Source organism: Protopterus annectens, chromosome 3.part1, assembly GCF_019279795.1.
Source record: "Protopterus annectens isolate FY-2018-M chromosome 3.part1, PAN1.0, whole genome shotgun sequence".
In the NCBI taxonomy this organism is placed as follows: Eukaryota; Metazoa; Chordata; order Ceratodontiformes; family Protopteridae; genus Protopterus; species Protopterus annectens.
The window spans coordinates 1,093,879,981-1,093,952,069 of NC_056732.1; the positions used below are offsets into that span (position 1 = coordinate 1,093,879,981).

The following is a 72,089-nucleotide window of genomic DNA, read 5'->3' on the forward strand; positions in this document are numbered from 1 at the left end:
TGGTGTATGCCACTCATTACGGGTCTACTGCTTGAGGTGGCTTCCCCTATTTTGACTAGGTGGGCTCTATCAGTGAGCCAGTTAGCTACCCATTCTGGTAACATACAGATTGATCAAATTGCAAGCCAACAAACAAACTCACAAAATATGCAAAATCCAGTCCACAGGAAATGGCTCATAGTTTAAAAATGCTATATTTTATTGCACAAAATGACATCCATTAAAATGAAAACAAATAAGCGCTTTTGTTCCTATATTATATTGCTTAGGAACCTCATCAGATAAGTTACACACCTTTCATTCATCTTTTTAATGAACTGATGAGAATAATCTAAAACTGGCCAAAACCTACAACAACATTGCAGATTTGCCACTGGAAATCCCTTCCGAACCCATCACTGCCAGAATCTACAACAACTAGGTTGGCTGGAACTCCAGAATCAGCTTATTTTTAACCAACTTACAATTATCCCTGAGACCCTGTACCAGTCTCATAATACTCCAACACCATCTTCCCTTGTCACTCCCTACAAAAACCTGAACACCTTACGCTCCTCTAATAAACTGCTAGTTAGTATAAGCAAATCCAAAAACCTGGCTGGTGACTCTCTCTTTTGAAATACAGCTGGGAGACACTGGAACCTTCTTCCTGGTGATCTAACATCACTTTCCTCCCGTACTATCTTCAAACCAAAGCTCAAAATCTATGTTAAATCACACTGGCTGTGTCCTTCTTGTAACCCTGACTAACCTTTACTGTAACTGCTATGTATTCTCTCTTTCCTTCTTCTTCCATTCTACCTCTCACTTCTTGTTACTTATTTCTGAAGAAATTAGAATGTAAGCTAAATAATCAAGTTATAATGATTATTCTTTTGAAGAGTTTTAACCATATACTATCTTAAAACACTTTAACTTGCTCTGTAAATAGAAATGATCTGAAAGAATATGCTAACAGTGAAGTGACCAATATTATCTGAAATCCTCTGTTCAATATTACATGTATGTTGTTGTATATTAGATATATATTTATGTCTTTCTAACTGGAGCTTTTCTCCCCGGGCCTCTACTGAAAAAGGATATGTATCCAGTTAGACTAGCCCGGTCAACAAATGTAAAATAAAAAATAAATAAATAAAAAATAAAATAATGAGCACTATTACGTCAGCGTACAGAGCAACATATGAAAACCTTTAGATAACCTTTAGATAATACACACCTGTATTATGTATAATATGTATATAATAATGATAATGTATAAATGTGAAGCTTGTTCTTATCATTCTTACATTTTAGAAGTTAGTGAAGTTATCATTAATGGTTTTAAAATAAAAATGTATAGTAGATTTTCATGTAATTCAGACAAAGTCATTTATTGTGCTTTATGCTCCCAATGCCCATATTTTTATGTGGGCAAAATGGAGCATAAGTTGAAGAATAGGATAGGAGAACATTTAAGTGACATCAAATTTAAAATGGATGTTAATGCCCTGACTAAACATTGTAGGCAGAATCAAGATTATGGTTTTAAATTTATCATTTTGGAAGCCTTGAATGTTTCAGAAAGGGGAGGAGCATGCAAGAGTGGCCTTAGGCCAACTGGTGCCCTAGGCAAAAGGACTCCATGGCACCCCCCCCCACACACACCACCTGGTGCCTCCATCCTGGTTTATCTACACCAAATAAATGCTGAAACAGTGCCCCTGCCAGAGTGGCGCCTTAGGCGGCCGCCTAGTTGGCCTATGCCTAAGGCCAGCTATGGGAGCATGGCCATTACTCCTGGAGAAAGTTGAGCTTGCCTGGCAGTTATGCCGAAATACAAGGTATTAGCTGGACTTAAATGAAACCGTCTATCAAAAGTATATTAAAACTAAAAGCTTTAAAAAGGTGATATTTTACTTGAAACTAAATGTGGAAATGGTTTACACATTTGAGGTTATCACTTCTTTTTATTTATGCTTTTAGAAGGTGTGTTAATCATTTTTAATGGTTTGAAGGTGTGTATTATCTAAAGGTTCTTATAGGTTGTCCTGGAGGTGTGTCACTGATGTTTAAGCTGACGCAAAAGTACTCATTAGTTCTTTAAAAAGATAAATGAACGGTGTATAACTTATCTGATGAAGTTCCTAAACGATATAATGATTTAAGCTAATGTAATAGTGCTCAAGTTCATTAAAAGGATGTGATAAAACAATAAAGAGAATTAAAAAAAAATAAAAAAATAAAAAAAAAGTTCATTAAAAGGATGAATGAATGGTGTGTAACTTATCTGATGAAGGTTCCTAACAATATAATATAGAAAATAAGTGCTTATTTGTTTTAATTTTAATGGGTGTCATTTGGTACAATAAAATATATTATTTTTAAACTGTGAGCCATTTCCGCTGGACTGGACTTTGCATCTTTTGTAAGTTTGTTTGTTGGTTTGGAATTTGATTGTGGTGAACTTATGTTTTCCAGTACCAGATGGAAGCGTTGCAGCCTCATACATCTCAGAACCTGGAAGAATCGATGGGGGACTTAACTTTTTAATACAGCAATTGACTAAAAGGATGGAATGATTAGAACAACTTTCTTTATCTCAGCTATCTACATATGGAGATATCAACACTCATTCTCAGGATACATCAGTTAATAGCAATTCCAGTGATAATAGTGGAACGGATTTGGTGCAACACTTGACTGCTATACTGGTTTTAACAATGGAACAGGTCAGTACTGAAAATAGCCACAATGTTAATGGTGCTACGGTGGGGCAGGAGAATACATTCCCTTCTTTGAAAGACTAGTTGCGAGTGGGTGCTGGTTTTATTGATGGCCCAAATGTTGGAACTGATAGATTAAATGAAAAACTAGTAGAATTTGACTGCATTCTGTTAAAAATCAAGAAATTACAAATGGACAATGCTTATTTTGGTGAATGTCTGAAAATGAGAGTTGTCCTAAAAGGTCTATGATTTTGGAGTTTTCCCACAGGACTAGTGGCTGATTCTGCTTTTCATAAAGAATTAATACAACTTTTTGGCAGACACAGGTTTGAATATATGGAATTAGTGATTTGACATAATGAGGAAACTATCGACTCACTACGTAAAGAAGTGTCTGTTTTGGGCAAAGCCATAATCCAAGATCCATTTTTTTATTAATAATACATTTGAATATGCATGCATATTCTCCTCAGTTGAAGAAATACTGCAAGTGATTAAAAATAGAAAAATAAAAAAACTTTCTAGGGATGTGAATGGGTATGGCAATAATATTGCTTAGCCCCCACTCCCACAGTCACAAGTGTGGAACAAGAGACTAACTAATTCTAATATGGGAATAGACAATAATGATATTAGGGTTACAACTAAGAATGATCCTGATGATGATTTTTTTAGATGAGGAGGAATATCCACCCCTCATACATTCAGAACAACTAATAAATCAGAGTCAAATGAACTTAAACCAATGAGCTTTACAACAATTCAGTTACCCCCAGAGGGGGAGCATCCAACTCAAACAGAGGGAACAACATAGGATCTTGGAGAGGAAGGAAATAATTGAACCAATAGACTTAATGGGACAATCTAATAATGAATGAGATTTTTTTTGTTACCACCAGTGGAAATTGGATTGAACAGTTTAAAGGATTTTAAGGTTTATAATTGTTTCTCCCTTTCAATCAGTGTAGTTATATGTGATCTTTATTCAAAAGGTTCGACTTTTATACCAAGTAAACCATTAAACTTGGATCAAGCTCTATTATATTTAAAACAATATGTTAGAAAACTTAATCTCAATGTTATGTTCCATAATGTTGAAACAGCAGCCACTCCATTAAAGGTTCCAAGTACATATAATCCCCCATTACACCCAACCCTCAAATTATTTGAGAGAATGTGTGAACTTGATATTTGTGCATTATGCTCTCAACAGAATAAAAAGACAAGAAGTAGTCTGAATAAAGAAGAGTTAATGAGATTGGATTTTCTTTTAAAAAGCAATGGGGGTTGGGATAATGAAACCAGATAAGGGGGGAGGATTGGTTATAATGAATAAGTCAGATTATGTGGCTAAAATGAGAAATATATTGACCAGTCAGACCTATGAGAGGAGTTCATTAAATGAACTAAATAGTGTATATAGGAGAATAAGAAGCTTTTTCAAGATCTTTTAATTGAAGGGTCTATTATAATTGATGAACTTAACTAACTTAATGTTATACACCCAATTACTCCAGTCATTTTTGGGGCACCTAAGTTGCATAAATATGTTAATCAACCTCCTATGCATCCAATAGTGGACGCAAGAGGTTCAGTTACCTACCCCTTGGCTAAATATTTGGATATAAAATTGAAACACTATGTCCTTAATGAACCTTACTTATGTAAAGATTAATGTGACTTTCTTAAAAGAATGGATGTCATAGAATTGGATGACAAATTTCTGTTTATAACAGTGGATATTAAAGATCTTTATACTGTTATACCTGATGATTATGGGTGAACAATGGTTTTGTTATTATTTATGGAATAAAGGGGTACCTCAGGACCAGATTAATATGTATGAACAACTATTAGATATGGTCTTGAGATGTAATTTTATTCTCTTTGAAAAGGAATTTTACCTTCAGGTGGAGAGACTGGCTATGGGGTCCTCATGTGGGGGTTTGTATACTAACATTATTATGTTAGAATGGGAGAGGAGATTTTTATTTGATTCCCCATTTTTTACTTACTGTCATGCATGCAACCACTTTTTGGATGATATATTCATCCTTTGGAAGGGCCCCATAGATCAGGTGGTGAAATTCCTGGAATACATTAATAAGACAACCTGTTTTTTAAAATGTACCCATTCTATTAGTGATAAGAACATTTCATATTTGAACATTTTAATTAAGAAGGCTGTGCCAGATAAGAGATTTTTGGCCGAAATCTTCCAGAAGGAGACTTACTCAAATAGTTTCCTACATTTTCATAGTAACCATCCATATAAATAAAAATGGGCTGTAGTTAAGGGTCAGTTTGTGAGAGTGGCCCGTATGGTTACTTTATTGGAAACGTTCCTTAGGGACTGTGACAACTTGAAGGATATGTTTCTTAAACAGGTGTACCCCATTGAATTGGTGCATGAAATAATGGGTGAGATGATAGAAAAGGGATCAATAGGGTACTTTAATCCAATATTGGGTGCTAAAATGGTCTATAGTATGATTGTTGATAATCAGCAGATTGACCTTTCAACCATGCAATCTATCACTACTGGTGAGTCCATGTGTGATATATGTAGTCAAGTGGTGTTAACTAACGAAGGTACAGAATGTTTTAGATGTTCCTTTGTTACTACATATGGCACAGATAATTATGGTATGAAGAATATTTTATTTAAGAATTGGTGTATCCTGAATAGTGACAAGGATTTAATGGGTCATGTTGGAGAAAAAACAACTTTTGTATATAAAAAGTGTTTGAATTTCAAAAATATCTTTGAAAGCCAACATGAACAAAAGAAGGTAGGACATATGTATAAATGTGGAGCTTGTTCTTATTGTTCTTACATTTTAGAAGTTGGTAAAGTTATTAATGATGTTAAAATAAAAATTTATGGTAGGTTTTCATGTAATTTGGACAGTCATTCATTGTGATTTATGTTCTCAAAGCCCTTGTTTTTATGTGGGCAAAACAGAGCGTAAGTTGAAGAATAGGACAGGGGAACATTTAAGTGAAACTACAGACCCATAAGTCTCACTAGTCTTATATGTAAATCCATCAAAAGAATTATCCAATTTAAAAAGGATGCTAATGCCCTGGCTAAATATTGTAGGCAGAATCAAGGTAATGGTTTTAAATTTATCATTTTGAAAGCCTTGAATGTTTTGGAAATGGGAGTGCAGTGGCCATTACTCCTGGAGAATGCTGAGCTTGCCTGGCAGGTATGCCTAAACACAAGGTACTGGCCAAGCTTAAATGAAGCCATGCCTTTCAAAAGTATATTAAAACTAAAAGCTTTAAAAAAGTGATATTCACATTTGGGGTTAGCACTTCTTTTTATTTATGCTTTTAGAAGGTGTGTTAATCATTTTTAATGGTTTGAATGTGTGCATTATCTAAAGGTTCTTATAGGTTGTCCTGGGGGTGTGTCATTGATGTTTAAGCTGATGCAAAAGTACTCATTAGTTCTTTAAAAAGATGAATGAACGGTGTGTAACTTATCTGATGAAGTTCCTAAACAATATAATATAGTAACAATAATGCTTATTTGTTTTAATTTTAATGGGTGTCATTTGGTGCAATAAAATATAGTATTTTTAAACTACGAGCCATTTCCTGTGGACTGGATTTTGCACATTTTGTACACATACAGACTGATGCCTAGTTAAGAGGGTTTATCTATTATGCCCAAGTGGGGAATAGTGTTGAAGGCTTTGGCCAGGTCAAGGTAGGCAGTGTGCACCGTCTTCCCCTCGTCCATGGCTTTAGTGACTGTCTTGAAGAAGTCAACCAACTTTAATAGACATAACCTCCACTTGACGAAGCAAAACTGTGTGGAATTGAGTGTTTGGAGGTTGCCGATGTCCTTGTTAATGAGGTCCATGATAATCTGTTCCATAGCCTCGCAGATCAGGCTAGTTAGGTTGATGGGTCTATAATTTCCCAGATCAGTGGACACTCCACCTTTGTGCAAAGGGATGACAGTGGCTGTCCTTCACTCAATTGTGACAAAGCTGGTACTCAGGCTGTGGTTGAATAGGTCGCCTAATGGTGCTGGACGTTCCTGCCTGAGTTCATGTAGGATGCAACCTGAAATGTTATTGGGTCCCATGGAGGCTGTATTTTTTGCCTTTGAGACAGCAGGATGACCTGTTCCCTATATATAAGGGGAAGGGGTCAGGTATTGAGAATGTCCTGATTTACTGATGAGGGGCAGAGGGATGAAGTTTTTGCTGAATCTGTTAGTCAGCAAGTGTGCTATATCTACAGCATTTGTATATGTGGTGTTCTTGACCACCAGTTCTGAACAGATCTGGGTATTTCCTTTGAGATTGCGGACATATGTGGAGAAGGCCTTATGATTGCCTCTAGTAGATGTGGCCAAGTTGGAGTTGAAGTTTGCTTTGGAGGATTTCACTAGTGCTCTTATTTGCTTGTTCAGGCTAAGGAGAGATTGCTTCCAATTGGGCACCTGCTCCTTCTTGGTCCTGGACAGCAATTTTTCTCCTTTTGTTATAGAGTTTATTTATTGCAGATGTCCACCAAACAGGTTTACTCTTCCTTGTGGAGGATGATTTAGTCCTATCGGGTATTCCTGATTCCATGCATCTATATAAATGCTCGTATAGTGCTTTGGTATAGTTTTGGATACTGGTGCCATTTCCTAGAGAGGGGGAGGGGCTGGCTGTAATCAGCTTTGGAGAAGTTTTTTTTGTTTGACCCTAGCTAGAGGAGAGTTGGGGGAGATGGTGACTTCAAAAGTAAAGTGACCACTTTATTGTCAGATCTTACCAGGGAGGATGATACTGCAGGGATGCTGCAGTGGTTACTCATGTTGGTTAATACTAAGTACAACATATTACCACCTCTTGTTGGGGTGTTGACTAGCTGTTCCAGAGCATTTGCATTGACAAAATCAAGGAATCTCTGGGCATTAGTGCTCTGGCATGAGTGGTTCTTCCAATCTATGCTTGAGTAGTTAAAGTCACCCAGGATCAGGGTAAAGGGTTGAATGTTGATAGATTCAAAGAGGTCCAGATAGGTGGATTGGGCATCTTGAGTTATATTTGGGGGCTGAAGCTAGCTATGATTTGTATAGGGGTCTTATCAATGGTTAACTGCACTTGGAGTGTCTCCTGTGTGTCATACTGTTTGACCAGTCTGGAGGTGTGTATGTGTTTAATATATATTGAAACTCCACCTCCTTTGGCTTTACTGCCCACAGTTTGGGGTCTGAATGTATGATGGGATGAGTAACCAGGTAAGGGTGGTGTGCTCTCCGTAGCTTTGAACCAGATTTCTGTGACTGTGCAGATGTCAGAATTTTCCAAGGCTAAGAATGCTTGCAGTGAGTGCAGTTTCATGTCTAGGCTCCTAACGTTTATCAGTATGATTTTTAATTTGTGTTTTGTTAAAATTTTTATGTTGGTAGTATTAAACTCACTTCTCCTAAAATAGGCACTATGGGGGAGGGAAGAGCCTTTGCCAGAAGCCTGAAGTGCAAATGAGACAGATGCAGGCCATCTCTGGCAAAGCCGTCATGGTCTGTTGATCATATCTTCCCAGGCTGTCAGGTACTAGATCACCCTGGAATGACACCAGAAACTGAGCCAATTGTTAAAGTCAATCATTTTCTGTTTGTATTGAGGTATCATTCTGGGTAACGGTGGAATGCTGCTTAAGGCTAGGGACATACCCACCTGGGACACATATTCAGTGAGTTCAATCATGTCTCTGTTCATATAGTCCAGGGAGGTATGTCTCAAATCATTCACGCCAACATGGACTATGACAAAGTCAGAACAGTACCTGTTGCTGAGAGACTTGAGTGTGTATGTGATTGAGGGGAGATCTATGCCTGACATCTGACATACAGGACATTGTCAGACTCCACTGTGATGGACCATATCTGCAAAACAAACAGCTCCAGAATTATCTGTTCTAAGAACTTGAACCTTGCCTGTGATATAAATAGCACCTGCTGGAGAGACAGGTATGTATCCCAGAGATTACCCAGTCACTGGAGTAGGTTCCCCATCTATGTGAAGCAGAGTTCCTCCCTAACCCAATTAAAGTGAAACTTGGACAATTGGATGGGGAACAGGAAATTCATCCATGGTTTGCACCTATGTCTTTAATGGACACAGGCAACCTGTAAATTGTTCATCTCTCAGTCCCTAGCTTGTAAATGTTTCATCTCCCAAGCCCCTGCTTATACTTGTCAAGGGTATCAGAACTTATCAGAGATGTGGGATGCATGGCTAGACTTAAAAAGGTGCCTGTGGTCATTAGCCTAGTAAACATCTGTGACCCTATGAAACTATGAACAAGGAAATTATATTTTTAAGAACAAACCATTCAATTGTGTTGGTGGTGGCCACTGAATTTATTCTGAATCATTTGATTCAGTTTCCAATTTTCTATTTTAAAATGAAAAAAAATGAATGTGAAATAATATTACACTACATGGCTGTACACTGGGCTGTGACATATTAAGTGCAGAACACATAATTAATTTAGCATCATGAGCAGCTTCTTGTTTCTTTCATGAAAAAGAAAAACAAGGCATCCAGCAAAGAAACAGCCCACTACCAAGTCATTAGCTGATTGCTTTCTTATGAGTTCATAGACTCATTGGTATAATCTTGGCTAACAACCACCAGGGCCTTTATAAGCCTAGCCATGAAATCTAACCCAGTTATGTCCCTATATGTCATGGGCATTCATTGGGGGAGTGTGTTATTTAGGAAGTTTCTAGAGGTTATGGTGGGGGTATGTTAGTTTGGGCATTACTGTCTGTCTCTGTCTATCAGATACATGGGGGACAGACGTGGGGTGAATTTCCAATTTCCTATCCTTTGGTCAAGGTTACACTTAAATAGGGTTAGAGATGGACTCTGCTTCACATGAATGGCGAATGTGCTCCAGAACATGGGGTTTCTCTGAGACACATACCTGTCTTGCCAACATATCTTATTTATGTCACAAGCAAAATTTAAATCCTTAGATCTAGTGATTCTGGCTGTTCCTTTGCAGATACATAAAAATTCCATCGAAGCTGGATCCAAGGATGCATTGTGTGCCAGGCATAGATAGGGCTTTAAGCTGATCCATACAGGACAATGTTTTTGTACCCTCAATTCTCCTGGTGAGGAACCATTATATGCATTCCAACTGTTGCATATGTCTGGTCACATGCATGGTGAAAGGGGCATTATATTCAATGACTGGTCTGATAAGGGCCAAATAAAGTGGCAGTCTGACTTTCTTGGTCCTAGATGCCGTGCCCCTACTTATAAGTTTGGTGACATAGAATGATTTTCTTACTACCTTGGTCACATGTTGGTGCAGATTACTATCTACATATGTTTCCAGATCCCTGACTTCTGTGTTTGCTCTAAGGGGTGTCTTATCAATGGAGTAATTAGCTTGGGTGGCAGTTTTGCCAAAAGGCACTATAATGCATTTCTTGGTATTAGGTTTTAGTCAGTGACTTTGGCAGCAGTCTTTTGCCTGTATAAAACCTCTTGTAAGATGGTTATGTCATATGGGAATCTATGATAGCTCCTAGTCTGCAGTCATCTGTAGACTTGGCCAGCCAAAGGCCCTTGACATAAATTTTTACCACTGAGAAGGAGATGCCAAATAGGAGTCCCAGCACAGAGCCCTGAAGCACCCTGCTGGTGACTGGTTTCTTAGTGGAGGTGGTATCACAAAACCTGACTTTCTGGGTCCTTTCTGTGAGCCAGCTGGCAATCTAAAAAACTATACCTAGTTTGGCGAGTTTGTCAACTATACCTAAGTGGTGTACTGTACAAAATGCCTTAGCTAAGTATCGGTAGACAGTATGCACCACTTTACCCATCCGTTGTCTTAGTGACCTTCTCAAAGAAGTCCAGCAGGTTTAGTAGGCATGTACTTTCCCTTGACAAACCCAAACTGGGTTGACTCCATTGTCTAAAGGTTGCCTATGTCTTTGTTGATCATTTCCATGATAATTCATTTCTTGGCTTTGCATATTAGGCTAGTCAGACTAATTGGTCTGTAGTTTCTGAGATACGCTTTTGGTCAACCCTTTTGAAGTGAGATCACCTTTGCAGTCTTCCCTTCTCATGGTAAAAATCCTGTTTTGAGGCTATAGTTGAAAAGTGACACCAGTGGTCCTGATAGGTCTTGTTTCCAGCTATTTAGGAGGCAATCTGGGATATTGTCAGGGCCCATTGAGGCTGTGTTTTTGCCTTTAGTGAGTGCTGCCAGGACTTGTTCTGTGTTAATAGTTTGGGGGGTGCTAGTAGGTATTTCATGGGAGGAGGCAGGGGCAGTGGGTGGTGAAGCTTGAGCTGAATTTGTCAGACAGCTAATTCTCAATGTTGCCGTGCTCAGTGAAGGTGGCAGCAATGACTGCCACTGGTGTGTGCTACCTTTGATGTTTTGGGCATAGCTGTAGAAGGTCTTTTGGTTGCATTTAGCCTGTGAGGCCATTTTGACCTTGTAGATGGCCTTGATGAACTTAATTAGTCCTCTTAACTTCCTGTTTAGTGTAATTAGAGAGCTCCTATCATTGTGGGAATTGTTCTTCCTGATTTTAAACATGACTTTTTCCTTTTGTTATAAACCTTATTAAGGTTAGGATTCTACCAGTGTTGTTTATTTTTAAAGTTTGTTTTGGGCTTACTTTTAGTAACTACATCATCCTCTATATAGCCATTTACATGGTTGTATAGGGTCTCTGTGAGCAACACTGCATAGGTTGCTGCGAACTTGGGGTTGGGAGTAGCAGTGACTTTTGATAAACTATGACTTAATAGGCTGTAGTTTTCTTTGCAGTAGTTCCAAACTGTTACAGGGTTTTCTGGGGTTACAGAGTTGATTTTTATTTCAAAGGAGAACATTTTGGGGTCTGACCTTCACAAGTGAGGACATGACATGGGGGGGGGGTGAGTACCAGGTCCAGTATGTTTGAAGCTCTGATGGATGAGCACACTATCTGGTTAAGAGTGTTTTTGTTAATAAAGTCCAGGAAGCTTTTTGCCTGTGAGTATGAGGCAGTATATATTTATACGTAATGGTGCGCATCTCCAGTAGATCTAGGTTCGAGTTATGGGATCCTAGGGATATAGAGAGTGACCTATAGCTTGATAAAATAAGGAATGGGACTTTGTCTATGGTGATTTGCACATGAATAAATTCCAGGGCACGACTCTGTTGAACCAATGTAGAGTTATGCTTGTTGTTAATACAGATTGAGACTCCTCTACCTTTTGTCCTTGTCTGTGCAGCTGATGGTCTAAATGTGTGGAAGGCACTGAAACCTTGCACATCTGGATTGCTTTCTGTAGATTTAAACCGTGTCTCAGTAATGGCACAGATGTCTATTTTCTCCGAGGTGAGGAGACCTTGTAGGGTGTGGAGTTTCTTTTTTTAGGCTCCTAGCATTGAGCTGTAACACCTTTTGGTCTCTTTGAGTTTTAATTGCTATGTCAGTAGGTTTGTCAATTTTGGATTGCCTGAAAAGGCTCTAAGGGGATGGATAACATTTTAGCCAGTACTCGGAAGCTTATGGAAGTCAGGTGGAGACCACCCTTTGCAAACCAATGTGGTTTGCTAACCATGTCCTCCCATGCTGACAGATATTGTATTCCCCTGGAAAGACACTGGAAACTAAGCCAATTATTGAAGTCAGCCATCTTTTTATTCATCTTGTGGCATCATCCTTAGTGTGAAAGTAGAGTGCTGCTCAATACATGGCACATGCCTGCCTGAGACATATATTCACACAGATCAACAATGTCTGTCATAATATAGTTCAGGAAAGTATGTCTTAGGTCATTAACACCCACATGGACTATGATAGAATTACACTGATACCTGTGGTACAGTGACTTCAGTGCATGCATAACTTGGTGGATCCTGGCTCCAGGTAAGCAACTAACCATTATCTTCTCTTTATTCACTCTGATGAGTGGAGCATCTGTGATGAGCAATAGATTCTTGTATGACAAGACCCCTGGGTAACATGTTGGCTTGCCTTATGGGCTTTGCTCTTGGGACTCCACTGGGTGCAGGTGTATGTGTGTTGTTTGGTGTTGTTTTTGGTGATCTAGAGATTGCTGAGGATAGGCATTGATGTTTATAGGCTTAGGAAGTCTTGAGGTTTGGGAAAATTGCTTTTTAGTGCCTCAGCATAGGCTGGTCTATGTGTGGTGGATGTAGAGTGTGTGTGTGTGTGTGTGTGTGTGTGTGTGTGTGTGTGTGTGTGTGTGTGTGTGTGTGTGTGTGTGTGTGTGCTCTCGGCAACATTGTTTGTATGCATGATTCTTGCTTTCAGTGAAACTGTATATGTGCATCTCTCACATACTATGTTTGTTTCTTTAAGGATTAAACAGTTGTCTATGAACATGACTTCTGTAATGCAAAGCACAGCAATTCACTGTCTTGAGAGGTTAGTACTGTAAGGTACAATGTACAACGTTTAGGTTAATTTACCTGTAAGCTAACTTACTTGTTGTGTGACTCATGTTTTCCCTGCTTGATCAAGTACTGCCATGTCAGTAGGTGGAATGGGTGCATCTTATGCTGGCTTTTTTGCTTCTCCTTTTTGTCATCAATTCTGAAGTAAGATAATGTTGAATGAACTGAATATCACATGACGTCAGACTGAGATCGAGTATCACTTAAGAATTTGATTTTACTAGCAAGATTAATGTCAATCTAATAGTGACATTGCTGTAAGAGACACCCATTGTTCATGCTACCATCACCAACTTTGAAACTGTTGGAAAGAAATAGCATCACCATTATTCAACAACCATTGGCCCACCAGGAGAAATGAACAATGTTAAAATAAACAGAGTCCTAGATGAAAAGAAGAAAATAAAAGAAAAAAAAGTGATCAGATAACTCAAATGATGAAATAAAAAAATAAAACATTGTCAAAAGAGTGAAACAACTTGCATAACAACATAACCTTTTATTACAGTGATGTAAACAATAAACATACAACCCAAGTGACTGCTCATCAAACAAAGCAGAAACCAAATAAAAGTATTGCAGATGAATCAATCATTTACCTTTTGAGTAGCTCTTCAAACTAAATGAGTAGCCTTCCCATTCTTTAGATGACATTTACTAAGAGATCATGTCATCCATACCTGCGCTAATACTAAGTGCAAGTGCACCTTGTTCTACACAACAATTTTTAAACACCTTCACTGACTTATCACTTGTGACACAGGCAAACATACATTTATCAAAAAGTAATCAAACCATATTAACAGATTCATATTTACAAACATTATACATCACATATATAGTTAGAAATTATATAAGTTTTCCAACATTACATAAATTATTATTTTCCTACCTTTCCTTAAACCTTATTCCTCCTCCAAAATGTTTTCTGCATGTATTGTTCCTACAGTTTCCATTTTGTTCTTTATAATTTACACATACCCCTTTCAAAAGATCCCAGTTCCTCTTCTTTTATTTCTGTTACAATATTCACTGCTTGAGATATAGTTTGTGTAGATTTTGATTTCCATTTTGAAATAATTACTTTTTTGGCAGCCACCAGAATTAGACTTTACAAAACCTTACTATGTTTAGGCAATTCAGATCCTGTATCTCATAAAAAAAATCCTTTCCTTAGTTACACCCATTTGCTCTTCCAGTATTCTTGACATAGTACTCAGCAGAGAATTTGTAAAGGCAGACAAGTCATTACACTCCCAAAACATATGTTCCCAGTTACTTCCTTCTTCTCTATAACACCTTCAACATTTGCCATCTACCCATGGAAAAATTCTCCGGAGTCTATTTGGGGTATAAAAGTACCCATGGAAACACTTCCAGATAAAAATCCTAATTCTTCCAGATATTGTTGCATATTTTGGAGACATACAAATGTTTTCCCTAGTTGAATTCGTTCTTATTATGCTTTCAGTTACATCATGAGTATAACATTCTGCATGGTTGCTGATATTCTCCTTAAAGATCTGTATAAAAATTCCCATTCTTCCCTCATTTGATGAGGTATCCCATACTTCATCAACATCCCTTTCGACTTTGATTTGTAGCTTTCTGCTTATATCTATAGTAGCTTTAACTGCTCTACACAACAATATGGCAGAAAATTGGAAGCGATGGTTGCACAACTTTGATTCCTTTATTATTGAAGCTAGAGCAGGAGAAAAAATGAAGTAGCTGTAGATTAATACTTTTCTGAACCTTTCTAGAGATTATGACATTAAAAGTATTCAAAACATTACCCCCTACCATAGAGCAAAAGACAGAGTTGGGGTTTTTAAGGACAGATTTCAAGTAATATTCCATATTTTCTTTATGTATTTAGCAAGCATTGTGTATACAGGAAATCAAAGGCATGAAAATAGAAGTGCTAGCAAGCAACACAACATATGACACAGAAGTTTTGTCCCAGGTATGGAATATGAGTATTCATTTGTTCTCCTGCAGGACATGAAGGAAAGGGGAAATTGTCACCATGCTTTGGATTATCATTTAGCTAGTCTACATAACTTTGGGTCAGAGGTGGAATTTTTTGAAATTCCACTTTTTCTTTAGATTTATTTTAGACGCTGTCTTTATGGTTCCCACTGCAAATTTGGTTGCTTTTATTTTCCCGAAGTAGAAGTAGATTTTAATGTGAACTAACTGGCTTTGGGATAATGTTAATTCTATTTTTCATACATGTTAATCCATTTACATTGTTGTTTGCATTATATTTCATAGACATGTATTTTACGTTGGAGCAATGATTCTCTTTTGTGCAAATGTGCTGCAGTATGATCACCCTTAGTTGTAGTTCTCTGAAGTTATGGATGGAAAATTATCTCTCCACCTAAGGAGACTACAGCCATCCATATGATAAAAAAAAATGGCAGCATATTCTCTTACCCGGTACAAATGAGGATCATATTTTTTTGAACCTGAGGTACATTAACACTTCAGAGGGAATTTAAGATTAGAATGTGATGAAAATTTCTGATACACAGGGAGGCATCACGCTTGCTGTGTGCATATCTTGGGGTTAGAATTTTCTTCCAGTCATGACCTGATTGATTTGGTGTCAGTGCACTCTCTTGACTTGTTGCAATTTAGAACTCCTGATTGATGGCAGCACGATTGATAAAATATTCCTCTCAGTTCTTCACAGATGGATATGGGAAGATGTAGAATTTTCTTCTAGAGCAAGGTTGTGCTAACTTTCTTATTAGCGTGAGAGAAGATTTTTCAAAATCTCTGTATTATGTTCCCCAATGGGGACGTTACATTTGACATTGTCTACAAAGGAATTTATAGTCTAGATTTGATGTTTCTTCCTTTCTACTATGTATCTTGTGAGGGTTAAACCTTGGAAGCAGGTCTATCACTTTTGGCTGTCTCTCAGCTCACAATTTGTTACAAGGAAAAGGCTTTGGATGATGCTTGATGTTAGTATGCTGCTAGGTTGTGCAGTCAGTCACCCATCACCATTAGACACTGATATAATATTTCAGTATATTTAAATTAATTTGCTCTGAATTAATTTATTGGCTCAAAAGATGCAGTGGTTTCATTTTCACTTGCTGTGATCTGATTTTCCTCCTGCAGAACTTAATACCTGGAATAGTCATCCCCATTTGCATGTGGCTGTATGCAGCATATCCCCACCAGCTGCTTTTCCTTGTGTAAAATGTAGCAGAGTTGAAAGGATGAGTCAGAAAGCACTTCTAAAGGCTTTGGCTACTTTCCGAGTTTTCATTCTGAATGCCGTATTACAGCTGTAGAAAGCAAACCTTTCAGTTTTTGTAGCACTATGCAATATGTGGGAAGTGATGTCTGGCAGCAGAATGATATGAAAATAGAACAATACTGGTTATTCTCAGAGGTACCAAAAGGAATAAGTTAGAATATGCTGAACTGTGTCCAGGTATTGTTTATATTATGCAAATGCTTTATAAGAGGTTGCATCATATGGCATGCATTGGCTGCTGCACGATTAGATAGCGTTGTGCAATATTTGTGATTGTAAATTTTACGATGATTCTTCCATTGATAGACACACAGGATGCCATATCATACTGACCATTTAATGACAGAAAGGATCTTAAGCAAAATTAATTTTGAAACTTCAGTGATTGCACAGAATATTATCTGTGTCCACGTTCTAGATGAGGGGAGATCTGTTATGTTCTGATCTCCCTGTGAGTTTTACAGACTGCCTAACCAATTTGTAATGCCAGTGAAGCTAAGTTTCCTTATGAAGTAGCACAGATGCAGGACAATTTCTTAAAGTACATCTTTGGCTTTGTTCATCTGGCCAGATGTAATGAGAAATATGCATGAGACTGATATTGCCATAATGGTAGCAGGCGGAAAGGTTGGTGTTGTTGAATCTGATGTTTGTAATAACAATGCAGTTAAAGGAAACTTCATCTTGGAATTGAAAGCCCTCATGTCCGTTGATTTTACAAAGAAGTAGGAAAGTATAGTGAAGATAAATTATATATCCCGACTTTATATCTGATGCTGAATAGCAAAAGGAGTATTGAGGCCGCATACTGAGAAGAAAATTATTAAAGGAATGGCAGAGTACTTTCGGATTGTATGAAACTCCATAAATGAAATGCATTTGTCTGAGTTGAAATTTAGTTCCATTACCTTAATTTGCATTAATACTTGGTGCTAAACTCACAACGTAGCCAGATGAAATAGGCCCTTCACTTTGTGAAAGTGAGCACTTGTGAATATTGATTTTTTCACTGTTCCAAAACATGAAAATATAACTAAAAAAAATTGAGTTTAAGTGTCTTTGCAATGGGTGTGTTACATATTCCAAATAACTAGCAGTCAAATGGCCTATCTTTAAATAGTAATATATCTGTTTAGATTTTGTAGCGTAGTTATGTAAAGAATAACATTTTTCATAATAACTTGTCAGCTGGTAAACTGTGTCCAAGTATTACCTGGACATCTGACATTAAAGAAGTTCTTAGGAAGGAACATGGATGCTTCCAGTCCATTACCAGTTGAGCGTCGGTAGGAGATGTCAAGGCTTACTGAAAGAATTCTTCTCTTTGTATGAAATCAGTTCTAAATCAAAATCTGTATATGTGATGAAGCAAATTATATGCAAGTAATGCAGAGAGTAGTTGTTTAATGCAGCTTTGCAAAAGGAAGCATTGTCCTTTGTCTAGTGTGACTGGTCTGGTACAATACACAGTTATGAAGAAGATATGCTGGAGTGCAGGATGCCAGCCAGAATGAGTGTGGAAGGTAGGAAGAAAAGTGAAGAAACTTATGAGAAGGAAACTGGAATAGTAGGAATACCTGAATTCATGCCAATAATGTAGAAAAGTGCAATTCTTGTACAGAAAGAAAAGGAGATTGGCATAAAGAGTGTTGTTGCATAGTTCATTCAAGTTGAAATGCAGCTTTTGGAAGAATGTTAGAACTGATTTAGCATTATGATGGAATTGTTTAATTTTTAAAGGTAAAGAATTATCGACCCAGGTGGGACTTGAACCCACAATCCCCAGCTCCGGAGGCTGATGCCTTATCCATTAGGCCACTGGGCCCTTTTATGGTATGCATCTCTGCGGTTTGTCTTATATTTTGTCTGTAGCAGTGTCCTGCCTGTACCACTGCTGTATGTGTTGCAAATTTTTGTTTTCATTTTATTTTATTTTTTTTTTTTGTCACCGGCAAGGATTTTGCAGCTTACCTATAGGATACTAAAGGCATGAAAATAGAAGTGCTAGCAAGCAACACAACATATGACACAGAAGTTTTGTCCCAGGTATGGAATATGAGTATTCATTTGTTCTCCTGCAGGACATGAAGGAAAGGGGAAATTGTCACCATGCTTTGGATTATCATTTAGCTAGTCTACATAACTTTGGGTCAGAGGTGGAATTTTTTGAAATTCCACTTTTTCTTTAGATTTATTTTAGACGCTGTCTTTATGGTTCCCACTGCAAATTTGGTTGCTTTTATTTTCCCGAAGTAGAAGTAGATTTTAATGTGAACTAACTGGCTTTGGGATAATGTTAATTCTATTTTTCATACATGTTAATCCATTTACATTGTTGTTTGCATTATATTTCATAGACATGTATTTTACGTTGGAGCAATGATTCTCTTTTGTGCAAATGTGCTGCAGTATGATCACCCTTAGTTGTAGTTCTCTGAAGTTATGGATGGAAAATTATCTCTCCACCTAAGGAGACTACAGCCATCCATATGATAAAAAAAAATGGCAGGACATTCTCTTACCCGGTACAAATGAGGATCATATTTTTTGAACCTGAGGTACATTAACACTTCAGAGGGAATTTAAGATTAGAATGTGATGAAAATTTCTGATACACAGGGAGGCATCACGCTTGCTGTGTGCATATCTTGGGGTTAGAATTTTCTTCCAGTCATGACCTGATTGATTTGGTGTCAGTGCACTCTCTTGACTTGTTGCAATTTAGAACTCCTGATTGATGGCAGCACGATTGATAAAATATTCCTCTCAGTTCTTCACAGATGGATATGGGAAGATGTAGAATTTTCTTCTAGAGCAAGGTTGTGCTAACTTTCTTATTAGCGTGAGAGAAGATTTTTCAAAATCTCTGTATTATGTTCCCCAATGGGGACGTTACATTTGACATTGTCTACAAAGGAATTTATAGTCTAGATTTGATGTTTCTTCCTTTCTACTATGTATCTTGTGAGGGTTAAACCTTGGAAGCAGGTCTATCACTTTTGGCTGTCTCTCAGCTCACAATTTGTTACAAGGAAAAAGGCTTTGGATGATGCTTGATGTTAGTATGCTGCTAGGTTGTGCAGTCAGTCACCCATCACCATTAGACACTGATATAATATTTCAGTATATTTAAATTAATTTGCTCTGAATTAATTTATTGGCTCAAAAGATGCAGTGGTTTCATTTTCACTTGCTGTGATCTGATTTTCCTCCTGCAGAACTTAATACCTGGAATAGTCATCCCCATTTGCATGTGGCTGTATGCAGCATATCCCCACCAGCTGCTTTTCCTTGTGTAAAATGTAGCAGAGTTGAAAGGATGAGTCAGAAAGCACTTCTAAAGGCTTTGGCTACTTTCCCGAGTTTTCATTCTGAATGCCGTATTACAGCTGTAGAAAGCAAACCTTTCAGTTTTTGTAGCACTATGCAATATGTGGGAAGTGATGTCTGGCAGCAGAATGATATGAAAATAGAACAATACTGGTTATTCTCAGAGGTACCAAAAGGAATAAGTTAGAATATGCTGAACTGTGTCCAGGTATTGTTTATATTATGCAAATGCTTTATAAGAGGTTGCATCATATGGCATGCATTGGCTGCTGCACGTTTAGATAGCGTTGTGCAATATTTGTGATTGTAAATTTTACGATGATTCTTCCATTGATAGACACACAGGATGCCATATCATACTGACCATTTAATGACAGAAAGGATCTTAAGCAAAATTAATTTTGAAACTTCAGTGATTGCACAGAATATTATCTGTGTCCACGTTCTAGATGAGGGGAGATCTGTTATGTTCTGATCTCCCTGTGAGTTTTACAGACTGCCTAACCAATTTGTAATGCCAGTGAAGCTAAGTTTCCTTATGAAGTAGCACAGATGCAGGACAATTTCTTAAAGTACATCTTTGGCTTTGTTCATCTGGCCAGATGTAATGAGAAATATGCATGAGACTGATATTGCCATAATGGTAGCAGGCGGAAAGGTTGGTGTTGTTGAATCTGATGTTTGTAATAACAATGCAGTTAAAGGAAACTTCATCTTGGAATTGAAAGCCCTCATGTCCGTTGATTTTACAAAGAAGTAGGAAAGTATAGTGAAGATAAATTATATATCCCGACTTTATATCTGATGCTGAATAGCAAAAGGAGTATTGAGGCCGCATACTGAGAAGAAAATTATTAAAGGAATGGCAGAGTACTTTCGGATTGTATGAAACTCCATAAATGAAATGCATTTGTCTGAGTTGAAATTTAGTTCCATTACCTTAATTTGCATTAATACTTGGTGCTAAACTCACAACGTAGCCAGATGAAATAGGCCCTTCACTTTGTGAAAGTGAGCACTTGTGAATATTGATTTTTCACTGTTCCAAAACATGAAAATATAACTAAAAAAAATTGAGTTTAAGTGTCTTTGCAATGGGTGTGTTACATATTCCAAATAACTAGCAGTCAAATGGCCTATCTTTAAATAGTAATATATCTGTTTAGATTTTGTAGCGTAGTTATGTAAAGAATAACATTTTTCATAATAACTTGTCAGCTGGTAAACTGTGTCCAAGTATTACCTGGACATCTGACATTAAAGAAGTTCTTAGGAAGGAACATGGATGCTTCCAGTCCATTACCAGTTGAGCGTCGGTAGGAGATGTCAAGGCTTACTGAAAGAATTCTTCTCTTTGTATGAAATCAGTTCTAAATCAAAATCTGTATATGTGATGAAGCAAATTATATGCAAGTAATGCAGAGAGTAGTTGTTTAATGCAGCTTTGCAAAAGGAAGCATTGTCCTTTGTCTAGTGTGACTGGTCTGGTACAATACACAGTTATGAAGAAGATATGCTGGAGTGCAGGATGCCAGCCAGAATGAGTGTGGAAGGTAGGAAGAAAAGTGAAGAAACTTATGAGAAGGAAACTGGAATAGTAGGAATACCTGAATTCATGCCAATAATGTAGAAAAGTGCAATTCTTGTACAGAAAGAAAAGGAGATTGGCATAAAGAGTGTTGTTGCATAGTTCATTCAAGTTGAAATGCAGCTTTTGGAAGAATGTTAGAACTGATTTAGCATTATGATGGAATTGTTTAATTTTTAAAGGTAAAGAATTATCGACCCAGGTGGGACTTGAACCCACAATCCCCAGCTCCGGAGGCTGATGCCTTATCCATTAGGCCACTGGGCCCTTTTATGGTATGCATCTCTGCGGTTTGTCTTATATTTTGTCTGTAGCAGTGTCCTGCCTGTACCACTGCTGTATGTGTTGCAAATTTTTGTTTTCATTTTATTTTTTTTTTTTTTGTCACCGGCAAGGATTTTGCAGCTTACCTATAGGATACTAAAGGCATGAAAATAGAAGTGCTAGCAAGCAACACAACATATGACACAGAAGTTTTGTCCCAGGTATGGAATATGAGTATTCATTTGTTCTCCTGCAGGACATGAAGGAAAGGGGAAATTGTCACCATGCTTTGGATTATCATTTAGCTAGTCTACATAACTTTGGGTCAGAGGTGGAATTTTTTGAAATTCCACTTTTTCTTTAGATTTATTTTAGACGCTGTCTTTATGGTTCCCACTGCAAATTTGGTTGCTTTTATTTTCCCAGTAGAAGTAGATTTTAATGTGAACTAACTGGCTTTGGGATAATGTTAATTCTATTTTTCATACATGTTAATCCATTTACATTGTTGTTTGCATTATATTTCATAGACATGTATTTTACGTTGGAGCAATGATTCTCTTTTGTGCAAATGTGCTGCAGTATGATCACCCTTAGTTGTAGTTCTCTGAAGTTATGGATGGAAAATTATCTCTCCACCTAAGGAGACTACAGCCATCCATATGATAAAAAAATGGCAGGACATTCTCTTACCCGGTACAAATGAGGATCATATTTTTTGAACCTGAGGTACATTAACACTTCAGAGGGAATTTAAGATTAGAATGTGATGAAAATTTCTGATACACAGGGAGGCATCACGCTTGCTGTGTGCATATCTTGGGGTTAGAATTTTCTTCCAGTCATGACCTGATTGATTTGGTGTCAGTGCACTCTCTTGACTTGTTGCAATTTAGAACTCCTGATTGATGGCAGCACGATTGATAAAATATTCCTCTCAGTTCTTCACAGATGGATATGGGAAGATGTAGAATTTTCTTCTAGAGCAAGGTTGTGCTAACTTTCTTATTAGCGTGAGAGAAGATTTTTTGAAATCTCTGTATTATGTTCCCCAATGGGGACGTTACATTTGACATTGTCTACAAAGGAATTTATAGTCTAGATTTGATGTTTCTTCCTTTCTACTATGTATCTTGTGAGGGTTAAACCTTGGAAGCAGGTCTATCACTTTTGGCTGTCTCTCAGCTCACAATTTGTTACAAGGAAAAAGGCTTTGGATGATGCTTGATGTTAGTATGCTGCTAGGTTGTGCAGTCAGTCACCCATCACCATTAGACACTGATATAATATTTCAGTATATTTAAATTAATTTGCTCTGAATTAATTTATTGGCTCAAAAGATGCAGTGGTTTCATTTTCACTTGCTGTGATCTGATTTTCCTCCTGCAGAACTTAATACCTGGAATAGTCATCCCCATTTGCATGTGGCTGTATGCAGCATATCCCCACCAGCTGCTTTTCCTTGTGTAAAATGTAGCAGAGTTGAAAGGATGAGTCAGAAAGCACTTCTAAAGGCTTTGGCTACTTTAACGAGTTTTCATTCTGAATGCCGTATTACAGCTGTAGAAAGCAAACCTTTCAGTTTTTGTAGCACTATGCAATATGTGGGAAGTGATGTCTGGCAGCAGAATGATATGAAAATAGAACAATACTGGTTATTCTCAGAGGTACCAAAAGGAATAAGTTAGAATATGCTGAACTGTGTCCAGGTATTGTTTATATTATGCAAATGCTTTATAAGAGGTTGCATCATATGGCATGCATTGGCTGCTGCACGTTTAGATAGCGTTGTGCAATATTTGTGATTGTAAATTTTACGATGATTCTTCCATTGATAGACACACAGGATGCCATATCATACTGACCATTTAATGACAGAAAGGATCTTAAGCAAAATTAATTTTGAAACTTCAGTGATTGCACAGAATATTATCTGTGTCCACGTTCTAGATGAGGGAGATCTGTTATGTTCTGATCTCCCTGTGAGTTTTACAGACTGCCTAACCAATTTGTAATGCCAGTGAAGCTAAGTTTCCTTATGAAGTAGCACAGATGCAGGACAATTTCTTAAAGTACATCTTTGGCTTTGTTCATCTGGCCAGATGTAATGAGAAATATGCATGAGACTGATATTGCCATAATGGTAGCAGGCGGAAAGGTTGGTGTTGTTGAATCTGATGTTTGTAATAACAATGCAGTTAAAGGAAACTTCATCTTGGAATTGAAAGCCCTCATGTCCGTTGATTTTACAAAGAAGTAGGAAAGTATAGTGAAGATAAATTATATATCCCGACTTTATATCTGATGCTGAATAGCAAAAGGAGTATTGAGGCCGCATACTGAGAAGAAAATTATTAAAGGAATGGCAGAGTACTTTCGGATTGTATGAAACTCCATAAATGAAATGCATTTGTCTGAGTTGAAATTTAGTTCCATTACCTTAATTTGCATTAATACTTGGTGCTAAACTCACAACGTAGCCAGATGAAATAGGCCCTTCACTTTGTGAAAGTGAGCACTTGTGAATATTGATTTTTTCACTGTTCCAAAACATGAAAATATAACTAAAAAAAATTGAGTTTAAGTGTCTTTGCAATGGGTGTGTTACATATTCCAAATAACTAGCAGTCAAATGGCCTATCTTTAAATAGTAATATATCTGTTTAGATTTTGTAGCGTAGTTATGTAAAGAATAACATTTTTCATAATAACTTGTCAGCTGGTAAACTGTGTCCAAGTATTACCTGGACATCTGACATTAAAGAAGTTCTTAGGAAGGAACATGGATGCTTCCAGTCCATTACCAGTTGAGCGTCGGTAGGAGATGTCAAGGCTTACTGAAAGAATTCTTCTCTTTGTATGAAATCAGTTCTAAATCAAAATCTGTATATGTGATGAAGCAAATTATATGCAAGTAATGCAGAGAGTAGTTGTTTAATGCAGCTTTGCAAAAGGAAGCATTGTCCTTTGTCTAGTGTGACTGGTCTGGTACAATACACAGTTATGAAGAAGATATGCTGGAGTGCAGGATGCCAGCCAGAATGAGTGTGGAAGGTAGGAAGAAAAGTGAAGAAACTTATGAGAAGGAAACTGGAATAGTAGGAATACCTGAATTCATGCCAATAATGTAGAAAAGTGCAATTCTTGTACAGAAAGAAAAGGAGATTGGCATAAAGAGTGTTGTTGCATAGTTCATTCAAGTTGAAATGCAGCTTTTGGAAGAATGTTAGAACTGATTTAGCATTATGATGGAATTGTTTAATTTTTAAAGGTAAAGAATTATCGACCCAGGTGGGACTTGAACCCACAATCCCCAGCTCCGGAGGCTGATGCCTTATCCATTAGGCCACTGGGCCCTTTTATGGTATGCATCTCTGCGGTTTGTCTTATATTTTGTCTGTAGCAGTGTCCTGCCTGTACCACTGCTGTATGTGTTGCAAATTTTTGTTTTCATTTTATTTTTTTTTTTTTTGTCACCGGCAAGGATTTTGCAGCTTACCTATAGGATACTAAAGGCATGAAAATAGAAGTGCTAGCAAGCAACACAACATATGACACAGAAGTTTTGTCCCAGGTATGGAATATGAGTATTCATTTGTTCTCCTGCAGGACATGAAGGAAAGGGGAAATTGTCACCATGCTTTGGATTATCATTTAGCTAGTCTACATAACTTTGGGTCAGAGGTGGAATTTTTTGAAATTCCACTTTTTCTTTAGATTTATTTTAGACGCTGTCTTTATGGTTCCCACTGCAAATTTGGTTGCTTTTATTTTCCCGAAGTAGAAGTAGATTTTAATGTGAACTAACTGGCTTTGGGATAATGTTAATTCTATTTTTCATACATGTTAATCCATTTACATTGTTGTTTGCATTATATTTCATAGACATGTATTTTACGTTGGAGCAATGATTCTCTTTTGTGCAAATGTGCTGCAGTATGATCACCCTTAGTTGTAGTTCTCTGAAGTTATGGATGGAAAATTATCTCTCCACCTAAGGAGACTACAGCCATCCATATGATAAAAAAATGGCAGGACATTCTCTTACCCGGTACAAATGAGGATCATATTTTTTGAACCTGAGGTACATTAACACTTCAGAGGGAATTTAAGATTAGAATGTGATGAAAATTTCTGATACACAGGGAGGCATCACGCTTGCTGTGTGCATATCTTGGGGTTAGAATTTTCTTCCAGTCATGACCTGATTGATTTGGTGTCAGTGCACTCTCTTGACTTGTTGCAATTTAGAACTCCTGATTGATGGCAGCACGATTGATAAAATATTCCTCTCAGTTCTTCACAGATGGATATGGGAAGATGTAGAATTTTCTTCTAGAGCAAGGTTGTGCTAACTTTCTTATTAGCGTGAGAGAAGATTTTTCAAAATCTCTGTATTATGTTCCCCAATGGGGACGTTACATTTGACATTGTCTACAAAGGAATTTATAGTCTAGATTTGATGTTTCTTCCTTTCTACTATGTATCTTGTGAGGGTTAAACCTTGGAAGCAGGTCTATCACTTTTGGCTGTCTCTCAGCTCACAATTTGTTACAAGGAAAAAGGCTTTGGATGATGCTTGATGTTAGTATGCTGCTAGGTTGTGCAGTCAGTCACCCATCACCATTAGACACTGATATAATATTTCAGTATATTTAAATTAATTTGCTCTGAATTAATTTATTGGCTCAAAAGATGCAGTGGTTTCATTTTCACTTGCTGTGATCTGATTTTCCTCCTGCAGAACTTAATACCTGGAATAGTCATCCCCATTTGCATGTGGCTGTATGCAGCATATCCCCACCAGCTGCTTTTCCTTGTGTAAAATGTAGCAGAGTTGAAAGGATGAGTCAGAAAGCACTTCTAAAGGCTTTGGCTACTTTCCCGAGTTTTCATTCTGAATGCCGTATTACAGCTGTAGAAAGCAAACCTTTCAGTTTTTGTAGCACTATGCAATATGTGGGAAGTGATGTCTGGCAGCAGAATGATATGAAAATAGAACAATACTGGTTATTCTCAGAGGTACCAAAAGGAATAAGTTAGAATATGCTGAACTGTGTCCAGGTATTGTTTATATTATGCAAATGCTTTATAAGAGGTTGCATCATATGGCATGCATTGGCTGCTGCACGTTTAGATAGCGTTGTGCAATATTTGTGATTGTAAATTTTACGATGATTCTTCCATTGATAGACACACAGGATGCCATATCATACTGACCATTTAATGACAGAAAGGATCTTAAGCAAAATTAATTTTGAAACTTCAGTGATTGCACAGAATATTATCTGTGTCCACGTTCTAGATGAGGGAGATCTGTTATGTTCTGATCTCCCTGTGAGTTTTACAGACTGCCTAACCAATTTGTAATGCCAGTGAAGCTAAGTTTCCTTATGAAGTAGCACAGATGCAGGACAATTTCTTAAAGTACATCTTTGGCTTTGTTCATCTGGCCAGATGTAATGAGAAATATGCATGAGACTGATATTGCCATAATGGTAGCAGGCGGAAAGGTTGGTGTTGTTGAATCTGATGTTTGTAATAACAATGCAGTTAAAGGAAACTTCATCTTGGAATTGAAAGCCCTCATGTCCGTTGATTTTACAAAGAAGTAGGAAAGTATAGTGAAGATAAATTATATATCCCGACTTTATATCTGATGCTGAATAGCAAAAGGAGTATTGAGGCCGCATACTGAGAAGAAAATTATTAAAGGAATGGCAGAGTACTTTCGGATTGTATGAAACTCCATAAATGAAATGCATTTGTCTGAGTTGAAATTTAGTTCCATTACCTTAATTTGCATTAATACTTGGTGCTAAACTCACAACGTAGCCAGATGAAATAGGCCCTTCACTTTGTGAAAGTGAGCACTTGTGAATATTGATTTTTCACTGTTCCAAAACATGAAAATATAACTAAAAAAAATTGAGTTTAAGTGTCTTTGCAATGGGTGTGTTACATATTCCAAATAACTAGCAGTCAAATGGCCTATCTTTAAATAGTAATATATCTGTTTAGATTTTGTAGCGTAGTTATGTAAAGAATAACATTTTTCATAATAACTTGTCAGCTGGTAAACTGTGTCCAAGTATTACCTGGACATCTGACATTAAAGAAGTTCTTAGGAAGGAACATGGATGCTTCCAGTCCATTACCAGTTGAGCGTCGGTAGGAGATGTCAAGGCTTACTGAAAGAATTCTTCTCTTTGTATGAAATCAGTTCTAAATCAAAATCTGTATATGTGATGAAGCAAATTATATGCAAGTAATGCAGAGAGTAGTTGTTTAATGCAGCTTTGCAAAAGGAAGCATTGTCCTTTGTCTAGTGTGACTGGTCTGGTACAATACACAGTTATGAAGAAGATATGCTGGAGTGCAGGATGCCAGCCAGAATGAGTGTGGAAGGTAGGAAGAAAAGTGAAGAAACTTATGAGAAGGAAACTGGAATAGTAGGAATACCTGAATTCATGCCAATAATGTAGAAAAGTGCAATTCTTGTACAGAAAGAAAAGGAGATTGGCATAAAGAGTGTTGTTGCATAGTTCATTCAAGTTGAAATGCAGCTTTTGGAAGAATGTTAGAACTGATTTAGCATTATGATGGAATTGTTTAATTTTTAAAGGTAAAGAATTATCGACCCAGGTGGGACTTGAACCCACAATCCCCAGCTCTGGAGGCTGATGCCTTATCCATTAGGCCACTGGGCCCTTTTATGGTATGCATCTCTGCGGTTTGTCTTATATTTTGTCTGTAGCAGTGTCCTGCCTGTACCACTGCTGTATGTGTTGCAAATTTTTGTTTTCATTTTATTTTATTTTTTTTTTTTGTCACCGGCAAGGATTTTGCAGCTTACCTATAGGATACTAAAGGCATGAAAATAGAAGTGCTAGCAAGCAACACAACATATGACACAGAAGTTTTGTCCCAGGTATGGAATATGAGTATTCATTTGTTCTCCTGCAGGACATGAAGGAAAGGGGAAATTGTCACCATGCTTTGGATTATCATTTAGCTAGTCTACATAACTTTGGGTCAGAGGTGGAATTTTTTGAAATTCCACTTTTTCTTTAGATTTATTTTAGACGCTGTCTTTATGGTTCCCACTGCAAATTTGGTTGCTTTTATTTTCCCGAAGTAGAAGTAGATTTTAATGTGAACTAACTGGCTTTGGGATAATGTTAATTCTATTTTTCATACATGTTAATCCATTTACATTGTTGTTTGCATTATATTTCATAGACATGTATTTTACGTTGGAGCAATGATTCTCTTTTGTGCAAATGTGCTGCAGTATGATCACCCTTAGTTGTAGTTCTCTGAAGTTATGGATGGAAAATTATCTCTCCACCTAAGGAGACTACAGCCATCCATATGATAAAAAAATGGCAGGACATTCTCTTACCCGGTACAAATGAGGATCATATTTTTTGAACCTGAGGTACATTAACACTTCAGAGGGAATTTAAGATTAGAATGTGATGAAAATTTCTGATACACAGGGAGGCATCACGCTTGCTGTGTGCATATCTTGGGGTTAGAATTTTCTTCCAGTCATGACCTGATTGATTTGGTGTCAGTGCACTCTCTTGACTTGTTGCAATTTAGAACTCCTGATTGATGGCAGCACGATTGATAAAATATTCCTCTCAGTTCTTCACAGATGGATATGGGAAGATGTAGAATTTTCTTCTAGAGCAAGGTTGTGCTAACTTTCTTATTAGCGTGAGAGAAGATTTTCGAAATCTCTGTATTATGTTCCCCAATGGGGACGTTACATTTGACATTGTCTACAAAGGAATTTATAGTCTAGATTTGATGTTTCTTCCTTTCTACTATGTATCTTGTGAGGGTTAAACCTTGGAAGCAGGTCTATCACTTTTGGCTGTCTCTCAGCTCACAATTTGTTACAAGGAAAAAGGCTTTGGATGATGCTTGATGTTAGTATGCTGCTAGGTTGTGCAGTCAGTCACCCATCACCATTAGACACTGATATAATATTTCAGTATATTTAAATTAATTTGCTCTGAATTAATTTATTGGCTCAAAAGATGCAGTGGTTTCATTTTCACTTGCTGTGATCTGATTTTCCTCCTGCAGAACTTAATACCTGGAATAGTCATCCCCATTTGCATGTGGCTGTATGCAGCATATCCCCACCAGCTGCTTTTCCTTGTGTAAAATGTAGCAGAGTTGAAAGGATGAGTCAGAAAGCACTTCTAAAGGCTTTGGCTACTTTCCCGAGTTTTCATTCTGAATGCCGTATTACAGCTGTAGAAAGCAAACCTTTCAGTTTTTGTAGCACTATGCAATATGTGGGAAGTGATGTCTGGCAGCAGAATGATATGAAAATAGAACAATACTGGTTATTCTCAGAGGTACCAAAAGGAATAAGTTAGAATATGCTGAACTGTGTCCAGGTATTGTTTATATTATGCAAATGCTTTATAAGAGGTTGCATCATATGGCATGCATTGGCTGCTGCACGCGTTTAGATAGCGTTGTGCAATATTTGTGATTGTAAATTTTACGATGATTCTTCCATTGATAGACACACAGGATGCCATATCATACTGACCATTTAATGACAGAAAGGATCTTAAGCAAAATTAATTTTGAAACTTCAGTGATTGCACAGAATATTATCTGTGTCCACGTTCTAGATGAGGGGAGATCTGTTATGTTCTGATCTCCCTGTGAGTTTTACAGACTGCCTAACCAATTTGTAATGCCAGTGAAGCTAAGTTTCCTTATGAAGTAGCACAGATGCAGGACAATTTCTTAAAGTACATCTTTGGCTTTGTTCATCTGGCCAGATGTAATGAGAAATATGCATGAGACTGATATTGCCATAATGGTAGCAGGCGGAAAGGTTGGTGTTGTTGAATCTGATGTTTGTAATAACAATGCAGTTAAAGGAAACTTCATCTTGGAATTGAAAGCCCTCATGTCCGTTGATTTTACAAAGAAGTAGGAAAGTATAGTGAAGATAAATTATATATCCCGACTTTATATCTGATGCTGAATAGCAAAAGGAGTATTGAGGCCGCATACTGAGAAGAAAATTATTAAAGGAATGGCAGAGTACTTTCGGATTGTATGAAACTCCATAAATGAAATGCATTTGTCTGAGTTGAAATTTAGTTCCATTACCTTAATTTGCATTAATACTTGGTGCTAAACTCACAACGTAGCCAGATGAAATAGGCCCTTCACTTTGTGAAAGTGAGCACTTGTGAATATTGATTTTTCACTGTTCCAAAACATGAAAATATAACTAAAAAAAATTGAGTTTAAGTGTCTTTGCAATGGGTGTGTTACATATTCCAAATAACTAGCAGTCAAATGGCCTATCTTTAAATAGTAATATATCTGTTTAGATTTTGTAGCGTAGTTATGTAAAGAATAACATTTTTCATAATAACTTGTCAGCTGGTAAACTGTGTCCAAGTATTACCTGGACATCTGACATTAAAGAAGTTCTTAGGAAGGAACATGGATGCTTCCAGTCCATTACCAGTTGAGCGTCGGTAGGAGATGTCAAGGCTTACTGAAAGAATTCTTCTCTTTGTATGAAATCAGTTCTAAATCAAAATCTGTATATGTGATGAAGCAAATTATATGCAAGTAATGCAGAGAGTAGTTGTTTAATGCAGCTTTGCAAAAGGAAGCATTGTCCTTTGTCTAGTGTGACTGGTCTGGTACAATACACAGTTATGAAGAAGATATGCTGGAGTGCAGGATGCCAGCCAGAATGAGTGTGGAAGGTAGGAAGAAAAGTGAAGAAACTTATGAGAAGGAAACTGGAATAGTAGGAATACCTGAATTCATGCCAATAATGTAGAAAAGTGCAATTCTTGTACAGAAAGAAAAGGAGATTGGCATAAAGAGTGTTGTTGCATAGTTCATTCAAGTTGAAATGCAGCTTTTGGAAGAATGTTAGAACTGATTTAGCATTATGATGGAATTGTTTAATTTTTAAAGGTAAAGAATTATCGACCCAGGTGGGACTTGAACCCACAATCCCCAGCTCTGGAGGCTGATGCCTTATCCATTAGGCCACTGGGCCCTTTTATGGTATGCATCTCTGCGGTTTGTCTTATATTTTGTCTGTAGCAGTGTCCTGCCTGTACCACTGCTGTATGTGTTGCAAATTTTTGTTTTCATTTTATTTTTTTTTTTTTGTCACCGGCAAGGATTTTGCAGCTTACCTATAGGATACTAAAGGCATGAAAATAGAAGTGCTAGCAAGCAACACAACATATGACACAGAAGTTTTGTCCCAGGTATGGAATATGAGTATTCATTTGTTCTCCTGCAGGACATGAAGGAAAGGGGAAATTGTCACCATGCTTTGGATTATCATTTAGCTAGTCTACATAACTTTGGGTCAGAGGTGGAATTTTTTGAAATTCCACTTTTTCTTTAGATTTATTTTAGACGCTGTCTTTATGGTTCCCACTGCAAATTTGGTTGCTTTTATTTTCCAAGTAGAAGTAGATTTTAATGTGAACTAACTGGCTTTGGGATAATGTTAATTCTATTTTTCATACATGTTAATCCATTTACATTGTTGTTTGCATTATATTTCATAGACATGTATTTTACGTTGGAGCAATGATTCTCTTTTGTGCAAATGTGCTGCAGTATGATCACCCTTAGTTGTAGTTCTCTGAAGTTATGGATGGAAAATTATCTCTCCACCTAAGGAGACTACAGCCATCCATATGATAAAAAAATGGCAGGACATTCTCTTACCCGGTACAAATGAGGATCATATTTTTTGAACCTGAGGTACATTAACACTTCAGAGGGAATTTAAGATTAGAATGTGATGAAAATTTCTGATACACAGGGAGGCATCACGCTTGCTGTGTGCATATCTTGGGGTTAGAATTTTCTTCCAGTCATGACCTGATTGATTTGGTGTCAGTGCACTCTCTTGACTTGTTGCAATTTAGAACTCCTGATTGATGGCAGCACGATTGATAAAATATTCCTCTCAGTTCTTCACAGATGGATATGGGAAGATGTAGAATTTTCTTCTAGAGCAAGGTTGTGCTAACTTTCTTATTAGCGTGAGAGAAGATTTTCGAAATCTCTGTATTATGTTCCCCAATGGGGACGTTACATTTGACATTGTCTACAAAGGAATTTATAGTCTAGATTTGATGTTTCTTCCTTTCTACTATGTATCTTGTGAGGGTTAAACCTTGGAAGCAGGTCTATCACTTTTGGCTGTCTCTCAGCTCACAATTTGTTACAAGGAAAAAGGCTTTGGATGATGCTTGATGTTAGTATGCTGCTAGGTTGTGCAGTCAGTCACCCATCACCATTAGACACTGATATAATATTTCAGTATATTTAAATTAATTTGCTCTGAATTAATTTATTGGCTCAAAAGATGCAGTGGTTTCATTTTCACTTGCTGTGATCTGATTTTCCTCCTGCAGAACTTAATACCTGGAATAGTCATCCCCATTTGCATGTGGCTGTATGCAGCATATCCCCACCAGCTGCTTTTCCTTGTGTAAAATGTAGCAGAGTTGAAAGGATGAGTCAGAAAGCACTTCTAAAGGCTTTGGCTACTTTCCCGAGTTTTCATTCTGAATGCCGTATTACAGCTGTAGAAAGCAAACCTTTCAGTTTTTGTAGCACTATGCAATATGTGGGAAGTGATGTCTGGCAGCAGAATGATATGAAAATAGAACAATACTGGTTATTCTCAGAGGTACCAAAAGGAATAAGTTAGAATATGCTGAACTGTGTCCAGGTATTGTTTATATTATGCAAATGCTTTATAAGAGGTTGCATCATATGGCATGCATTGGCTGCTGCACGTTTAGATAGCGTTGTGCAATATTTGTGATTGTAAATTTTACGATGATTCTTCCATTGATAGACACACAGGATGCCATATCATACTGACCATTTAATGACAGAAAGGATCTTAAGCAAAATTAATTTTGAAACTTCAGTGATTGCACAGAATATTATCTGTGTCCACGTTCTAGATGAGGGAGATCTGTTATGTTCTGATCTCCTGTGAGTTTTACAGACTGCCTAACCAATTTGTAATGCCAGTGAAGCTAAGTTTCCTTATGAAGTAGCACAGATGCAGGACAATTTCTTAAAGTACATCTTTGGCTTTGTTCATCTGGCCAGATGTAATGAGAAATATGCATGAGACTGATATTGCCATAATGGTAGCAGGCGGAAAGGTTGGTGTTGTTGAATCTGATGTTTGTAATAACAATGCAGTTAAAGGAAACTTCATCTTGGAATTGAAAGCCCTCATGTCCGTTGATTTTACAAAGAAGTAGGAAAGTATAGTGAAGATAAATTATATATCCCGACTTTATATCTGATGCTGAATAGCAAAAGGAGTATTGAGGCCGCATACTGAGAAGAAAATTATTAAAGGAATGGCAGAGTACTTTCGGATTGTATGAAACTCCATAAATGAAATGCATTTGTCTGAGTTGAAATTTAGTTCCATTACCTTAATTTGCATTAATACTTGGTGCTAAACTCACAACGTAGCCAGATGAAATAGGCCCTTCACTTTGTGAAAGTGAGCACTTGTGAATATTGATTTTTTCACTGTTCCAAAACATGAAAATATAACTAAAAAAAATTGAGTTTAAGTGTCTTTGCAATGGGTGTGTTACATATTCCAAATAACTAGCAGTCAAATGGCCTATCTTTAAATAGTAATATATCTGTTTAGATTTTGTAGCGTAGTTATGTAAAGAATAACATTTTTCATAATAACTTGTCAGCTGGTAAACTGTGTCCAAGTATTACCTGGACATCTGACATTAAAGAAGTTCTTAGGAAGGAACATGGATGCTTCCAGTCCATTACCAGTTGAGCGTCGGTAGGAGATGTCAAGGCTTACTGAAAGAATTCTTCTCTTTGTATGAAATCAGTTCTAAATCAAAATCTGTATATGTGATGAAGCAAATTATATGCAAGTAATGCAGAGAGTAGTTGTTTAATGCAGCTTTGCAAAAGGAAGCATTGTCCTTTGTCTAGTGTGACTGGTCTGGTACAATACACAGTTATGAAGAAGATATGCTGGAGTGTAGGATGCCAGCCAGAATGAGTGTGGAAGGTAGGAAGAAAAGTGAAGAAACTTATGAGAAGGAAACTGGAATAGTAGGAATACCTGAATTCATGCCAATAATGTAGAAAAGTGCAATTCTTGTACAGAAAGAAAAGGAGATTGGCATAAAGAGTGTTGTTGCATAGTTCATTCAAGTTGAAATGCAGCTTTTGGAAGAATGTTAGAACTGATTTAGCATTATGATGGAATTGTTTAATTTTTAAAGGTAAAGAATTATCGACCCAGGTGGGACTTGAACCCACAATCCCCAGCTCCGGAGGCTGATGCCTTATCCATTAGGCCACTGGGCCCTTTTATGGTATGCATCTCTGCGGTTTGTCTTATATTTTGTCTGTAGCAGTGTCCTGCCTGTACCACTGCTGTATGTGTTGCAAATTTTGTTTTCATTTTATTTTATTTTTTTTTTTTGTCACCGGCAAGGATTTTGCAGCTTACCTATAGGATACTAAAGGCATGAAAATAGAAGTGCTAGCAAGCAACACAACATATGACACAGAAGTTTTGTCCCAGGTATGGAATATGAGTATTCATTTGTTCTCCTGCAGGACATGAAGGAAAGGGGAAATTGTCACCATGCTTTGGATTATCATTTAGCTAGTCTACATAACTTTGGGTCAGAGGTGGAATTTTTTGAAATTCCACGTTTTCTTTAGATTTATTTTAGACGCTGTCTTTATGGTTCCCACTGCAAATTTGGTTGCTTTTATTTTCCCGAAGTAGAAGTAGATTTTAATGTGAACTAACTGGCTTTGGGATAATGTTAATTCTATTTTTCATACATGTTAATCCATTTACATTGTTGTTTGCATTATATTTCATAGACATGTATTTTACGTTGGAGCAATGATTCTCTTTTGTGCAAATGTGCTGCAGTATGATCACCCTTAGTTGTAGTTCTCTGAAGTTATGGATGGAAAATTATCTCTCCACCTAAGGAGACTACAGCCATCCATATGATAAAAAAAATGGCAGCATATTCTCTTACCCGGTACAAATGAGGATCATATTTTTTTGAACCTGAGGTACATTAACACTTCAGAGGGAATTTAAGATTAGAATGTGATGAAAATTTCTGATACACAGGGAGGCATCACGCTTGCTGTGTGCATATCTTGGGGTTAGAATTTTCTTCCAGTCATGACCTGATTGATTTGGTGTCAGTGCACTCTCTTGACTTGTTGCAATTTAGAACTCCTGATTGATGGCAGCACGATTGATAAAATATTCCTCTCAGTTCTTCACAGATGGATATGGGAAGATGTAGAATTTTCTTCTAGAGCAAGGTTGTGCTAACTTTCTTATTAGCGTGAGAGAAGATCTTTTGAAATCTCTGTATTATGTTCCCCAATGGGGACGTTACATTTGACATTGTCTACAAAGGAATTTATAGTCTAGATTTGATGTTTCTTCCTTTCTACTATGTATCTTGTGAGGGTTAAACCTTGGAAGCAGGTCTATCACTTTTGGCTGTCTCTCAGCTCACAATTTGTTACAAGGAAAAGGCTTTGGATGATGCTTGATGTTAGTATGCTGCTAGGTTGTGCAGTCAGTCACCCATCACCATTAGACACTGATATAATATTTCAGTATATTTAAATTAATTTGCTCTGAATTAATTTATTGGCTCAAAAGATGCAGTGGTTTCATTTTCACTTGCTGTGATCTGATTTTCCTCCTGCAGAACTTAATACCTGGAATAGTCATCCCCATTTGCATGTGGCTGTATGCAGCATATCCCCACCAGCTGCTTTTCCTTGTGTAAAATGTAGCAGAGTTGAAAGGATGAGTCAGAAAGCACTTCTAAAGGCTTTGGCTACTTTCCCGAGTTTTCATTCTGAATGCCGTATTACAGCTGTAGAAAGCAAACCTTTCAGTTTTTGTAGCACTATGCAATATGTGGGAAGTGATGTCTGGCAGCAGAATGATATGAAAATAGAACAATACTGGTTATTCTCAGAGGTACCAAAAGGAATAAGTTAGAATATGCTGAACTGTGTCCAGGTATTGTTTATATTATGCAAATGCTTTATAAGAGGTTGCATCATATGGCATGCATTGGCTGCTGCACGTTTAGATAGCGTTGTGCAATATTTGTGATTGTAAATTTTACGATGATTCTTCCATTGATAGACACACAGGATGCCATATCATACTGACCATTTAATGACAGAAAGGATCTTAAGCAAAATTAATTTTGAAACTTCAGTGATTGCACAGAATATTATCTGTGTCCACGTTCTAGATGAGGGAGATCTGTTATGTTCTGATCTCCCTGTGAGTTTTACAGACTGCCTAACCAATTTGTAATGCCAGTGAAGCTAAGTTTCCTTATGAAGTAGCACAGATGCAGGACAATTTCTTAAAGTACATCTTTGGCTTTGTTCATCTGGCCAGATGTAATGAGAAATATGCATGAGACTGATATTGCCATAATGGTAGCAGGTGGAAAGGTTGGTGTTGTTGAATCTGATGTTTGTAATAACAATGCAGTTAAAGGAAACTTCATCTTGGAATTGAAAGCCCTCATGTCCGTTGATTTTACAAAGAAGTAGGAAAGTATAGTGAAGATAAATTATATATCCCGACTTTATATCTGATGCTGAATAGCAAAAGGAGTATTGAGGCCGCATACTGAGAAGAAAATTATTAAAGGAATGGCAGAGTACTTTCGGATTGTATGAAACTCCATAAATGAAATGCATTTGTCTGAGTTGAAATTTAGTTCCATTACCTTAATTTGCATTAATACTTGGTGCTAAACTCACAATGTAGCCAGATGAAATAGGCCCTTCACTTTGTGAAAGTGAGCACTTGTGAATATTGATTTTTCACTGTTCCAAAACATGAAAATATAACTAAAAAAAATTGAGTTTAAGTGTCTTTGCAATGGGTGTGTTACATATTCCAAATAACTAGCAGTCAAATGGCCTATCTTTAAATAGTAATATATCTGTTTAGATTTTGTAGCGTAGTTATGTAAAGAATAACATTTTTCATAATAACTTGTCAGCTGGTAAACTGTGTCCAAGTATTACCTGGACATCTGACATTAAAGAAGTTCTTAGGAAGGAACATGGATGCTTCCAGTCCATTACCAGTTGAGCGTCGGTAGGAGATGTCAAGGCTTACTGAAAGAATTCTTCTCTTTGTATGAAATCAGTTCTAAATCAAAATCTGTATATGTGATGAAGCAAATTATATGCAAGTAATGCAGAGAGTAGTTGTTTAATGCAGCTTTGCAAAAGGAAGCATTGTCCTTTGTCTAGTGTGACTGGTCTGGTACAATACACAGTTATGAAGAAGATATGCTGGAGTGTAGGATGCCAGCCAGAATGAGTGTGGAAGGTAGGAAGAAAAGTGAAGAAACTTATGAGAAGGAAACTGGAATAGTAGGAATACCTGAATTCATGCCAATAATGTAGAAAAGTGCAATTCTTGTACAGAAAGAAAAGGAGATTGGCATAAAGAGTGTTGTTGCATAGTTCATTCAAGTTGAAATGCAGCTTTTGGAAGAATGTTAGAACTGATTTAGCATTAGGATGGAATTGTTTAATTTTTAAAGGTAAAGAATTATCGACCCAGGTGGGACTTGAACCCACAATCCCCAGCTCGGAGGCTGATGCCTTATCCATTAGGCCACTGGGCCCTTTTATGGTATGCATCTCTGCGGTTTGTCTTATATTTTGTCTGTAGCAGTGTCCTGCCTGTACCACTGCTGTATGTGTTGCAAATTTTTGTTTTCATTTTATTTTATTTTTTTTTTTTTGTCACCGGCAAGGATTTTGTAGCTTACCTATAGGATACTAAAGGCATGAAAATAGAAGTGCTAGCAAGCAACACAACATATGACACAGAAGTTTTGTCCCAGGTATGGAATATGAGTATTCATTTGTTCTCCTGCAGGACATGAAGGAAAGGGGAAATTGTCACCATGCTTTGGATTATCATTTAGCTAGTCTACATAACTTTGGGTCAGAGGTGGAATTTTTTGAAATTCCACTTTTCCTTTAGATTTATTTTAGACGCTGTCTTTATGGTTCCCACTGCAAATTTGGGTGCTTTTATTTTCCCAAGTAGAAGTAGATTTTAATGTGAACTAACTGGCTTTGGGATAATGTTAATTCTATTTTTCATACATGTTAATCCATTTACATTGTTGTTTGCATTATATTTCATAGACATGTATTTTACGTTGGAGCAATGATTCTCTTTTGTGCAAATGTGCTGCAGTATGATCACCCTTAGTTGTAGTTCTCTGAAGTTATGGATGGAAAATTATCTCTCCACCTAAGGAGACTACAGCCATCCATATGATAAAAAAAATGGCAGCATATTCTCTTACCCGGTACAAATGAGGATCATATTTTTTTGAACCTGAGGTACATTAACACTTCAGAGGGAATTTAAGATTAGAATGTGATGAAAATTTCTGATACACAGGGAGGCATCACGCTTGCTGTGTGCATATCTTGGGGTTAGAATTTTCTTCCAGTCATGACCTGATTGATTTGGTGTCAGTGCACTCTCTTGACTTGTTGCAATTTAGAACTCCTGATTGATGGCAGCACGATTGATAAAATATTCCTCTCAGTTCTTCACAGATGGATATGGGAAGATGTAGAATTTTCTTCTAGAGCAAGGTTGTGCTAACTTTCTTATTAGCGTGAGAGAAGATTTTCGAAATCTCTGTATTATGTTCCCCAATGGGGACGTTACATTTGACATTGTCTACAAAGGAATTTATAGTCTAGATTTGATGTTTCTTCCTTTCTACTATGTATCTTGTGAGGGTTAAACCTTGGAAGCAGGTCTATCACTTTTGGCTGTCTCTCAGCTCACAATTTGTTACAAGGAAAAAGGCTTTGGTTGATGCTTGATGTTAATATGCTGCTAGGTTGTGCAGTCAGTCACCCATCACCATTAGACACTGATATAATATTTCAGTATATTTAAATTAATTTGCTCTGAATTAATTTATTGGCTCAAAAGATGCAGTGGTTTCATTTTCACTTGCTGTGATCTGATTTTCCTCCTGCAGAACTTAATACCTGGAATAGTCATCCCCATTTGCATGTGGCTGTATGCAGCATATCCCCACCAGCTGCTTTTCCTTGTGTAAAATGTAGCAGAGTTGAAAGGATGAGTCAGAAAGCACTTCTAAAGGCTTTGGCTACTTTCCCGAGTTTTCATTCTGAATGCCGTATTACAGCTGTAGAAAGCAAACCTTTCAGTTTTTGTAGCACTATGCAATATGTAGGAAGTGATGTCTGGCAGCAGAATGATATGAAAATAGAACAATACTGGTTATTCTCAGAGGTACCAAAAGGAATAAGTTAGAATATGCTGAACTGTGTCCAGGTATTGTTTATATTATGCAAATGCTTTATAAGAGGTTGCATCATATGGCATACATTGGCTGCTGCACGTTTAGATAGCGTTGTGCAATATTTGTGATTGTAAATTTTACGATGATTCTTCCATTGATAGATACACAGGATGCCATATCATACTGACCATTTAATGACAGAAAGGATCTTAAGCAAAATTAATTTTGAAACTTCAGTGATTGCACAGAATATTATCTGTGTCCACGTTCTAGATGAGGGGAGATCTGTTATGTTCTGATCTCCCTGTGAGTTTTAAAGACTGCCTAACCAATTTGTAATGCCAGTGAAGCTAAGTTTCCTTATGAAGTAGCACAGATGCAGGACAATTTCTTAAAGTACATCTTTGGCTTTGTTCATCTGGCCAGATGTAATGAGAAATATGCATGAGACTGATATTGCCATAATGGTAGCAGGTGGAAAGGTTGGTGTTGTTGAATCTGATGTTTGTAATAACAATGCAGTTAAAGGAAACTTCATCTTGGAATTGAAAGCCCTCATGTCCGTTGATTTTACAAAGAAGTAGGAAAGTATAGTGAAGATAAATTATATATCCCGACTTTATATCTGATGCTGAATAGCAAAAGGAGTATTGAGGCCGCATACTGAGAAGAAAATTATTAAAGGAATGGCAGAGTACTTTCGGATTGTATGAAACTCCATAAATGAAATGCATTTGTCTGAGTTGAAATTTAGTTCCATTACCTTAATTTGCATTAATACTTGGTGCTAAACTCACAATGTAGCCAGATGAAATAGGCCCTTCACTTTGTGAAAGTGAGCACTTGTGAATATTGATTTTTCACTGTTCCAAAACATGAAAATATAACTAAAAAAAATTGAGTTTAAGTGTCTTTGCAATGGGTGTGTTACATATTCCAAATAACTAGCAGTCAAATGGCCTATCTTTAAATAGTAATATATCTGTTTAGATTTTGTAGCGTAGTTATGTAAAGAATAACATTTTTCATAATAACTTGTCAGCTGGTAAACTGTGTCCAAGTATTACCTGGACATCTGACATTAAAGAAGTTCTTAGGAAGGAACATGGATGCTTCCAGTCCATTACCAGTTGAGCGTCGGTAGGAGATGTCAAGGCTTACTGAAAGAATTCTTCTCTTTGTATGAAATCAGTTCTAAATCAAAATCTGTATATGTGATGAAGCAAATTATATGCAAGTAATGCAGAGAGTAGTTGTTTAATGCAGCTTTGCAAAAGGAAGCATTGTCCTTTGTCTAGTGTGACTGGTCTGGTACAATACACAGTTATGAAGAAGATATGCTGGAGTGTAGGATGCCAGCCAGAATGAGTGTGGAAGGTAGGAAGAAAAGTGAAGAAACTTATGAGAAGGAAACTGGAATAGTAGGAATACCTGAATTCATGCCAATAATGTAGAAAAGTGCAATTCTTGTACAGAAAGAAAAGGAGATTGGCATAAAGAGTGTTCTTGCATAGTTCATTCAAGTTGAAATGCAGCTTTTGGAAGAATGTTAGAACTGATTTAGCATTAGGATGGAATTGTTTAATTTTTAAAGGTAAAGAATTATCGACCCAGGTGGGACTTGAACCCACAATCCCCAGCTCCGGAGGCTGATGCCTTATCCATTAGGCCACTGGGCCCTTTTATGGTATGCATCTCTGCGGTTTGTCTTATATTTTGTCTGTAGCAGTGTCCTGCCTGTACCACTGCTGTATGTGTTGCAAATTTTTGTTTTCATTTTATTTTTTTTTTTTTTGTCACCGGCAAGGATTTTGTAGCTTACCTATAGGATACTAAAGGCATGAAAATAGAAGTGCTAGCAAGCAACACAACATATGACACAGAAGTTTTGTCCCAGGTATGGAATATGAGTATTCATTTGTTCTCCTGCAGGACATGAAGGAAAGGGGAAATTGTCACCATGCTTTGGATTATCATTTAGCTAGTCTACATAACTTTGGGTCAGAGGTGGAATTTTTTGAAATTCCACTTTTTCTTTACATTTATTTTAGACGCTGTCTTTATGGTTCCCACTGCAAATTTGGTTGCTTTTATTTTCCCGAAGTAGAAGTAGATTTTAATGTGAACTAACTGGCTTTGGGATAATGTTAATTCTATTTTTCATACATGTTAATCCATTTACATTGTTGTTTGCATTATATTTCATAGACATGTATTTTACGTTGGAGCAATGATTCTCTTTTGTGCAAATGTGCTGCAGTATGATCACCCTTAGTTGTAGTTCTCTGAAGTTATGGATGGAAAATTATCTCTCCACCTAAGGAGACTACAGCCATCCATATGATAAAAAAAATGGCAGCATATTCTCTTACCCGGTACAAATGAGGATCATATTTTTTTGAACCTGAGGTACATTAACACTTCAGAGGGAATTTAAGATTAGAATGTGATGAAAATTTCTGATACACAGGGAGGCATCACGCTTGCTGTGTGCATATCTTGGGGTTAGAATTTTCTTCCAGTCATGACCTGATTGATTTGGTGTCAGTGCACTCTCTTGACTTGTTGCAATTTAGAACTCCTGATTGATGGCAGCACGATTGATAAAATATTCCTCTCAGTTCTTCACAGATGGATATGGGAAGATGTAGAATTTTCTTCTAGAGCAAGGTTGTGCTAACTTTCTTATTAGCGTGAGAGAAGATTTTTCGAAATCTCTGTATTATGTTCCCCAATGGGGACGTTACATTTGACATTGTCTACAAAGGAATTTATAGTCTAGATTTGATGTTTCTTCCTTTCTACTATGTATCTTGTGAGGGTTAAACCTTGGAAGCAGGTCTATCACTTTTGGCTGTCTCTCAGCTCACAATTTGTTACAAGGAAAACGGCTTTGGTTGATGCTTGATGTTAATATGCTGCTAGGTTGTGCAGTCAGTCACCCATCACCATTAGACACTGATATAATATTTCAGTATATTTAAATTAATTTGCTCTGAATTAATTTATTGGCTCAAAAGATGCAGTGGTTTCATTTTCACTTGCTGTGATCTGATTTTCCTCCTGCAGAACTTAATACCTGGAATAGTCATCCCCATTTGCATGTGGCTGTATGCAGCATATCCCCACCAGCTGCTTTTCCTTGTGTAAAATGTAGCAGAGTTGAAAGGATGAGTCAGAAAGCACTTCTAAAGGCTTTGGCTACTTTCCCGAGTTTTCATTCTGAATGCCGTATTACAGCTGTAGAAAGCAAACCTTTCAGTTTTTGTAGCACTATGCAATATGTAGGAAGTGATGTCTGGCAGCAGAATGATATGAAAATAGAACAATACTGGTTATTCTCAGAGGTACCAAAAGGAATAAGTTAGAATATGCTGAACTGTGTCCAGGTATTGTTTATATTACGCAAATGCTTTATAAGAGGTTGCATCATATGGCATACATTGGCTGCTGCACGTTTAGATAGCGTTGTGCAATATTTGTGATTGTAAATTTTACGATGATTCTTCCATTGATAGATACACAGGATGCCATATCATACTGACCATTTAATGACAGAAAGGATCTTAAGCAAAATTAATTTTGAAACTTCAGTGATTGCACAGAATATTATCTGTGTCCACGTTCTAGATGAGGGGAGATCTGTTATGTTCTGATCTCCCTGTGAGTTTTAAAGACTGCCTAACCAATTTGTAATGCCAGTGAAGCTAAGTTTCCTTATGAAGTAGCACAGATGCAGGACAATTTCTTAAAGTACATCTTTGGCTTTGTTCATCTGGCCAGATGTAATGAGAAATATGCATGAGACTGATATTGCCATAATGGTAGCAGGTGGAAAGGTTGGTGTTGTTGAATCTGATGTTTGTAATAACAATGCAGTTAAAGGAAACTTCATCTTGGAATTGAAAGCCCTCATGTCCGTTGATTTTACAAAGAAGTAGGAAAGTATAGTGAAGATAAATTATATATCCCGACTTTATATCTGATGCTGAATAGCAAAAGGAGTATTGAGGCCGCATACTGAGAAGAAAATTATTAAAGGAATGGCAGAGTACTTTCGGATTGTATGAAACTCCATAAATGAAATGCATTTGTCTGAGTTGAAATTTAGTTCCATTACCTTAATTTGCATTAATACTTGGTGCTAAACTCACAATGTAGCCAGATGAAATAGGCCCTTCACTTTGTGAAAGTGAGCACTTGTGAATATTGATTTTTCACTGTTCCAAAACATGAAAATATAACTAAAAAAAATTGAGTTTAAGTGTCTTTGCAATGGGTGTGTTACATATTCCAAATAACTAGCAGTCAAATGGCCTATCTTTAAATAGTAATATATCTGTTTAGATTTTGTAGCGTAGTTATGTAAAGAATAACATTTTTCATAATAACTTGTCAGCTGGTAAACTGTGTCCAAGTATTACCTGGACATCTGACATTAAAGAAGTTCTTAGGAAGGAACATGGATGCTTCCAGTCCATTACCAGTTGAGCGTCGGTAGGAGATGTCAAGGCTTACTGAAAGAATTCTTCTCTTTGTATGAAATCAGTTCTAAATCAAAATCTGTATATGTGATGAAGCAAATTATATGCAAGTAATGCAGAGAGTAGTTGTTTAATGCAGCTTTGCAAAAGGAAGCATTGTCCTTTGTCTAGTGTGACTGGTCTGGTACAATACACAGTTATGAAGAAGATATGCTGGAGTGTAGGATGCCAGCCAGAATGAGTGTGGAAGGTAGGAAGAAAAGTGAAGAAACTTATGAGAAGGAAACTGGAATAGTAGGAATACCTGAATTCATGCCAATAATGTAGAAAAGTGCAATTCTTGTACAGAAAGAAAAGGAGATTGGCATAAAGAGTGTTCTTGCATAGTTCATTCAAGTTGAAATGCAGCTTTTGGAAGAATGTTAGAACTGATTTAGCATTAGGATGGAATTGTTTAATTTTTAAAGGTAAAGAATTATCGACCCAGGTGGGACTTGAACCCACAATCCCCAGCTCCGGAGGCTGATGCCTTATCCATTAGGCCACTGGGCCCTTTTATGGTATGCATCTCTGCGGTTTGTCTTATATTTTGTCTGTAGCAGTGTCCTGCCTGTACCACTGCTGTATGTGTTGCAAATTTTTGTTTTCATTTTATTTTATTTTTTTTTTTTTGTCACCGGCAAGGATTTTGTAGCTTACCTATAGGATACTAAAGGCATGAAAATAGAAGTGCTAGCAAGCAACACAACATATGACACAGAAGTTTTGTCCCAGGTATGGAATATGAGTATTCATTTGTTCTCCTGCAGGACATGAAGGAAAGGGGAAATTGTCACCATGCTTTGGATTATCATTTAGCTAGTCTACATAACTTTGGGTCAGAGGTGGAATTTTTTGAAATTCCACTTTTTCTTTACATTTATTTTAGACGCTGTCTTTATGGTTCCCACTGCAAATTTGGTTGCTTTTATTTTCCCGAAGTAGAAGTAGATTTTAATGTGAACTAACTGGCTTTGGGATAATGTTAATTCTATTTTTCATACATGTTAATCCATTTACATTGTTGTTTGCATTATATTTCATAGACATGTATTTTACGTTGGAGCAATGATTCTCTTTTGTGCAAATGTGCTGCAGTATGATCACCCTTAGTTGTAGTTCTCTGAAGTTATGGATGGAAAATTATCTCTCCACCTAAGGAGACTACAGCCATCCATATGATAAAAAAATGGCAGCATATTCTCTTACCCGGTACAAATGAGGATCATATTTTTTTGAACCTGAGGTACATTAACACTTCAGAGGGAATTTAAGATTAGAATGTGATGAAAATTTCTGATACACAGGGAGGCATCACGCTTGCTGTGTGCATATCTTGGGGTTAGAATTTTCTTCCAGTCATGACCTGATTGATTTGGTGTCAGTGCACTCTCTTGACTTGTTGCAATTTAGAACTCCTGATTGATGGCAGCACGATTGATAAAATATTCCTCTCAGTTCTTCACAGATGGATATGGGAAGATGTAGAATTTTCTTCTAGAGCAAGGTTGTGCTAACTTTCTTATTAGCGTGAGAGAAGATTTTTCCAAATCTCTGTATTATGTTCCCCAATGGGGACGTTACATTTGACATTGTCTACAAAGGAATTTATAGTCTAGATTTGATGTTTCTTCCTTTCTACTATGTATCTTGTGAGGGTTAAACCTTGGAAGCAGGTCTATCACTTTTGGCTGTCTCTCAGCTCACAATTTGTTACAAGGAAAACGGCTTTGGTTGATGCTTGATGTTAATATGCTGCTAGGTTGTGCAGTCAGTCACCCATCACCATTAGACACTGATATAATATTTCAGTATATTTAAATTAATTTGCTCTGAATTAATTTATTGGCTCAAAAGATGCAGTGGTTTCATTTTCACTTGCTGTGATCTGATTTTCCTCCTGCAGAACTTAATACCTGGAATAGTCATCCCCATTTGCATGTGGCTGTATGCAGCATATCCCCACCAGCTGCTTTTCCTTGTGTAAAATGTAGCAGAGTTGAAAGGATGAGTCAGAAAGCACTTCTAAAGGCTTTGGCTACTTTCCGAGTTTTCATTCTGAATGCCGTATTACAGCTGTAGAAAGCAAACCTTTCAGTTTTTGTAGCACTATGCAATATGTAGGAAGTGATGTCTGGCAGCAGAATGATATGAAAATAGAACAATACTGGTTATTCTCAGAGGTACCAAAAGGAATAAGTTAGAATATGCTGAACTGTGTCCAGGTATTGTTTATATTACGCAAATGCTTTATAAGAGGTTGCATCATATGGCATACATTGGCTGCTGCACGTTTAGATAGCGTTGTGCAATATTTGTGATTGTAAATTTTACGATGATTCTTCCATTGATAGATACACAGGATGCCATATCATACTGACCATTTAATGACAGAAAGGATCTTAAGCAAAATTAATTTTGAAACTTCAGTGATTGCACAGAATATTATCTGTGTCCACGTTCTAGATGAGGGGAGATCTGTTATGTTCTGATCTCCCTGTGAGTTTTAAAGACTGCCTAACCAATTTGTAATGCCAGTGAAGCTAAGTTTCCTTATGAAGTAGCACAGATGCAGGACAATTTCTTAAAGTACATCTTTGGCTTTGTTCATCTGGCCAGATGTAATGAGAAATATGCATGAGACTGATATTGCCATAATGGTAGCAGGTGGAAAGGTTGGTGTTGTTGAATCTGATGTTTGTAATAACAATGCAGTTAAAGGAAACTTCATCTTGGAATTGAAAGCCCTCATGTCCGTTGATTTTACAAAGAAGTAGGAAAGTATAGTGAAGATAAATTATATATCCCGACTTTATATCTGATGCTGAATAGCAAAAGGAGTATTGAGGCCGCATACTGAGAAGAAAATTATTAAAGGAATGGCAGAGTACTTTCGGATTGTATGAAACTCCATAAATGAAATGCATTTGTCTGAGTTGAAATTTAGTTCCATTACCTTAATTTGCATTAATACTTGGTGCTAAACTCACAATGTAGCCAGATGAAATAGGCCCTTCACTTTGTGAAAGTGAGCACTTGTGAATATTGATTTTTCACTGTTCCAAAACATGAAAATATAACTAAAAAAAATTGAGTTTAAGTGTCTTTGCAATGGGTGTGTTACATATTCCAAATAACTAGCAGTCAAATGGCCTATCTTTAAATAGTAATATATCTGTTTAGATTTTGTAGCGTAGTTATGTAAAGAATAACATTTTTCATAATAACTTGTCAGCTGGTAAACTGTGTCCAAGTATTACCTGGACATCTGACATTAAAGAAGTTCTTAGGAAGGAACATGGATGCTTCCAGTCCATTACCAGTTGAGCGTCGGTAGGAGATGTCAAGGCTTACTGAAAGAATTCTTCTCTTTGTATGAAATCAGTTCTAAATCAAAATCTGTATATGTGATGAAGCAAATTATATGCAAGTAATGCAGAGAGTAGTTGTTTAATGCAGCTTTGCAAAAGGAAGCATTGTCCTTTGTCTAGTGTGACTGGTCTGGTACAATACACAGTTATGAAGAAGATATGCTGGAGTGTAGGATGCCAGCCAGAATGAGTGTGGAAGGTAGGAAGAAAAGTGAAGAAACTTATGAGAAGGAAACTGGAATAGTAGGAATACCTGAATTCATGCCAATAATGTAGAAAAGTGCAATTCTTGTACAGAAAGAAAAGGAGATTGGCATAAAGAGTGTTCTTGCATAGTTCATTCAAGTTGAAATGCAGCTTTTGGAAGAATGTTAGAACTGATTTAGCATTAGGATGGAATTGTTTAATTTTTAAAGGTAAAGAATTATCGACCCAGGTGGGACTTGAACCCACAATCCCCAGAGGCTGATGCCTTATCCATTAGGCCACTGGGCCCTTTTATGGTATGCATCTCTGCGGTTTGTCTTATATTTTGTCTGTAGCAGTGTCCTGCCTGTACCACTGCTGTATGTGTTGCAAATTGCAAATTTTGTTTTCATTTTATTTTTTTTTTTTTTGTCACCGGCAAGGATTTTGTAGCTTACCTATAGGATACTAAAGGCATGAAAATAGAAGTGCTAGCAAGCAACACAACATATGACACAGAAGTTTTGTCCCAGGTATGGAATATGAGTATTCATTTGTTCTCCTGCAGGACATGAAGGAAAGGGGAAATTGTCACCATGCTTTGGATTATCATTTAGCTAGTCTACATAACTTTGGGTCAGAGGTGGAATTTTTTGAAATTCCACTTTTTCTTTACATTTATTTTAGACGCTGTCTTTATGGTTCCCACTGCAAATTTGGTTGCTTTTATTTTCCAAGTAGAAGTAGATTTTAATGTGAACTAACTGGCTTTGGGATAATGTTAATTCTATTTTTCATACATGTTAATCCATTTACATTGTTGTTTGCATTATATTTCATAGACATGTATTTTACGTTGGAGCAATGATTCTCTTTTGTGCAAATGTGCTGCAGTATGATCACCCTTAGTTGTAGTTCTCTGAAGTTATGGATGGAAAATTATCTCTCCACCTAAGGAGACTACAGCCATCCATATGATAAGGAAAACTGGCAGCATATTCTCTTACCCGGTACAAATGAGGATCATATTTTTTTGAACCTGAGGTACATTAACACTTCAGAGGGAATTTAAGATTAGAATGTGATGAAAATTTCTGATACACAGGGAGGCATCACGCTTGCTGTGTGCATATCTTGGGGTTAGAATTTTCTTCCAGTCATGACCTGATTGATTTGGTGTCAGTGCACTCTCTTGACTTGTTGCAATTTAGAACTCCTGATTGATGGCAGCACGATTGATAAAATATTCCTCTCAGTTCTTCACAGATGGATATGGGAAGATGTAGAATTTTCTTCTAGAGCAAGGTTGTGCTAACTTTCTTATTAGCGTGAGAGAAGATTTTTCAAAATCTCTGTATTATGTTCCCCAATGGGGACGTTACATTTGACATTGTCTACAAAGGAATTTATAGTCTAGATTTGATGTTTCTTCCTTTCTACTATGTATCTTGTGAGGGTTAAACCTTGGAAGCAGGTCTATCACTTTTGGCTGTCTCTCAGCTCACAATTTGTTACAAGGAAAACGGCTTTGGTTGATGCTTGATGTTAATATGCTGCTAGGTTGTGCAGTCAGTCACCCATCACCATTAGACACTGATATAATATTTCAGTATATTTAAATTAATTTGCTCTGAATTAATTTATTGGCTCAAAAGATGCAGTGGTTTCATTTTCACTTGCTGTGATCTGATTTTCCTCCTGCAGAACTTAATACCTGGAATAGTCATCCCCATTTGCATGTGGCTGTATGCAGCATATCCCCACCAGCTGCTTTTCCTTGTGTAAAATGTAGCAGAGTTGAAAGGATGAGTCAGAAAGCACTTCTAAAGGCTTTGGCTACTTTCCCAAGTTTTCATTCTGAATGCCATATTACAGCTGTAGAAAGCAAACCTTTCAGTTTTTGTAGCACTATGCAATATGTAGGAAGTGATGTCTGGCAGCAGAATGATATGAAAATAGAACAATACTGGTTATTCTCAGAGGTACCAAAAGGAATAAGTTAGAATATGCTGAACTGTGTCCAGGTATTGTTTATATTACGCAAATGCTTTATAAGAGGTTGCATCATATGGCATACATTGGCTGCTGCACGTTTAGATAGCGTTGTGCAATATTTGTGATTGTAAATTTTACGATGATTCTTCCATTGATAGATACACAGGATGCCATATCATACTGACCATTTAATGACAGAAAGGATCTTAAGCAAAATTAATTTTGAAACTTCAGTGATTGCACAGAATATTATCTGTGTCCACGTTCTAGATGAGGGGAGATCTGTTATGTTCTGATCTCCTGTGAGTTTTAAAGACTGCCTAACCAATTTGTAATGCCAGTGAAGCTAAGTTTCCTTATGAAGTAGCACAGATGCAGGACAATTTCTTAAAGTACATCTTTGGCTTTGTTCATCTGGCCAGATGTAATGAGAAATATGCATGAGACTGATATTGCCATAATGGTAGCAGGTGGAAAGGTTGGTGTTGTTGAATCTGATGTTTGTAATAACAATGCAGTTAAAGGAAACTTCATCTTGGAATTGAAAGCCCTCATGTCCGTTGATTTTACAAAGAAGTAGGAAAGTATAGTGAAGATAAATTATATATCCCGACTTTATATCTGATGCTGAATAGCAAAAGGAGTATTGAGGCCGCATACTGAGAAGAAAATTATTAAAGGAATGGCAGAGTACTTTCGGATTGTATGAAACTCCATAAATGAAATGCATTTGTCTGAGTTGAAATTTAGTTCCATTACCTTAATTTGCATTAATACTTGGTGCTAAACTCACAATGTAGCCAGATGAAATAGGCCCTTCACTTTGTGAAAGTGAGCACTTGTGAATATTGATTTTTCACTGTTCCAAAACATGAAAATATAACTAAAAAAAATTGAGTTTAAGTGTCTTTGCAATGGGTGTGTTACATATTCCAAATAACTAGCAGTCAAATGGCCTATCTTTAAATAGTAATATATCTGTTTAGATTTTGTAGCGTAGTTATGTAAAGAATAACATTTTTCATAATAACTTGTCAGCTGGTAAACTGTGTCCAAGTATTACCTGGACATCTGACATTAAAGAAGTTCTTAGGAAGGAACATGGATGCTTCCAGTCCATTACCAGTTGAGCGTCGGTAGGAGATGTCAAGGCTTACTGAAAGAATTCTTCTCTTTGTATGAAATCAGTTCTAAATCAAAATCTGTATATGTGATGAAGCAAATTATATGCAAGTAATGCAGAGAGTAGTTGTTTAATGCAGCTTTGCAAAAGGAAGCATTGTCCTTTGTCTAGTGTGACTGGTCTGGTACAATACACAGTTATGAAGAAGATATGCTGGAGTGTAGGATGCCAGCCAGAATGAGTGTGGAAGGTAGGAAGAAAAGTGAAGAAACTTATGAGAAGGAAACTGGAATAGTAGGAATACCTGAATTCATGCCAATAATGTAGAAAAGTGCAATTCTTGTACAGAAAGAAAAGGAGATTGGCATAAAGAGTGTTCTTGCATAGTTCATTCAAGTTGAAATGCAGCTTTTGGAAGAATGTTAGAACTGATTTAGCATTAGGATGGAATTGTTTAATTTTTAAAGGTAAAGAATTATCGAGCGAGGTGAGACTTGAACCCACAATCCCCAGCTCCAGAGGCTGATGCCTTATCCATTAGGCCACTGGGCCCTTTTATGGTATGCATCTCTGCGGTTTGTCTTATATTTTGTCTGTAGCAGTGTCCTGCCTGTACCACTGCTGTATGTGTTGCAAATTTTTGTTTTCATTTTATTTTATTTTTTTTTTTTTGTCACCGGCAAGGATTTTGTAGCTTACCTATAGGATACTAAAGGCATGAAAATAGAAGTGCTAGCAAGCAACACAACATATGACACAGAAGTTTTGTCCCAGGTATGGAATATGAGTATTCATTTGTTCTCCTGCAGGACATGAAGGAAAGGGGAAATTGTCACCATGCTTTGGATTATCATTTAGCTAGTCTACATAACTTTGGGTCAGAGGTGGAATTTTTTGAAATTCCACTTTTTCTTTACATTTATTTTAGACGCTGTCTTTATGGTTCCCACTGCAAATTTGGTTGCTTTTATTTTCCCGAAGTAGAAGTAGATTTTAATGTGAACTAACTGGCTTTGGGATAATGTTAATTCTATTTTTCATACATGTTAATCCATTTACATTGTTGTTTGCATTATATTTCATAGACATGTATTTTACGTTGGAGCAATGATTCTCTTTTGTGCAAATGTGCTGCAGTATGATCACCCTTAGTTGTAGTTCTCTGAAGTTATGGATGGAAAATTATCTCTCCACCTAAGGAGACTACAGCCATCCATATGATAAAAAAAATGGCAGCATATTCTCTTACCCGGTACAAATGAGGATCATATTTTTTTGAACCTGAGGTACATTAACACTTCAGAGGGAATTTAAGATTAGAATGTGATGAAAATTTCTGATACACAGGGAGGCATCACGCTTGCTGTGTGCATATCTTGGGGTTAGAATTTTCTTCCAGTCATGACCTGATTGATTTGGTGTCAGTGCACTCTCTTGACTTGTTGCAATTTAGAACTCCTGATTGATGGCAGCACGATTGATAAAATATTCCTCTCAGTTCTTCACAGATGGATATGGGAAGATGTAGAATTTTCTTCTAGAGCAAGGTTGTGCTAACTTTCTTATTAGCGTGAGAGAAGATTTTTCAAAATCTCTGTATTATGTTCCCCAATGGGGACGTTACATTTGACATTGTCTACAAAGGAATTTATAGTCTAGATTTGATGTTTCTTCCTTTCTACTATGTATCTTGTGAGGGTTAAACCTTGGAAGCAGGTCTATCACTTTTGGCTGTCTCTCAGCTCACAATTTGTTACAAGGAAAACGGCTTTGGTTGATGCTTGATGTTAATATGCTGCTAGGTTGTGCAGTCAGTCACCCATCACCATTAGACACTGATATAATATTTCAGTATATTTAAATTAATTTGCTCTGAATTAATTTATTGGCTCAAAAGATGCAGTGGTTTCATTTTCACTTGCTGTGATCTGATTTTCCTCCTGCAGAACTTAATACCTGGAATAGTCATCCCCATTTGCATGTGGCTGTATGCAGCATATCCCCACCAGCTGCTTTTCCTTGTGTAAAATGTAGCAGAGTTGAAAGGATGAGTCAGAAAGCACTTCTAAAGGCTTTGGCTACTTTCCCGAGTTTTCATTCTGAATGCCGTATTACAGCTGTAGAAAGCAAACCTTTCAGTTTTTGTAGCACTATGCAATATGTAGGAAGTGATGTCTGGCAGCAGAATGATATGAAAATAGAACAATACTGGTTATTCTCAGAGGTACCAAAAGGAATAAGTTAGAATATGCTGAACTGTGTCCAGGTATTGTTTATATTACGCAAATGCTTTATAAGAGGTTGCATCATATGGCATACATTGGCTGCTGCACGTTTAGATAGCGTTGTGCAATATTTGTGATTGTAAATTTTACGATGATTCTTCCATTGATAGATACACAGGATGCCATATCATACTGACCATTTAATGACAGAAAGGATCTTAAGCAAAATTAATTTTGAAACTTCAGTGATTGCACAGAATATTATCTGTGTCCACGTTCTAGATGAGGGGAGATCTGTTATGTTCTGATCTCCCTGTGAGTTTTAAAGACTGCCTAACCAATTTGTAATGCCAGTGAAGCTAAGTTTCCTTATGAAGTAGCACAGATGCAGGACAATTTCTTAAAGTACATCTTTGGCTTTGTTCATCTGGCCAGATGTAATGAGAAATATGCATGAGACTGATATTGCCATAATGGTAGCAGGTGGAAAGGTTGGTGTTGTTGAATCTGATGTTTGTAATAACAATGCAGTTAAAGGAAACTTCATCTTGGAATTGAAAGCCCTCATGTCCGTTGATTTTACAAAGAAGTAGGAAAGTATAGTGAAGATAAATTATATATCCCGACTTTATATCTGATGCTGAATAGCAAAAGGAGTATTGAGGCCGCATACTGAGAAGAAAATTATTAAAGGAATGGCAGAGTACTTTCGGATTGTATGAAACTCCATAAATGAAATGCATTTGTCTGAGTTGAAATTTAGTTCCATTACCTTAATTTGCATTAATACTTGGTGCTAAACTCACAATGTAGCCAGATGAAATAGGCCCTTCACTTTGTGAAAGTGAGCACTTGTGAATATTGATTTTTTCACTGTTCCAAAACATGAAAATATAACTAAAAAAAATTGAGTTTAAGTGTCTTTGCAATGGGTGTGTTACATATTCCAAATAACTAGCAGTCAAATGGCCTATCTTTAAATAGTAATATATCTGTTTAGATTTTGTAGCGTAGTTATGTAAAGAATAACATTTTTCATAATAACTTGTCAGCTGGTAAACTGTGTCCAAGTATTACCTGGACATCTGACATTAAAGAAGTTCTTAGGAAGGAACATGGATGCTTCCAGTCCATTACCAGTTGAGCGTCGGTAGGAGATGTCAAGGCTTACTGAAAGAATTCTTCTCTTTGTATGAAATCAGTTCTAAATCAAAATCTGTATATGTGATGAAGCAAATTATATGCAAGTAATGCAGAGAGTAGTTGTTTAATGCAGCTTTGCAAAAGGAAGCATTGTCCTTTGTCTAGTGTGACTGGTCTGGTACAATACACAGTTATGAAGAAGATATGCTGGAGTGTAGGATGCCAGCCAGAATGAGTGTGGAAGGTAGGAAGAAAAGTGAAGAAACTTATGAGAAGGAAACTGGAATAGTAGGAATACCTGAATTCATGCCAATAATGTAGAAAAGTGCAATTCTTGTACAGAAAGAAAAGGAGATTGGCATAAAGAGTGTTCTTGCATAGTTCATTCAAGTTGAAATGCAGCTTTTGGAAGAATGTTAGAACTGATTTAGCATTAGGATGGAATTGTTTAATTTTTAAAGGTAAAGAATTATCGACCCAGGTGGGACTTGAACCCACAATCCCCAGCTCCGGAGGCTGATGCCTTATCCATTAGGCCACTGGGCCCTTTTATGGTATGCATCTCTGCGGTTTGTCTTATATTTTGTCTGTAGCAGTGTCCTGCCTGTACCACTGCTGTATGTGTTGCAAATTTTTGTTTTCATTTTATTTTATTTTTTTTTTTTTGTCACCGGCAAGGATTTTGTAGCTTACCTATAGGATACTAAAGGCATGAAAATAGAAGTGCTAGCAAGCAACACAACATATGACACAGAAGTTTTGTCCCAGGTATGGAATATGAGTATTCATTTGTTCTCCTGCAGGACATGAAGGAAAGGGGAAATTGTCACCATGCTTTGGATTATCATTTAGCTAGTCTACATAACTTTGGGTCAGAGGTGGAATTTTTTGAAATTCCACTTTTTCTTTACATTTATTTTAGACGCTGTCTTTATGGTTCCCACTGCAAATTTGGTTGCTTTTATTTTCCCGAAGTAGAAGTAGATTTTAATGTGAACTAACTGGCTTTGGGATAATGTTAATTCTATTTTTCATACATGTTAATCCATTTACATTGTTGTTTGCATTATATTTCATAGACATGTATTTTACGTTGGAGCAATGATTCTCTTTTGTGCAAATGTGCTGCAGTATGATCACCCTTAGTTGTAGTTCTCTGAAGTTATGGATGGAAAATTATCTCTCCACCTAAGGAGACTACAGCCATCCATATGATAAAAAAATGGCAGCATATTCTCTTACCCGGTACAAATGAGGATCATATTTTTTTGAACCTGAGGTACATTAACACTTCAGAGGGAATTTAAGATTAGAATGTGATGAAAATTTCTGATACACAGGGAGGCATCACGCTTGCTGTGTGCATATCTTGGGGTTAGAATTTTCTTCCAGTCATGACCTGATTGATTTGGTGTCAGTGCACTCTCTTGACTTGTTGCAATTTAGAACTCCTGATTGATGGCAGCACGATTGATAAAATATTCCTCTCAGTTCTTCACAGATGGATATGGGAAGATGTAGAATTTTCTTCTAGAGCAAGGTTGTGCTAACTTTCTTATTAGCGTGAGAGAAGATTTTTCGAAATCTCTGTATTATGTTCCCCAATGGGGACGTTACATTTGACATTGTCTACAAAGGAATTTATAGTCTAGATTTGATGTTTCTTCCTTTCTACTATGTATCTTGTGAGGGTTAAACCTTGGAAGCAGGTCTATCACTTTTGGCTGTCTCTCAGCTCACAATTTGTTACAAGGAAAACGGCTTTGGTTGATGCTTGATGTTAATATGCTGCTAGGTTGTGCAGTCAGTCACCCATCACCATTAGACACTGATATAATATTTCAGTATATTTAAATTAATTTGCTCTGAATTAATTTATTGGCTCAAAAGATGCAGTGGTTTCATTTTCACTTGCTGTGATCTGATTTTCCTCCTGCAGAACTTAATACCTGGAATAGTCATCCCCATTTGCATGTGGCTGTATGCAGCATATCCCCACCAGCTGCTTTTCCTTGTGTAAAATGTAGCAGAGTTGAAAGGATGAGTCAGAAAGCACTTCTAAAGGCTTTGGCTACTTTCCCGAGTTTTCATTCTGAATGCCGTATTACAGCTGTAGAAAGCAAACCTTTCAGTTTTTGTAGCACTATGCAATATGTAGGAAGTGATGTCTGGCAGCAGAATGATATGAAAATAGAACAATACTGGTTATTCTCAGAGGTACCAAAAGGAATAAGTTAGAATATGCTGAACTGTGTCCAGGTATTGTTTATATTATGCAAATGCTTTATAAGAGGTTGCATCATATGGCATACATTGGCTGCTGCACGTTTAGATAGCGTTGTGCAATATTTGTGATTGTAAATTTTACGATGATTCTTCCATTGATAGATACACAGGATGCCATATCATACTGACCATTTAATGACAGAAAGGATCTTAAGCAAAATTAATTTTGAAACTTCAGTGATTGCACAGAATATTATCTGTGTCCACGTTCTAGATGAGGGAGATCTGTTATGTTCTGATCTCCCTGTGAGTTTTACAGACTGCCTAACCAATTTGTAATGCCAGTGAAGCTAAGTTTCCTTATGAAGTAGCACAGATGCAGGACAATTTCTTAAAGTACATCTTTGGCTTTGTTCATCTGGCCAGATGTAATGAGAAATATGCATGAGACTGATATTGCCATAATGGTAGCAGGTGGAAAGGTTGGTGTTGTTGAATCTGATGTTTGTAATAACAATGCAGTTAAAAGAAACTTCATCTTGGAATTGAAAGACCTTGGGCAGGATTCACGAAGGCTTACACGGAGTTTAAGAGTAGTGTATGCCTCCGTGTAAGCCTCCCGATCCAGGAAAAGCCCAAACCTCTGTGTAAGAGACAGCTAAAACGTCTCTTACACTGACTGGGCGTGGAAATGCTCAATACCTCATTTGCAGCTCAAAGATATGCAAATGAGGTATTTGAGCGATCCAGGAAGCCCATGGCAGTCCGTGTAATGGACGTTTTAGCTGCAGAAATGTACTCAGCTGACAACTGAGTACATTTCTGCAAAATTGACAACGGAGCTATGTCAGCTCCAAATAAAGGGTGCATATGTGTCATCTAGCATGCCAATGGCCAAATATGTGGCCATTGGCATTAAAAATTGATGCAAAATTATTTAAAATAACTTTTTTTTTTCGAGGGATTTTGATGTTTAACTGCAGCGCACCAGCAAATGGGGTGCGCTGCCTAAAAGTGAAAACCGAAGCTTATAAGCCCACAATTGTTGGTTTTATGTATTACATGGAATGACAATGCAGGGACTAGCAGACCAAAAACAATATGGCCACCGTGTAGTGGTTGCCAAGGGGGGGAAGCTCAGTGTAAGAGATGTAACTAAGCATTACTAGGCAATCCTATGTAAATGAGGGTTACAATACTGAATCACACTGCCACATAGGTAATGAGCACTTTCCGAGTAGTGTAAGAGTTGCAGCAGGGGGAGGAATAGAGTAAGAGGTAGGTGACATCACGGGGGAATGATAGAAATAAATGTATCACATTGGAGGGCAGTGTAACGTGACAGATGACAGACAGACATCAGGGAGAGAGGTGTGTCCCAACAGAACACTAGGAAAGTCAAGAAATAGAGGGTGCACACTATCCCTACACTCAAACTTTCTTGATATACGTGCATGCGTGCGTGTGCGCGCGTGTAAGGCAGGTTCAACATGTGGGAGCGTGTTGCAACCCGTTTACAACGGTTTGCGTGGGCGTGCACATGTGTAAGGCAATGTGCGCGCGTTTTACCATGAATCAGCCAAGTCCACACCGTGTAAGGATGTGTGCGCGCGTTTAAGCAACTGTGAGCGTGCTTAAGCTGGTGTGCACATTGCTCTCCCTGAGGAAACAGAGAGGAAAAAGGAAACAACCAGAATACAAGAAAGCTGCCAGAGGATACTGCTGGAGTTAATTGGTGATAACAATTGGAAGTAGGCAATTACACAGGCAGACTAGAAGCCCAACCCAACACTTAAAACACTGCAAACAGCAGTGCAGGGTGTTTCTCTCAAGAGATACTGCAAGAAAGGAGTAAGCTATCAGAATTGAAAACTGAAAAAGCTGAACTCAGAGCAGAAATGCTAGGGGCTGCCATAGCTATTATAATCAGGCACAGGCGAATTGCTGAGGGTGGTTACAATACAGATGCTGACAGACAACCCAGAGTGAGGAGAAGGAGAAGAGTATACAGGCCCAGGGTCACCTACCATGGGTTACATGAGCTGGAGATAGTAGAGTGCTACAGAGTGGACAGAGACCTTCTGCAGCAAATTGTTGAGCTGTGCAGGCCACGCCTCACACACAGAACCAACAGAGGGGAACCCATTCCAGTGGAAACCAAGGTATGTGTTGGCCTAAGAATACTAGCAACAGGTACCTTCCAGAGACCAACTGGTGATATGATGGGGATATCACAGGCATCAGCCTCCAGGGTACTGCACCAGTTCCTGGATGCCATGTCAGCACATGTCGTTGATCATGTATATTTCCCCAATGCCCGTGAGGTATTGGCCAGAAATATGCGTCTCTTCCAGCAAATATCGGGATACCCTGAGGTACTGGCTGCAATAGACTGCACACACATACGCATCAAAGCACCAGCCGGTGAGCAGGGTAGAGCCTAAATTAACCGCAAGGGATTCCCCTCCATCAACTGCCATGTCGTGTGTGATGCCCAGGGCATAATAATGAATATGTGTGCTGGCTGCCCTGGGAGCTACCACGATTCCCACATCTGGCATCTGACGCAGCTGTACCAATGATTTGCCAGTGGGGACTTCCCACACGGACACCTAGTGGGGGATGCAGGTAATGCACTTGAGCCGTGGCTGATGACACCCATTACAAATGCACACACACCTGAACAGGAACGCCATAATGAGGCACACGCACAAACACGTAATGTCATAGAGGGTGTGTTTGGGCTGCTCAAGTCATGGTTCTGGTGTCTGGACACATCTGGTGGAGCCTTGCAGTACACACCAACTACATGTACCCAAATGATCATGATATGTGCTATGCTACATAATATGATCCTGCGGAAACAGCTGCAGCAGGACCAGCATAGGGCTGGGCCAAACATACCCCCACCATTGCCAAGGCCACCACAGGCAGAGGGTGACTTGGAGGAGGAACAACCTGACCTTGCCCCAGTAGGCAGAAGGAGGCATGCCCAGTATGCCCTGGCCTTGGCAAAGAGGCAACGCATAGCACATACACTGGCTCAGTAGGAACACTGGGACTGATACCCCCTCCGACTCACTCATATAGTAACAGGGATCCCTAACATGACACAACCTGCTTCCAAACATGTACAGGGAGTGTAGTATGTGCATCCGACAGAGGCAGCCCTGCAGCACCACCTGAGGCATGAATGCCATGTGTTAAGTAATGTAACACCATGTACCATATGCACACCTGAGGACCCTGACTAACATCCACCCTCACCAATCATAAACCACAAAAACACAAACCCACCTTCATAGGTACCACAAGGGATAGGAACCTAGATGTAATGCTACCCAATGCCAGAAGTATAAACAGCAAGATGTGTGCAGTGTAAACGCACACAGTATAGAGAATGTAGATATCAGTGCTGTAATAGAAAACTGGGTCAAAGCCCACATTAGCACCCTAACACTACCAGGTCACACTTCATACAGTGATGTGCAGCTGCAAAAACATGGAACAAGCTACAAAACGAGGGTGACTAGCAATAAATGTCATGGATAACCACACCCCCATGTTGGTACCACAACAAGAAGCAGCATGGATTAGCCATGGTCAAATACCAATGGCTAAAACTGCCTACTACTATATAGCTTGCTGCAGACCACTGTCCTAATAGCAGGAACTGCACCAGGCCTATGTTGGAATACAGGAAGATATCAAGCCCCCCAAACCACATTATATTGCTTGACTGAAAATAACTACACATACACCATAGTTTCATAGTTTCATAGTTTACTACTAGGCTATCTGCCCTAGTGCATTTATAAGCCTAGCCATAGTGATGTGGCTATTGCCACCCCTTATAGTGGTAATAAGTGTACAGAATAGATTCCGAATATTGTGCCTCTGACTTAGTGGTGACACATTATGACCCCCTTACTTAATCAAATAACTTGACTGTGCCTCTGTCTAGTAGTGACACAGGGAGGACCCCTGGGGTAAACCTATAATCTCACATCCACTTGTCCAGATTTCTCTTGAAGAGAGTCAGTGAGGGACTCTGTCTAACATGAACTGGGATTCTTTGCTAGAGTGTGAGAAGCCTCTGAGTTATGACTCTGTCCCTCCAGCATGTCCTATACATGTATGTGCTGAGGTTCAAATCTTTAGCTCTCATGGTTCTGGTGGATTTGGATTGCTTGCAGTGGAGCATGTCCACCAAATCCTGATTGGACATGGTCTTGTATGTCAGGCATAGGTCACCTGTAAGTAGGCGGTATGCTACTGAATAAAGCTGGATTTCCTTTAGTCTGGAAGCATATGACATGTGTTGTAGACTCTTGATCCTCTTGGTAAGGTACTTTTGGGGTCTCTCCAGCTGTTGCAAGTGCTGGGTGAGGTACATACCAAATGGGGCTTTGTATTCAATCATGGGCCTGATAATGGAGAAGTATAGGGGTACAATGACCTCCTTTGATCTGGATGGAAAACCCTTCATGATAAGGTGGGCAAGATAGAAAGTCTTTCTAACCACTTTGGCAACATGGGTGTCAAACGAGAAGTCACTATCTACATGGGTCCCCAGGTGTCTGATTTGTTTTCTGTGCTCAGTGGGTTGCTGTCTATGTATTGATTTGTGGGTACTTTGTTCCTCCCAAAGGGGATGACTACACATCAGTTGCATTCAGTTTCAGGCCATGATTCCGGCACCAGCTATCTGTCTTTGTGATGGCATTCTGTAGGATGTGTGTGCCGGCTGATGTATTCACTATGGTGCCTAGGTTGCAGTCATCTGCAAACTTTGTCAGCCATACCCCTCCTATGTTTGCTTTCACATCTGAAAAGTAAATGCCAAATAAGAGGGGTCCCAGGACGGATCCTTGTGGGACACCACTTGTGACTGGCTTTGAATCTGACAAGGCACCTGCAATGTCGACTTTATGGGTTCTGTTTCTTAGCCATTTTGCAACCTATCCTGTGACATATGGTTTTATATTTCAGCTGTTGAGCTTGTCTATAATGCCTGAGTGGGGTATTGTGTCAAAGGCCTTAGCCAAGTGCAGGTAGGCTGTGTGGACCGCTTAGCCCTCATCAATGGCCCTACAGACAGTTTTAAAATAGTCAACTAGGTGCAAAAGGCAGGATCTGCCCTGTACAAAGCTGAACTGAGTGGGATCAAGGGTCTGTAGGTCACCAATGTCTCTGTTTAAGAGCTCCATAATGACTCTTTCCATAGCTTTGCAGACAAGGCTGGTTAAGCTTGTGTGGTGGTAGTTCCCAGGGACTGTGGAGGCATCTCCTTTGTGGAGTGGGACCACTGTTGGTGTATGCCATTGTTCAGGTACATATCCTGTAGCAAGGCTAAGGTTAAATAGCATTTGTATATACGGGTTTATCTCCTTCTGGAGTTCACATAGCACGCAACTGGGGATACCATCAGGTCCCATTGATGCTGTGTTCTTGTCTTTGCTGAGTGCGGCTCTCACATGGACATCTGAGATGACAGTGAGGTTACATTCAGCTGTGATAACTATCTTCTTTTGGGGGTGAGGGAGGGGGAAAATTGCACTGAACCTGTCTGCCAGAATGTTGCCAATATCTGTCAGGTCACTGAAATATATATTGTTGTGTACCAACTCTGAGCATATCTGAGGGTTCCCACCCAGGTTTCTGACATAACTGAAGAAGGCATTGTGGTTATCTTTATTGTCTTTGGTGATTTTTGTCTCAAAGTTGACCTTGGATGTCTTTATGAGAGAATGTAGCTTTTTACTAGTGCTGATCACAGCTGCCTTCCCTTTAGGAGATGTAGCTCTGTCTTGCATTAGTATCCTTCATCTGTTATACAGTTTGTTTATGGCTGGGGTCCACCAGATAGGCCACTTTCCCTTGGTGGAGAGGGTCTTGGTTTTATTTGTGATTGCATGGTCCATGCTTTCTTGGAGATGTCCGTAGAAAGCGTCTGTGAAGGAGTAACCATTGTGTGTTGTGGTTTCCACTGGCCCAGTGGGCTTAAAGGATACCATCTCAGTCTGAAGAAGTGTGAAGTCAGCTTTTGAGACGTTTGTCAGTATACTCTTTGTATTATACTAGCACCGACACATTTGTAGACAATTTCCCAGAATCCATCAAACAAAATGGACATGCAAAATGTAACACTTCCACAAGAGGGGTAAGCATACTGTATGTGATAATCAGAAATATGTGTACTGGATGTCAAGATGAGAAGTGTATCCCTCACTGGTAAGACCAGACCATAGAGTAATCACACTGTAGTTACACATCCCGACCCCGGTCCCTGGCCAGATTACCACAGTGAAACACATGTATAAAGCATAGCTTGCACCCCTACAAACCAATGTGGAATCCATGAAAGGCCCTGTGCAAGTCCAGAATATGGGACACACTGCAGAACATGTTATACAGGCATACCATGAACACAGCCAAGAGTGCTTGGAGTCTGCAATCACAAATAATAACAAGACACAATACCATACACCCAGGCATCTGGCATGCTGGACTCCAGCAATTACTAAACCATTGAAGAGAATGCGGAAGCTACCACATGATAGATCAAACATAAAAAGTGAAGTAATCAGTGATCACTAGTATGGCAATAAAATGTGTCCATACATACAATCCACTAAGGCCAGGCAAAACAAGTAGAATCTGTGAATCCAGTGGCAATGTGACACCTGTCCCAAGTACACACACAACAACAACTCACCCCAATAAATACAAATATATGTGATAGACGCAACCAGGTAGCCAAACCGGAGCCTGAGCACCCCCATATCAGTACTGTCAAAACTAGTCAGGAGGACAAGGTAACCACATACACCACAAACCCAGTCCCACATAGACCTACAACGACTGTAAACCAAACACATAAACACAAAAACATTCCCAGAGGCCCTAATTACAAACACACAACACCAACACAAGCCTCCAAAGCAGACACCCAGTAAAACAACCTCCTGACATAGCACATGTAACACATAGTACACAAAGCTGGTGTGCCAAACAGTCACAGGACAGAAGGAGAAACAACATGTCTGATACAGTTGTAATAGGTGACTCCATAGTGAGACATGCTGCTGTTCCAGGGATGGCTTGCACCTGTTACCCATGAGCGTCTGGATATTGCCTAAGGCTTTTGCAACCTACAGAGATCCTTTCGTAGGCAAGGCCGAAAAGACTAACCCACCACCATAGAAAACAAAACTGGAAAGAAACAGAAGGGTAATGCTGATCAATGCCAGATGTGTAAACCTCAATATGCATGCTCCTGAGGCCCTCCCAGTATGGAGAACATTGATGTCTGTCCAGTGATAGAAACCTGCTGCAAGCCTCATGACAGCACACCAGCACTACCAGGTAATACCACATATCATGTGTTATGGCCACAAAACCTGGAACAAAACATAAAAGGAGGGTGAGTATCCATATTCAGCACAGACACCTATACGTCCAGTTAACTGACAATGCTTATGTCATTGCAGTCCACCCATGTGCAACTAACCGTAGGCAAGACTGCTGTACAGTCTGTAGCATGCTACAGACCACACTCTCACACACAGGAACCCCACCCCACTGTCCTGAAGACAGTGGATAGTATGAATGTACCACCAAATACAAAACAAGGTACACACAAATTACCACATAGGTGGTAAACCATTATGTGTGGAAGGAGTAATCAGGGACCTAGTGACATGAGTGGACAGTCACCTGTTATGTGACAGTCTCATCGCCAATTTGTCTAGGAAGGTTGTCTATATTGGACACTGTATCATGAAAGGATTCACATCTACGTCAACAAAGGTCATTGTGCCCCTATACTGTTCCTTATCAGACCATATTGTAGTACAATGCCTCATTTGGGATGTACATTACCTGGCACCTGCAGCAGTTAGAAAGACCTCAAAGGTACCTCACCAAAAGTCAGAAAGGGTCTCAAATATATGTCATATGCTGCCTGGCTGTAGACACCACAGCTGAATGCAATCACATACTGCCTACACAGAGGCATTGTATGTCTGTTGTACAAGTCCATGTCCAACACAGAAGTAATGGACATGCTCCACCCCAGAAAACTCAAAGCCATCGCAGCTGTGTGAGTCAGAGATGTCAACCTCAACACATAATCAAATAGGATGTGCTGGAGGGATAGATACCTAACCTTGAGTCTCTCCACACCCTGGAACAGAATACCACTACATGTTAGGCAGAGCCCCTCACTGACACTCTTCAACAGGAAGTTTGCAAAATGGATGGATAATTGTAGATGTACACTGGGGGGTCTTTACTGTGTCATGTCCAGACAGAGGCACAGCTAAGTAAATCATAAATGGCCATAATATTCACATAGCAGGTGGCAAAGCCACACACACTGTGGCTAGGCTTACAAATGCCCTAGGGTGGATAGCCTAGTATGAACCTATGAACCTATTATGATACAAATTGTACAGGACACTAAGGATAACCCCAAGGCTGCTGCAACTGATGGTAGTAAGCGTGTTGTGAATTCCCAGATATGCTCTGGATCACACAAATATTACAAACAACATACCAAACACACACACGTATTGCCAACATACATCCTGACAGGTGCAGTGCAAACCCCCATAATGCAAAATAGCTTTCTCAGGAGACTGCTGCCTCCTGACATTATGTCAGCCTTACCACAGGATATGTACCCAAAGAGCAGTGTACAACAACAGTGGTTGTTCTCAAGAAAGGTGTCACCTGAATGGATACTAAAAACAACCACCACAGAATCCTGAGAAGCTTGGTCTGCACAGCTATGGAAAGGATCAGCATGTACCACAGACATAAAGATATTGGGGATCTATTGACACCCGACCCTACCCAGTGTGGGTTTATTAAGTGCAGACCTTGCCCCTAAACATGTGTGACTCAGTTGAAACAGTAATTGAGGTCACTGATGAGGGCAATGTGGTCCACACAGTGTAGCTGGACCTTGCAAAGCCTTCCATACAATACCCTACATGTTCAATATAGATATGCTCACCAGCTTATATATACACCCCTATGTCACTAGAGGGTTTGCAAACCAGACCAATGACAGATCTGACATGGTCAGACATGCTGCAGCCATGTCAGACTACAAACCACATATAACAGGTATCCCACAAAGCTTGGTCCTGGGACCTTCTCTGTCTGGTATATATGCCCCATAGATACAGGCCAACATGTAAGGACTGTGCCTGAACATGTTTGCAGAGGACTACAAACCGCCCGACATATCTGACACTCCAGCTGACACAAGCATCCCACAAAAGGGCCACATAGAAACAGACAACTGGTGCCATAGCCATGTCAGCATGTTAAATGGAGAAAATTGTATAGTCAACCTCTGTGGATATACAGTAAGTGACCACCAATTACCACATAAGTGTTAACCCATTACATATTTAACATGTAATGACAGACCTGGGTACACAAGGTGATAGATATCCTGCATTGGACAAACATGTGGCTGTAGTGTTAACAGAAACAATCCAAATACCAACCTAATCATGAAGGTTATGACATCTAGATAAGGGGAGGTCATTGTGGTTCTGCAGTTATCCTTCATCAGCGTTACAATTGACTACAACAGCCCCTGTGGGGGTGTACCTCAGCAGACACCTCCATCAACTGTAAAGTCCACAACAGTACCTCACCAGGAGTATCAAAGAGCTTGAACAGATGTAATGTGTTGCCTGATTAAACAGAGTGCAACTCCACACACTGCCATGCTGGCCACCCAGACGCAAGCTGTGCCTGATGTAGAAAGCCATGTCCAAGCTGGAATCAATGAACATGCTGCACCTTGTACAATCTGAATGGCAGTGAGCTATGCACATGAGGGACCTGAACCCCAGCACTGACATACATAGGACAAGCTGTACTGCATTATCCATAACACAGAAGCCACCCCCACGCATGAGTAAACTACCAGTACAGGTTATCCATAGAGTCACTCGTTGATTCTCCTCAACAGGAATCTTAATGAGTGGATGGGAGATGGTAGGTTTACCCTGGGTATCACTGTTATGTCACGGGTAGACAGAGGCACAGTATACTAAACAAGACATATGTCATGGCAAACTACACTTACAATGTGTCAAAGGACAAACACACTCTCTGACTAGCATTAGAAATGGTCTAGGGCACATCGGTAGTGTTTGCCAATGTATGCCTATGTTGTGGAATACACTACTGATGTTGGACGAGGCTGTTGTAAGTAGTTAATATCTGAACATAATGCAACATGGTCAGATAGGTTCATAGGTTCATAGGTTTATACTAGGCTATCTGCCCTAAGGCAGTTATAAGCCTAGCCCAGAGTTTTGTGGCTTACGCCACCTATATGGAAACAATACTGTGCCCATTAGTTTGTTGTGCCTCTGTCCAGCAGTGACACAGAGACGATTCCCGGGGTAAACCTATGATCTCCCATCCACAGGTAAAGATTCCTCTTGAACAGAGCCAGCGAGGTGCTCTGCCTCACATGGACCGGGATTCTATTCCACAGCATAGGGAGTCTCTGAATGATAAATCTATCCCTCCAGCATGTCCTACTTATATCCCTGCTAAGGTTTAAGTCACTTGCCCTAGTGGTTTTGGTGGATTTGGAGTTTTTGAGGTGGAGCATGTCCATTAATTCCTGGTTGGACATGGCCTTGTATGTCAGGCACATGTCACCTCTGAGCAGATGGTATGCGACTGAATAGAGCTGGAGTTTCTTCAATCTAGCAGCATATGACAGATGTTGGAGTCCCTTTATCCTTTTGGTGAGGGACTTTTGGGGTCTCCAATTGCTGCAGATGTCGGGTGAGATACATCCCGAATGGGGCATTGTACTCGATCATTGGTCTGATAAGTGAAGAGTACAGGGGAACAATTACCTCACTAGATCTGGATGTGAATCCCTTCATGATCAGGTGGGCAATGTAGAAGGTCTTTCTAACCACTTTAGCAATGTGAGTGTCAAAAGAAAGGCCACTGTCAACCTGGGTCCCCAGGTCCCTGATAACTTGTTCTGTGCTTAGAGGATTGCCACCTATATGGTAGCTTGGGGTTACCTTGCTTTTCCCGAAGGGTATGACTATACATTTTTTGGCATTTAACTTCAGGCCATGGCTCTGGCACCAGCTATCAGTTTCCGTGAGTCCCTTCTGAAGGATATCCGTGTCTGATGCACTTTCCACTATGGCGCCCAGTTTGCAGTCATCTGCAAACTTTGTCAGCCAAAGTCCTCCCATGTTGGCCTGTACTTCTGAGAAGTAGATGCCGAACAATAGGGGGCCAAGGACCGAGCCCTGTAGGACACCACTTGTGACTGGCTTGGAGTCTGACATAGCGCCAGCAACTCTAACCCTGTGGGTCCTGTCCTTAAGCCAGTTTGCAACCCATCTTGTGACATATGGGTTTACATTTAAGTTGGTAAGTTTTTCTACAATACCCGCGTGGGGTGTTGTGTTGAAAGCCTTTGCAAGGTCAAGGTAGGCTGTATGGACTGCCTTTCCCTCATCAATGGCCTTAGTGACTGTTTTGAAGAAGTCGACCAAGTTCAAAAGGCATAATCTGCCCTTGACAAAGCCAAACTGGGACGGGTCCAATGTCTGCATGTCCCCTATATCTTTGTTTATGAGCTCCATTATGATCCTCTCCATAGCTTTGCAGACTAGACTTGTTAAGCTTATGGGGCGGTAATTACCAGGGTCCGTAGAGGCACCGCCTTTGTGCAGATGTGCACAACTGGACCCTAACCAGGCTGTTGTGCTCACTATGGAAATGTAAAGCAGTGATAGGACTAAAGCCCAGGATACTGTCCACCACAGTGAAAGTACTGAACCACTACACTATACAGTACTACAGTGTTAGGTCAGTATGAACGGATGTTGACAATTGTATGCAAAGTATCCCATGCAAAACCTGCAGGCACAGTATAATCCCTGTTGTGTTCACACAAAAGCATTTGGACAGTAACTACACAACATGACACAGAACACACAACCATAAATAGGAGATATTTGTTGAAGTTCACACTCATCCACAAATGTGATGGGCTGCAGAGTTCAACATATGGAAAGCTCACACTGGGCATGCTCACACACTTTGATAAATGAGACATCTTTCACACAACATGCCATGGGAAGGCTGAACTGGGCATGCTCACACACTTAGTCCAAATATCAGTTTAGCATTTTGCCACATATATCTGGTATATGTATGTGTTATTCCAGTAACCAACAACATTATATCAATCTGACCAGTGCTCACACTTAAATGACTACAGAGACATACATGATATAGTGGATTTCCCCCATATGCAAACATCGTCCACAGATACACAAGTTGTTCATACAAACAGGAACTGTTATGGCAATAAAGACCTGCAAACACTGCTATCAGCACCAAATAATGTGCATCTGACAGTTAAACATATGGGTGTAGAGGTCAACACTAGGCTGTTTGCCCTAGGGAATGACAGCTTATCCAGAGTGTGTGTGTGTGTGGGTGATTGTGGTTGGTCTGTGTGCAAGTCTGTGTGAGAGAAATGTTCCTCTTAGCAACTGGGAAAACACACCACAGGATGCTCATTCACCTTTCTAAACACTGATGATGTCAGCACCCTATAAGTATATCAGGAGAAAAGAAATCTCCCACTAATCCGAATAGCGCACTCCACTAATGCATCCATCTCTAGTGTCATAACATAGTTAGGTAGGGGGTTGAATCCAGTAAGTGTGTATGAAAGGAACATCCCCTTTGGCAACTGTGAAAACACACCACAGGATGCCCATTCCCCTTTCTAAACACTGATGATGTCAGCACCCTATAAGTATATCAGGAGAAAAGAAATCTCCCAGTAATCTGAATAGCGCGCTGCTAATGCATCTGTCTGTAGTGTCATAACCTATTTAGGGAGGAGTTTGAATCCAGCAAGTGTTTGTGTAAGGGGGGGGTGAGTGTGTGTGTATGAAAAGAACATCCCTTTTGGCAACTGTGAAAATGCACCACAGGATGCCCATTCCCCTTTCTAAACACCGATGATGTCAGCACCCTACAAGTATATCAGGAGAAAAGAAATATCCCAGTAATGCGAATAGTGTGCTCCGCTTATGCGTCTGTCTCTAATATCCTAACATACTTAGGTAGGGGTTTGAATCTAGCAAGTGTGTGTGAAGGGGGGTTGGTGTGTATAAGAAAAACAGCCCTTTTGGCACCTGTGAAAACACACCACAGGATGCACATTCGACTTTCTAAACACCGATGATGTCAGCACCCTATAAGTATATCAGGAGAAAAAAAATCACCCAGTAATCCGAATAATGCACTCTGCTAATGCATCTGCCTCTAGTGTTATGATGTAGTTAGGTAGGGGTTTGAATCCAGCAAGTGTGTGTGAAGGGGGGTTAGTGTGTATGAAAGAAGCATCTCTTTTGGCAACTGGGAAAACACACTACAGGATGCACATACCCCTTTCTAAACAATATCACAATTATTTATGGCTTTTGATTCCAGACATGTCACGTGTGTTTTGCTCACACAGAATGCCCATGTGTGCGGGTTGTTTCTCACAATAATGCATGACATCGATTAAACCAGTTATGGCAATGCACACATGATGTATGTGTGTGCCAAATACACATATGTACCTGTGACCTTCAATAGTTACCATGTGTGATGCCTGCCACATGTGAATACATGGTATTTGCACTGGGTAACATTATGACTGTGGTCTTCTGTGCAGGTGCTGCATGTGGGATGTGTATATACAGTGTGAGATGTAGATGCTATCAACCTAGTAGTGAGGGATACACACCTGGTCTGGGGCATATAGTCTACATGTTGTTGATGAAGAGGTGCTGCATGTTTTCACCTGTTGTGGAAGTGGTAAGAAGTTGTTCCATAGCAATGCAGTGACCGCATGGTAAGAACCTTTCAGCTAGGGTGTTGTAGCTACAGTAATTAATTAGCATTCAGTAATATGTCAGCATTCCTGGTGAGGGTATGATGCCAACCAAGGTCAGGGTTCTACCAGCCTGTGCCACTTGCTCAGTGAGCCCTTCCATGTTCCCTATCATGTATTCCAGTGAGGGACATCACACATCAGCTGTCGTGGCATGGACAATGACTGAGTCATATGTGTCCATGCATCTGACTGACCTGTATGCTTGTGTTATGTGGTGGACCATAGTGCCCCATGAGCATATCACTGTGATCTTCACCTTGTCCAGCCTGGTGAGCATGATCTCACTGTACTGGACAATAAAAGTACCTAACACAACTGCAGCAGTAGTGTTGTATAGCTGTACAGACTGTGCTTGTTTGGCACACAGGATTTGTGTGCTATGTGTTATGCGTGCTGTGTTCAGGCCTAACGTATGCCTGTGTGCCACCTGCAGAGGTGTCTGCCACTCAGGCAGGATGCCATTCTTAGGCTCCACGAATGGCCCGGTGTGTTACTGTGCTTGTATTGCTGTCAGTGTAGGTCTACATCAGACTGGTATTGCAGTCACTGTAGTATTTCACGCCACCTGACAGGTTATGCCAGTACTGGGTTCAGAGTGCTTAGTCCACAGTTTGGCTATGTGTTTCCATCTCATACATGTGTTGTACATCCATGGGTAGGGGATAGGGTTGACTGAGTACATGTGGCAGCTGTGACATTACTACATGACTCACATATTCCACAACTGTACCATAGAGGTGACTGACAACTGACCTTTGCACATGCTACCATAGTATTGAGATTGCATTGGTGATTAACAGCACATAGGGCCAATGGTGAACAAGATACATAGGTTCATAGATTCATACTAGGCTATCTGCCCTAGGGCATTTATAAACTTAGCCAGAATGTGTGTGGCTTTCACCATGCATTGTAAATCTATCTTGCTATGCCCTTTTCCAAGGTTAGTATACTGTGCCTCTGTCTAACAGTGACACATAAGTGATACCCAGGGTAAACCTACAATGTCCCATCCAGTCATTAATATTCCTCTTGACGACAGTCACTGAGTGACTCTGCCTAACCTCTATTGGGATAATATTCCAGAGTGAAGGGAGCCTCTGAGTTATGAATGTGTCCCTCCAGCATGTCCTATGTATATCACTCCTGAGGTTCAAGTCTTTCCAGCGTGTAGCTTGATGGGATCTGGATATTCTGAAGTGCAGCATGACCATTAAGTCAGGGTTTGACATG

At 38.7% G+C, this 72,089-nt stretch overlaps 9 non-coding genes across 9 annotated transcripts; all 9 read right to left on the reverse strand.

Annotated features, from left to right (window-relative positions):
- Positions 1 to 18,201: 18,201 nt before the first annotated feature.
- On the reverse strand, positions 18,202 to 18,274 carry TRNAR-CCG. The gene has a single exon. It is a non-coding gene; the product is annotated as a tRNA-Arg (tRNA).
- A 3,287-nt stretch (positions 18,275 to 21,561) lies between these two features.
- TRNAR-CCG lies at positions 21,562 to 21,634 on the reverse strand. The gene has a single exon. It is a non-coding gene; the product is annotated as a tRNA-Arg (tRNA).
- Positions 21,635 to 24,914: 3,280 nt separating this feature from the next.
- TRNAR-CCG lies at positions 24,915 to 24,987 on the reverse strand. Its single transcript has one exon. It is a non-coding gene; the product is annotated as a tRNA-Arg (tRNA).
- Positions 24,988 to 28,268: 3,281 nt separating this feature from the next.
- TRNAW-CCA lies at positions 28,269 to 28,341 on the reverse strand. The gene has a single exon. It is a non-coding gene; the product is annotated as a tRNA-Trp (tRNA).
- A 3,286-nt stretch (positions 28,342 to 31,627) lies between these two features.
- On the reverse strand, positions 31,628 to 31,700 carry TRNAW-CCA. Its single transcript has one exon. It is a non-coding gene; the product is annotated as a tRNA-Trp (tRNA).
- Positions 31,701 to 34,977: 3,277 nt separating this feature from the next.
- Positions 34,978 to 35,050, reverse strand: TRNAR-CCG. Its single transcript has one exon. It is a non-coding gene; the product is annotated as a tRNA-Arg (tRNA).
- Positions 35,051 to 41,692: 6,642 nt separating this feature from the next.
- On the reverse strand, positions 41,693 to 41,765 carry TRNAR-CCG. Its single transcript has one exon. It is a non-coding gene; the product is annotated as a tRNA-Arg (tRNA).
- A 3,284-nt stretch (positions 41,766 to 45,049) lies between these two features.
- TRNAR-CCG lies at positions 45,050 to 45,122 on the reverse strand. Its single transcript has one exon. It is a non-coding gene; the product is annotated as a tRNA-Arg (tRNA).
- Positions 45,123 to 55,125: 10,003 nt separating this feature from the next.
- On the reverse strand, positions 55,126 to 55,198 carry TRNAR-CCG. Its single transcript has one exon. It is a non-coding gene; the product is annotated as a tRNA-Arg (tRNA).
- Between the last annotated feature and the right edge of the window lie 16,891 nt (positions 55,199 to 72,089).